Source organism: Acinonyx jubatus, chromosome B2 (assembly GCF_027475565.1).
Source record: "Acinonyx jubatus isolate Ajub_Pintada_27869175 chromosome B2, VMU_Ajub_asm_v1.0, whole genome shotgun sequence".
Classification (NCBI taxonomy): Eukaryota; Metazoa; Chordata; class Mammalia; order Carnivora; family Felidae; genus Acinonyx; species Acinonyx jubatus.
In genome coordinates this window covers 131,782,746-131,854,834 of record NC_069385.1, presented here as the reverse complement: position 1 = coordinate 131,854,834, position 72,089 = coordinate 131,782,746, and the positions used below count along the sequence as shown (strand labels likewise).

Genomic DNA, 72,089 nt, shown 5'->3' with positions numbered 1-72,089 from the left:
GATTTGCATTGCCCTGAGGGGCAGTGATGTTGAGTGTCTTTTCATGTACCCACTGGCCATTATATGCGGCTGATCTAGAGTAACTCTTGTGTCTCTCTGAATATGATCAGGAACTTTGTGGAGTCCTATGGACCTTGTAGTTAACTGTAGTGTAAGAGCCTGACATAAGCTTTTTGATTGTGAAGTAAGTGCCTGACATTAAGCTTTTATTCCTGGGACATCCATTTCAAAAGGCGTCCATATCGGATATTGCCATATATTGCCAGTTGCATGACACAATTAATGGCAAAACAACCAGATGAGGAAACTGGCTGCCCCCGTTCCTGAAGTTCCTTCTTTCAGAAAGCCCTGGATAACCTAGATAACTGACCTCCTGAGTCACCCTGCTTCTCCCTTCCTGTACCCTAATTCCTGCTCCTATAACTTTAAATTAGCTAATAAAGACGGAACCCACAAAACCCTAGGAAATGCAGCACCTGCATCCTCCGCGTGTGTGTGTATGTCTCTCTTTCTCTTTCCATGACCTTGCTCAGATGTACCATGCACCCTCCAGAACCTATGAGTGATAAATCTTGTTCTTCACCATTTGCAGGGACACGGATGGAGCTAGAGAGTATAATGCCACGCGATGTATATGCATTCACTATATTGTACACCTGAAACTAATATAACACTGTATGTCACTGACTGGAATTAAAATAAAAACTTAAGAAAAATCTTGTTCCTCCACGTTCCCCAATGATTTTTTTTTTCTGAAGTGTGTCCTGCAATCAGAAGAATCACAAGGGCCAGTCCAGCCATAACATTGGCCCTGTGGGTAATACAGTAGAGCAAGTGCCTGAGGCATTACCAGCCAAGAGCATCATGATCAACAGGCTGGGACCCACACCGCATTAACGCTTATTACAAATGTGGCCTCACATCTTCCCGAGCATCCTTGTTCTAGTCTGCCTTGTTCTAGTTGTGAAATATTGCCGTGTAAATTTTTTCCTACGTCTTACATCAGATTAAGATTACTAGCACATACTGAATTTAAGATTTTAAACATTTTATTATATTAGCTATATTCAATACATAAATATATTAAATATAATCCAATCACTAATAAAGAAGCGCTAGAAATACACTACTTATTCAAATACTTATCCTACTCATTCACATGTTAGTATTGTCTGTAAGGGAAACAGTCATTCAACAGTGAGCATCTAATGCAATCAGGTGTAAGGAATTCAGGGCAGTGAATAAATCTTCTAGAAAGATTTCCACGCTGGATATGAAGAGAAATAGACAGTAAGTATATAATGGGATAAATCCAATCGCAGAGGAATAAAAGCTGATGAGTATTCTGACTCTCTGGGAGAGTCAGAGGGATGAACCTGTGTTCCTAGTTCTATTTGTTTCAAGCCTACTCAACATTCTCCATTCTGGAACCTTCTCTGGCTAGGGCAGTGTGCTATGCACAGAGAAGAATCCGATACAAGAAATGCTCCTTGTTTAGAAACCAACTGGAATGTGGGGATCATTGAAAAGGGAAGAATGCGAAATATCTCAGAACATTTTGTCTGGAAGATGAATAAATAAGGAAGAGCAATTTGGGGGGGGCGGGAGGAGTGTGGGTGGATTCTCCTGGGGATACGTTTATGGGGCAGTTAAAGGAAGTGAATCTTCCTGAAGTCACTTGTGTATTTTTACACCCCTAAATTGGAGATATTCGGACATTGTATATATCCTGATTCCGTGCAAGAGGCTCCCCTTGCCCTCAAATCGTAATTTAATCAAGATTTTAGATCTAATTTCCAGTCTGTAAGAAATGCATGGGATAGACAAATTAAAAATGAAACAAGGAAGTAATCAGTCAAATCTAGAATGTGGGATGTTCTACATGACTGAAGATCTGTTCTAGAAAAAAGTAACTTAAAAGAGCTTTGAGACATCATAAATTCAATTCAGAGAGTGAAACTTGTTCAGATCCTTATTTCAACAAACAAACTAATAGTATACATTTTTTTTAGACAGGAAATTTGACTTTGAATTGGGTATTCAATTACACTAGAGAATTAGTACTAATTTTGTTATATGTGTTAATGGTGTTCTCTTGAGTAAGAAAACGGTCTCTTTTTTCTTTTAATAAGCACACTGAAGTTTTTAGGGTTGCAAAAGACATACTAGCTTGGGATTTGCTTCCAAATATGGAAGTTAAAGAAAACTGTGGTGGGCAGTAATTGAATCAAGTATAGATAGCATTATATGGATGATTCTTAAAGCTGATTGATAGGATTCTGGGGTTTGTCATATTCTATATTCAAAGTATGTTTGGACACTTTTCTCTTTTTTTTAATGTTAATTTTTAAGAGAGAGAGAGAGAGAGAGTGAGGAAGGGGCAGACACACACACACACACACAGAATCTGAAGCAGGTTCCAGGCTCTGAGCTGTCAACACAGAGCCCGACATGGGGCTTGAACTCACGAACCATAAGATCATGACCTGAGCCAAAGTTGGACGCTTAACCGACTGAGCCACCCAGGTGCCCCTGTTGGGACACTTTCCTACTGAAACATTAAAAATAAATTACACCAGAAAAAAGGCTGTATATGGAGCTGAGGGGAGAGGTGGGGCTAGTCATAGAAACACAGGGTGTGGGGGAGGGGGCGCCTGGGTGGCTCAGTCGGTTAAGCGTCCAACTTCAGCTCAGGTCAAGATCTCACTGTTTGTGAGTTCTAGCCCCGAAGAGGGCTCCGTGCTGACAGCTCAGAGCCTGGAGCCTGCTTTAGATTCAGTGTCTCCCTCTCTCTTCCCCTCTCCCGCTCCCGCTCTGTCTGTCTCTGTCTCTCAAAAATAGATAAACATTAAGAAGAAATACAGAGTAGGGTTACACCAATTAGTAGGGTTCACCAGTGAACAGCTACAGTGTTATAGTAGCAGTCAGGGGCAACTCTGAAGGATAGTGCTAATGGGAAATTCTCCAACAGGCAGAACTTGGAGTACATTTGGTAGTTCGCTTTGTCTGAAAGGAGAGATGGCTGGAAGTATGGATCTGTACTCACTACACGGGCAGTAGCATAGCTGGGCTGGATGTTAGGGACTTGGGAGAAATAGGATTGAAGATTGGTGACAAAGAAGTCTGGGGACGAATGGATGGGTCTGTCAGAATGGGAAACGACTATGAAGACATTTGTGTCTTCTGTGAATGCTCACCAAACCGCATGCACTGCAGAGGAGGCTCTCAATTATCAGGTGAAGCAAATGATACATTCTGTGTACATTAGCCAGCCACTTTCCCCCATCACCCAATCCTTTCTCATTGGGCCCATGAAAAGAGTGGCTCTGGTGGTGGGGATGGGAGCTAAGTATGGGCTCAACAATACGGACTTCCCATTACCAAGGCTGACCTGAATGCCTAATCTACTGACGGCAGGGACCAACATGGAGCCCTGAAATGGTACTATTGTCTAAGGGGCCAGTCAGCTATCAGGTGTCAGGTTGATTGCACTGGACCTCTTTCATCACTGGGCGTAGAGATATGCCCTCACCAGAATAAACCTACATTCTGAATATGGAACATGGATTTGCCTTCCCTGCCCATAATGCTTCTTCTGGCACCACAATCCCTGAACTCATAGGATGACTTCTCCATCACCATGTCATTTTGTACAAAGATCAAGGAACTCATTTCGGAGCAAAGGAAGTTTGGCAATTTGCTTATGTCCATGGAATTAACTGGTCTTGCCACATACCTCCTCAAGTCCAAGTGGCTGGCCTAATTCAAATTTGTAATGGCTTTCTGAAAACTCAGTGCCAGCTCCTCTTGAGATGCAAAATCCTGGAAGATTTCTCTCTGAATAGGGTTCTCTCATAGAGGATGCCATATATACTTTGAATCAGAGACTATTTATATGGCGGTCTTCTCCTTAGCCAGAATACGTGGGTTTGGGAAATTGAGGACTGAATCCCACAGTATTTTCACTTCTTATCCTGACAACTTTGACTTCTGTGATTTGGAAGTCTTGGTTTCTAAGGCAGAATGCTCCCTCTAAGGGACACAACAATGGTTCCATTGAATTCAGAGAGGAGATTTCCACTTGGTCTTTCTGAACTCCTTATGCCACTAAACCAATAGGGAGAAAAAAATCACTCTAAAAGAAAAAAAAAGAGCATCACTCTACTGGGGGGGATGATTACCATTTTCAAAGATAATTGCATTGCCCTACGCAGTGTGGGCAAGGTGGACACTTCTGGAAAGCAAGGCAGCTCTCTGGGGATCACCTCTTAACGTTTCCATGCCCAATAAAAAAGGCAAGATGATAAAATTTCAGGACGGAAGATTTGGATCACTCCACCAGGTAAAGAACCCTGAGCACCTGAAGTTCTAGCTGAAAGCACGAGAGATATAGAATCGGTAGTGGAAGGAGAAAGTCATAGCTATAATGTGTAAATTGGTGACTGATTAAAAAGTAAGGATTGTAATTGAGGATGAATGTTAAATGGTATAGTCACTATGGAAAAGAATATGGAGTTTCCTCAAAAATGTTAAAAACAGAATTATTGTATAATCCAGCAATCCCAACTGTGGGTACACATTCAAAATAATTAAAAGTAGGACCTTAAAGATATATTTCCATACCGTTGTTTTTTCAGCATTATTATTCTTACTAGCCAAAAGGTGGAGGCAATTCGCATTTCCATCAGTGGAGGAATGGATAAAGAGAACGTGGTCTATACACACAGTGGAATATTATATGGTCTTTGAAAAGCAGATCCTGTCACATGCTACAACATGGATGGAACATGAGGGCATTATGCTAAGTGAAATAAGCCAGTCACAAAAGGGCAAACACTGTATTATTCTACTTAGATGAGGTATCTCCAAATAGTCAACTCATAGAAACAGAAAATAGAATGTTGGTTTCCAGGAGCTAGCAGGAGGGAAAACGGAGAGTTGTTGTTCAATGGGTATAGAGTTTCAGCTTTACAGGGTGAAAAAGTTCTAGAGCTTGGTTTCACAATACTGTGAATATACTTAACACAATCGAACTGTACGCTTAAAAATGGTTAGGATGGTAAATTTTATGTTATGTGTTTTTAAACACAATTTAAATAAATGATAAAAACATTGAGGACTATGGTAACTTTGCATGTTTTCCCATTGCTTATGTTCATCTGTATATATTAACCATTTTTTCCTCATTCTTCCCATTATTATTATTATGTATATATATATATATTTAAATTTTTTTAACGTTTATTTATTTTTGAGACAGAGAGAGACAGAGCATGAATGGGGGAGGGTCAGAGAGAGAGGGAGACACAGAATCTGAAACAGGCTCCAGGCTCCGAGCCATCAGCCCAGAGCCTGACGCGGGGCTCGAACTCACGGGCCGTGAGATCATGACCTGATCCGAAGTCAGACGCTCAACCGACTGAGCCACCCAGGCACCCCTATTAGGTATATATTTTTATACATACAAGTCATTGAAGGTCAACTTCACAATGTTTTCCTTAGGCAGTGGAATATTCAGTGCGACGTGAATGGAGCCAGTGATGGATACAATAGCTGTTTTGACTTTGTGTCTCCCAATTTTGGAGAAGCGTGAGGTCCTCTTACTTACCCAAAGGGTAGCCAGATCTTGTTGGGTGAAAACATAGAGTTGTTTCGTTGCATGGAGAAGTTCAAACGTGTGTAGAAAAAAATTACCTCTAAGCTCCAAATGTATCCTTTTTGATGCTGGAACTGGATCCTCATTTTCTCTTATCGTTTAGCTAATTCAGCAATAAGTGAAGACTTGAGTGATTCACATAAGAATATAAAGGACATTTTCCTTCATAGATGTGTGTGTGGGGGGGGTATGAGGGTGTGTTCCAATCCGTTAACACTGGCACGTATAGCCCGAAAGACTAAACAGATGGACTCCGGATAAGTGAAGTGTTACTATACATCGACAGTGAGTTTTCAGTCTCCACCCAGTGATATAGACACTAAAGCTTCTCCTCTCAGCAGTCATGGCCCCTAAATGCACTGCTTCATTTTAAGTATTGTTGTTTACATTTACTAACAATACAGAAATCATCCCTTGAATACATACAACAAATACCTGCAGAACTAAACAGGATATTTTTAATGTCTTTTTATTTATTTTTGACAGAGCACAAGCAGGAGAGGGGCAGAGGGAGAGAGGGACAGAGGATCCAAAACAGGCTCTGCACTGACAGCAGCGAGCCTGAAGTGGGGCTCGAACTCACACGCCTCCAGATCATGACCTGAGCTGAAGTCGGTTGCTCAACAGACTGAGTCACCAGGTGCCCCAGGATATTGTTAACAAAGGAAAAGAATCACAACTTAGTGTATACATCTTTATACAAGCTATCAAGGAATGTACACCGGCCATTTTAATCACGTGATTGAGAACTAACAAGCTATAGTTGGAAATATTCTTTTTCTTTTTTTTTAATTTAAATTCAAGTTAGTTGACATGCCGTGTAGCCCTGGCTTCAGGAGTAGAACCAAGTGATTCATCTCTTACATTGACACCCAAGGCTCACCCTGAAAAGTGCCCTCCTCAATGCCAATCACCCTTTCAGCCCATCCCCCCACCCGCCTCCCCTCCAGCAACCCCCAGTTTGTTCTCCGCATTTAAGAGTCTCTTATGGTTTGCCTCCCTCTCTGTTTTTATCTTATTTTTTCCTTCTCTTCCAGTATGTTCATCTATTGTGTTTCTCAGATTCTACACATGAGTGAAATCGCGTAATATACCACTTTAAATTTCCCTTTCTGGGGCACCTGGCTGGCTCAGTTGGGAGAGCATGCAACTTTTGATCACGTGGTCATGAGTTCGAGCCCCACATTAGATGTAGAGATTACTTAAATAAACTATAACATAAAATAAAATAAAATAAAATAAAATAAAATAAAATAAACCTCCCTTTCTTCTCCGTAGCAGATTCCTTAATAAATAGCACCTTGAGCAGATTCCAGAACTTCCAGGTCACCTTCGGTTATTGAAAAATCCATTCTGTGAAAACTGGTGCAGCCGCTCTGGAAAAACAGTACGGAGGTTTCTCAAAAAACTAGGTATTGTGCTAAGCGAAGTTAGTCAGAGAAAGACAAATATCCTATGACTTCAGTCATATGAGGACTTTAAGAGACAAAACATGTGAACATAAGGGAAGGGAAGTAAAAATAATATAAAAACTAGGAGGGGGACAAAACAGAAGAGACTTTTAAATATAGAGAACAAACAGGGGCACCTGGGTGGCTCAGTCGGGTAAGTGGCCGACTTCGGCTCAGGTCATGATCTCGCGGTCTGTGAGTTCGAGCCCCGCGTCGGGCTCTGTGCTGACAGCTCAGATCCTGGAGCCTGTTTCGGATTCTGTGTCTCCCTCTCTCTGACCCTCCCCCGTTCATGCTCTGTCTCTGTCTATCTCAAAAAAATAGACGTTAAAAAAAAATTTTTCTTTTTAAATAAAAATAAAAAAAATAAATATAGAGAACAAACAGAGGGTTGCTGGAGGGGTTATGGGAGGGGGTTGGGCTACATGGGTAAGGGGCGTTGAGGAAGGCACTTGTTTGGGATGAGCTCTGGGTGTTATACATAGGGGATGAATCACTGGAATCTACTCCTGGAGTCACTGTTGCACTATATGCTAACTAACTTGGATGTAAATTTAAAAATTAATTAATTAAAAAATAAATAAAATAAAATAAAACCTAAAAAAAAAAAGAAAGAAAGAAAAAGAAAACTCCATTCCCTTTAAAGCTATAACCTCATTCCAATCTAAAGCTTTCCTTACCTTGTCACCGACCAAACTCTTGGATCGAGGGAGGCTGAAGCATGGTGGGAGGCAAGGTCTTGTTCTTTGAGCCCCCTTCACTCTTCGTCACCTCTGAGTGTGTGGTTTGATGGGGATGAGAGGACACATCATCTTGCCTGTCTCTTCTTGGGAACAGATGAGTGTCTCGTACTGATCTGCCTGCTGATGTGGCCTTTTGTTGGCTGCGGCTCTCTCTGTTTTTCATTCCAACTGGTTATGGATACCCTACTTCATGGCGGGTCACCAGACACTCTATCTCTGCAGCATCATGTGTATTCTTGGGAAAGCCTACAAGCCTGCCTATTGACCGGGTTCTCTGATGTGAGAGGTCTGGTCCCTCCTCAAAAGGAGTCTTTGGGCAAAGATGCAAATCCTCTTAGATAAAATTAGGGCAAAACCAATCAAGCTCAGTTTTGTTCCATAACGACCCCTGGAACTAAGGGAATTTTACATGTCTTTGTCACCAGATGGTTGCTCATTCCTCGGTTTCACTATCTCTTGCTGCCCTGCCAATTCTCTCCCGTTCTTTTCCTTGTTTCCTTCTCTTCCTTCTTTTCCTTTCATTCCTGAAGTGCAGAGCCATAAGTTCACTCCTTGGGCAAAGATCTAACTAGAGTAGGAGATGCCAGTCTTCCCTTTGTGCATACCTTGTATTTTCAAGTGATTCTCTTCTCTTCCTCATTTTGCGTGGGAGTAGGAGGTGGGGGGCAACCACAGCAGTCCCGTCGGGCTGATAATTCACATTTATGATGATACTCTTTCTCCCTCATCAGTCTTAGCCTGATATTAGGGAGGAGGGAATGTGTATATCTGGAGTCCACAAATTACAGCCCATGGGACAAATCAGGCCCACTTCCTGTTTCTGTAAATAAAGTTTTATTGGAACACAGCCACATTCATCTATTGTCTATGGTTGCCTCTGCACTACAAGGCAGAGTTGAGTATTTTTTACAGAAACCATACCCACAAAGCCTAAACTATTAACTCTCTTGCTCTTCACAGAAAAAGATTACTGACCTCTGGGTTAGAGAATCACGGTTGATTGTAGTAAGACTAATTTCGCTGGGCACCTGGGTGGCTCTGTCGGCTAAGCATCCGAACTCTTGATTTCGGCTCAGGTCGTGATCTCTCAGTTGTGAGATTGAGCCCCGCATCAGGCTCCAAGCTGAATGTGGAGCCTGCTTGGGATTCTCTCTTTCCCTCTCTCTCTCTCTCTGCCCCTCCCCTGCTCTCATGCGCACTGGAGCTCTCTCTCAAAAAAATAAAATAAAATAAAAATAAACGTTTTAGAAAAAGAAATAAACATTTTAGGAGTGTCTGGGTGGCTGAGTCAGTTAAGTGTCCCACTTGGGCTCAGGTCATGATTTCACAGTTCGTGAGTTTGAGCCCCGCATCAGGCTCTGTGCTGACAACTCAGAGCCTGGAGCCTGCTTCTGATTCTATCTACCTCTCTCTCTGCCCCTCCCCAGCTTGCGCTCTGCCTCTCTGTCTCTCTCTCAAAAATAAACATTAAAAAAAAAATTTTTTTAAAGAAAAATGAACACTAAAAAAAGAAAAAGACTGTTTTTGTCATCTCTTAAGAATCTCTTATGGAGATTTATGACCCTAATTGTATGAAACTTAACACCCCTTTGACCTCTCTCCATTCCATGGACAAGAGCCTAATCCTATTTAATATTTTGTTACAATTGCTTAGACACACACACCTACACACACAAACACACATTCCCCATTTGAAGTTTGACTCTTTGCTTGATACTTTAGTCTTTGGAACATAGACTTAAAGTCACCAAATAATATTACTTGAATTTTTTTTAAGATTTAATTTTAATTTTAATTTTTAAAAAATTTTTTTAACGTTTATTTATTTTTGAGACAGAGAGAGACAGAGCATGAACGGGGGAGGGTCTGAGAGAGAGGGAGACACAGAATCCGAAACAGGCTCCAGGCTCTGAGCTGTCAGCACAGAGCCTGACACGGGGCTCGAACTCACGGACCGCGAGATCATGACCTGAGCCAAAGTCGGAGGCTTAACCGACTGAGCCACCCAGGTGCCCCAAGATTTAATTTTTAAGTAATCTCTGCACCCGTTGTGGACTCAAACTCACAACCCTGAGATCAAGAGTCACATGCTCTACCAACAGAGCCAGCCAGTCTCCCCTAGTTGAATTATTTATAACCAAGATTCAATGTGACTTTCAGAGACAGAGAGAGAAATAGAATTATTTCTTACTCTATCCCTCAAGAAACTTATGTTTGAGATCTCTGAATAACAAAGAATTAGCTAGCCCCTGACTTTGTTGATTTTCTTTACAGTATCAGTATAGTGTTTCCTATTTAATTAATTTCTGCTACCTTTATAATTTGTTTTTCTACTTTCCTGGGTTTATTCGGTGTTCATTGTCTACTTCCTTTTTTTTTTTTTTTTTAGTTCTATTTATTTATTTTGAGAGAGAGAGAGAGGCAGACAGAGAAGGAGAAAGAGAATCCCAAGCAGGCTCTGTATTGTCAACACGGAACCCGATACAGGGCTTGGATTCATGAACCGTGAGATCATGACCTGAGCCAAAATCAAGAGCAGAGAGCTTAACCAACTGAGCCACCCAGGCACCCCTGAACTCTTGCTTTTAAGGATGAGTCCAGGACCCTCATGCAGTTCCCATTTAAGATTTTTTATTTTGGTTTTGTTTTGGGTTTTCTGCAGCTTAGCTATGGTGTCTCTGGGTGTAGAATACTATTTGCCAAATTTCATTGACTTTAAAGTTCACTTTTTTCCTTCATGTTTTAATATTTCTGAAATCAGGATGCGTCTTACAACTAAAGGCCTTTTACAATAAGCTGCTGGTCAGACAGCCATCATGGTATGATTGTCATTGCCACATGGGCAAGCATGGGTTAAGCTTGGGTGACTTCAGGGCTTCCATAACCAATCTCTTTGGACTTTGACTTTTGTCCCCCAGCCCAGGCTTCAGCAAACTGTGGTTCACAGGCTGGCTGCCTATTTTTGTAGGCAAACTGTACAAAACACTGTAAAGTTTTATTGGACCTGTTTTTGTACAAGCAAACTGTAAAAAACGTAAAATTTTATTGGAACACAGCCACGCTTATTTGTTTACATATTTTTTATGACCACTTCTTTTTTTCTTTTAATATGAAATTTATTGTCAAATTGGTTTCCATACAACACCCAGGGCTCATCCCAACAGGTGCCCTCCTCAATACCCATCACCCACCCTCCCCTCCCTCCTACCCCCCATCATCCCTCAGTTTATTCTCAGTTTTTTAAGAGTCTATGACCACTTCTTTAAAAACCTTTTTTGAATATTTTGATCTACATTAACAACCTCATTGATATTCTTTTCTGTTATTACTGCCTTTCTTTCTTCCTTCCTTCCTTCCTTTCATCCTTCCTTTCTTTCTCTCTTTCTTTCTCTCTTTCTTTCTTTCTTTCTTTCTTTCTTTCTTTCTTTCTTTCTGTTTTACTTTCTTTCTTCCTTTCTTTCTTCCTTTCTTCCTTCCTTTCTTTCTGTCTTTCTTTCTGTCTTTCTTTCTTTCTTCCTTTCTTCCTTCCTTTCTTTCTTTCTTTTTTGATAGATAGAAGGAGTGCAAACAGGAGAGAAGGGCAGAGGGAGAGAGAGAATCTTAAGTGCCACAGTCAGTGCCAGACTCAGGGCTCAATCCCACAACACTGTGATCATGACCTGAGCTGAAATCAACTGGCGGATGCTCAACTGACTGAGCCACCCGTGCGCCCCTGCATACATTCTAATTATTGTGGTTAAAAAAAAATAATGACATAAAATTTACCCTCTTGACTATTTTTAGTGTATAGTTCAATAGTGTGAAATGTGTTCACATGGTTGTAAAATAGATCACCAGACCTTTTTCATCTTATTAGCCTGAAATTCTATATTCATTAAATAGCAATTTAACTTTTCCCCCCTTCCCCAGCCCCACAGAGTCACTTTCTATGTCTATGACTTTCCTTACTTTTCAAGGCCGAGTTTCTCATCCACTTATCTGTCACTGGGCATTTGAGTTGCTTTCATGTCTTCGCCATTAGGAGTAGTGCTAGTATTAACATGGGGGTGCAAGCATCTCTAACCATAAACTGCTTTTGTACTGCAATGGTGGAATTGAATAATTATGACAGAGAACCAGAGACTATATGGTCTGCAACCCTAAAATATTTAACATCTGGACTTCTTTTTTTTTTAATGTTTTAATGTTTATTTTGAGAGAGAGACAGACAGAGTGTGAGTGGGGGGGGGGGGGGTAGAGAGAGAGAGAGAGAGGGAGACACAGAATCCGAAACAGGCCCCAGGCTCCGAGCTGTCAGCGCAGAGCCCGACGCAGGGCTCAAACTCCCAAACCCTGAGATCATGACCTGAGCCGAAGTCCGACGCTTAACCGACTGAGCCACCCAGGCACCCCTTAATATCTGGCCCCTTAAGAAAAGTTTCCAGACCCCTGGTCTTAGGCCAGTAAGCCTCTCAGCTGTTTTTCTCAAATCACAAATCTCTGGATGTCCATTTCTCTGGTATCTTGGCTTACTAATGCCTCAACATCTTGCTGTGTCTTTCATGCTGTTAGAAAGGATGCATTTATATTTCATCCAGCTTCTTGGTTGTTTTCAGTAGAAGGGTTGGTCTGAATTGCACAGTCCATTAAAAAAGTAAAAGTCAGCTCTAGCAGCTTTTAATAAATTCTTTTTCTCTTTAAATCAACCGGAATCAGTTTCTGGGAATTTTTTTTTTAACGTTTATTCATAATTTTTGAAAGAGAGAGGCAGAGACAGAGTGCGAGTAGGGGAGGGGCAGAAAGAGAGGGAGACACAGAATCTGAAGCAGGCTCCAGGCTCTGAGCTGTTGGCACAGAGCCCGATGTGGGGCTTGAACCCATGAACTGTGAGGTCATGACCTGAGCTGAAGTTGGATGCTTAACCCACTGAGTCACACAGGAGCCCCTCTAAATTTTTATTTTCATGCTCAGAGCATCCCATGTTAGCCAGTAGAGGCCCTTCAAGGTGACTCTGGTGCCTTTGAAAGGTTCTCATCCTTCTTGGAGCACTACCCAACTTTCCGTGCCACCTCGTTTTGCAGACTCATCTTACACTTTCCCTGCCCAAGCTCTGGGACTGGTCTTTCCTCCAAGGAGCTCTAGATTAGCTGAAATGTTAGCAAAGCCCAGGAACACATTGGTACAAGCAAGTCTTAACATCCAGCTACAGTCTTTGTGCTCAATTGCAGATAGCAAGACTCTAATCTCAAAATAAGCCTTGCCTGACAGCCTCATCTTTTTTTTTTTAATTTTCTTAATGTTGATATTTATTTTTGAGACAGAGAGAGACAGAGCATGAGCAGGGCAGGGGCAGAGAGAGAGAGACACAGAATCCGAGGCAGGCTCCAGGCTCCGAGCTGTCAGCACAGAGCCCGAAACTGCAAGATCATGACCTGATCCGAAGTCGGACACTCACCCAACTGAGCCACCCAGGCGTCCCCTTGACAGCCTAATCTTTGAACATAAAACACCATGATCACCGTGATAAGTCCACTTACCTCCTGTCAGCATACAAAGTTGTTACAATATTTTGCCTATATTCCCTATGGTATACTTTATTACTTTATATCCCTGTGACTCATTTATTTTATAACTGGAAGTTTGTATCTCTTTTTCAAATGTTTATTTGAGAGAGAGAGAGAGAGAGAGTCAGAGAGAAGGGGACAATCTCGAGGCTCCATGCTGACAGCAATATTTCTATTTTTAGTGTTTTGAGGAAACTCCATACTGTTTCCTATGGAGTCTGACCCAACTTACATTCCCACCAACAGTGCCCAAGGGTTCCCTCCTCTCCACATCCTCACCAATATTTGTGATTTCTTGTCTTTTTGATACTAGTCATTCTGACTAGCGTGAGGTGGTACCTCACGTGGTTTTGGTTTGCATTTCCCTGGTGATTAGCGACGGTGGGCATCTTTTCGTGTATCTGTTGGCCATCTGGATGTCTTCTTTGGAAAAATGTCTATTCAGGTCCTCTGCCCATTTTCAAATTAGAGTGGGGGAGGGTTGTTTGTTTGTTTCTGGTGCTGAGCTGTATGTGTTCTTTATGTATTTTGGATGTTAACTCCTTATTGGATATGTCATTTGCAAATATCTTCTCCCGTTCAGTACACGTTGCACGTTTTGTTTTATCGAAGGTTTCCTTAGCTGTGCAAACGTTTTTGACTTTGATGTAGTCCCAACTGTTTACTTTTGCTTTTGATGCCCTTGCCTGAGGAGATGATCAAAAAAAAAAAAAAAAATGTATTGCTAAGACCCATGTGTCTTAGCATGTGTTCATGGCCTGTGTTTTCTTTTAGGATGAACGGCCTAATCTAAAGGACCCCATCTCCCTCTATGTCTGTTGATCTCTGTCACCTCACTTTGTTTTATTCTCTTCCCAGAACTGAATCACGGTCTAAAATTGTCTTGCTTGCTGATACACTCTTATAATTTTTCTATCTCTTCACCGCGACTATAAAAGATCTATCTGTTTAAATACACAGGAATATTGCCAGCGTGTGAAACTGGCACAATTTCTTTGTGAAATATATAAGCGAATAAGCGGAACCTTCTTGCTTAAAAATCCCATGAAAACACAACCTATTTCTTTACCCTTATTTTACATTTATGACTGTTTTTCCAGTGGCATTTGCCCAGAGTCCCACCATTGCTTAGGAAAGTTTCTCAACTACATATCCAGATAGGAAAATTTGGATGCACGGTAATGACTACCCCGTTAGGGTTTTAGTAAATTTCCTACATTTTTCGTATCTTTGCCTACCAGTCTACAATGTAGTCAGGTCACACTGTTGCTTTTTGTAACCGTATCCCCCATCAATCATGCTATTACCGTGGTTACTCTTTAAACCATTCTTCTTCCACTGGGTCATCTCTGATACGCAGCCATGCAAGTGGAAAGTCTAATTTAAACACTTCCTGTGGCGTCCTCTGTAAAGGCCACCACATGAATGCTAATTGTGGAGTCTCCATGCCTGGGCCACTCCGAGGTATGCGGAGAGGGATCACCAAAGGTGTTGAGCACCAGAGTTTAAACGTGTAGACGTGGCAGTAATCAGTGCTTTTCCTCTGAGCTCTTCATGACCCAGGAAATCCGCTTAGTGAAATCCTGAGAAAATGAATCTCAATGATAGTTTTCCAGCCAGTGATCCATGAGATGCAAGATGCACTTTAACCACCATGCACCCGTTTTCTCCTCCGCATTTTCTTAGTGACATAACTATGGATCTACTGTTTCGTCTTCATCTTGTATCTCACTTCCATAGTCTGGAATAGAGAACTACAGAGTTTTCTTTTCCGTAGTAAAATTTTCATCAGGAAAAAAAAATCACTTAAGACCGGGCCCTTGCTTTCATTTGGTCTAATGTTCTACACTCCACTACATGTTCTTGGGACTCACGTACCGTCTGCTCTGTCCTGGGCAAAGGTAGGAGGCAGCTGGCCACAGCTCTCAACACACAGCCAGCGAGGAATTAAAAACCAAACAAACTGGTTTCGATAATTCAGCTTTGGTTGTGTAAGATGTTAACACTGGAAGCAGTGGGCTGAAGGATATACAAAAACTCTCTGTAATTTTTGTAACTTTTTTCCAAATTTAAAGTTATTTCAAAATAGAAATTTTTAAGAAAGCCCTCAAAAACCCTACCTTTTTGCTTTGCGCACCCGGCCTGAAGTTCGCTAAGAATTCACTTTAACTGAAATAAATGGCCCGAAGTTCATAAAAAATTCACTTTAATCTTGCACTAACTTTCTCACCTGTTTCTCTTCATAGTCTCAGCTCCTGATCACATTATGCTCGAGATTCACCTCTACAGTTTGACACTGGCTGCTGGCCATCACTTTCTGAATTTTGTCTTCTTTTCCCAAGCACCCTTTATTTTTGGAGCCCACTTATCTGATATAGCTCCTGGGATCCTTCCCAAGATGTAGATCAGGCTTCCCAGGGCTCACAACAGGACTCTCGTCTTCCAGATAGCTACCGTGGGTGCCCATCACTTTTAAGTTTGTAGGTGTCCCTCACGGAGGAATGAACATGGACAGCCTCGCCCCTCACCCTCCTCTCAGAGACGTTGCTGACAGTCCTCCTTCACCAGTCAGAACTTGGCTCTGAGAGGTTGACCTCTGGTATGTTTCCCATTGGCGCTTAAGCCCTAAGCCACCCTGACCAGAAGAGGGAGTAGTTACAATAAAGAACCTTCCAGCTTAGTCATTAGTTTTCCCAACTCCAATTGTTTGCCTACTAGTCTGTTCAAAAGGATCCCTGCTCCTGTTTCTCACTTGGCGTAGACTGCTGTACTAAATTCTTACTGTTTAAAAAGATTAGGACCTTTTCCTCTCATTTTTTGAAACAATATGTGCACAGAAAAAAATTTTAAAAACCAAAGCCTCTCTTAATTGCATCAAGCAACGAAAAAGCGATAGCAATTGGGATAGCAACTGCCATATATATATATGGCAACCGAGATGTGTGTGTGTGTGTGTGTGTGTGTATTTAATTAGAATCATCATATATTTCAATGTATATTTATTTTCTGGCATTTTGATTCTTAACTCAATAAACAGTATCTACCAGAAAGACCTACATCAGACCTCCAACATCGTGCACAGCAGTTAACGTGCTCTCTAATGTTGGGAACAACTCAAGGATATTGCTATCACTGCTACCATTTAAAATTGCATCACAAATTTCTGCCAATGTAAGAAGACAAAGAAGAAGAAGAAGAAGAAGAAGAAGAAGAAGAAGAAGAAACAGGTAGACTTAATACTGGGAAGGAAAAGACAAAACTGTTATTTATAGATAATTACCACAAAATGCGAGGTATAATACACTGCGAAACTACTAGGAATAATGAAAAAGTTTAAGAAAATCCATATACATGATCAAAATCATTGTTTTCTTTTATACTATCAACAACAACACAGAAATACACTTTAAAAATCCCTGCCATTTGCAACCAAGTGGATGGAACTGGAGGGCATTATGCTAAGTGAAATTAGTCAGAGAAAGACAAATATCATATGACTTCACTCCTAGGAGGCTTTTAAGAGACAAAACAGATGAACATAAGGGAAGGGAAACAAAAATAATATAAAAACAGGGAGGGGAACAAAACAGAAGAGACTCATAAATGTGGAGAACAAACTGAGGGTTACTGGAGGGGTTGTGGGAGGGGGGATGGGACAAATTGGTAAGGGGCACTAAGGAATCTACTCCTGAAATCATTGCTGCACTATATGCTAACTAACTTGGATGTAAATTTTTAAAAAATAAAAAATAAAATTAAAAAAAATAAAGTAACTCTACTCCCAACAACTACACACTGAATCACATTGCCTTGAGTTGTTTCTTTTGTAGCTCATGTAACTTGTAAAAATTATCTTATTTCTATATTTGTTTACCAGTTTGTTTCCCCAGCCAAATAAAAATCATAAAGGAAAGGAAAAAAAAAATCCCATTCCCAGTAAGCACAAAGAACTCTTTAAAATACAGGACAATAAACATAACATGATATGTGCAAGACTTACATAAAAAAAAACCTGTATTAGTGAAATAGGGACACTTGGGTGGCTTAGTTGGTTGAGCGTCCAACTGATCCCATGGTTCGTAAGTTGGAGCCCCACATCCGGCTTGCTGCTGTCAGCAGGAGCCCCGCTTTGAATCCTCTCCCTCTCTGTCTCTGTCCCTTCCCCTCTTGTGCTCTCTCTCTCTCTCTCAAAAATAAATAAACCTTAAGAAAAATATATTAGTGAAATAGGGGCGCCTGGGTGGCTCAGTCGGTTGAGCGTCCGACTTTGGCTCAGGTCATGATTTTGCAGTTGACGAGTTCCAGCCCTGCGTCAGGCTCTGTGGTGATGGCTCAGAGCCTGGAGCCTGCTTCGGATTCTGGGTCTCCCTCGCTCTCTGCCCCTCCCCCACTCACGCTCTGTCTCTCTCTGTCTCTCAAAAATAAACATTTAAAAAAATTTAAAAAATACTAGTGAAATACATAAATGAGGACCTGAATAAATAGATGTATTACAGATTGATGTTGTCAAGGTATTATTACCCCCAAATTAATCAATATGAATTCTGTGCAAATTCCATCAAAATCCTAACAGGATGTTTCAAGGGATCTGATAAACTGTTTCTAGCATTTGCCTGAAAGTGAATGAGCAAAGATTGCCATGAAAATGTTGTAAGGGATTCTTTGTCCTGTGCAGAGCAGAGATCTACTGTAATTTTTGAAATACGGTTTTGGCACATGAATAGCCCCAAACATCAATAGAACAGAGTAGATTCAAGAAAAAGACCCCCAAATATTGAGAATTTAGTACATAATCATATTGGCGTTTCAAAGCAACGGGGGCAAAGATGGTATTGGGATAACTGGCTTTCCTTAGCAGAGTAAAAACTTAGGTGCCTACCTGAAATAAATTATAGATATTAGATGTACACACACACACACACACACACACACTAGGTGCCACAAAATAAATTACAGATGGCTGAAATCCTGAAGAGTTAAACATAGAGAGAAAAATAACTATGAAAGAAAAAAAAATACAGGAACATTTTCCTATCTTTTGTGTGGGGAACATGTTATAGGTGAGGTTCTCCCAAAACTAGGCTCTGAAATGGAAAGTTGTGTGCAAGGGAGCTCTTCAGATTCAGTACTTATGAGGGAAGAGAAGGGATCAGGATTAGGTAAAGAAGCCGGGCTGAGATACAATTACAATGAAGCCTCATCCAGTCACTGGGTGCAGGCTGACCCCCATGGGGGAGGTGACCGGGGGAGCGGGGTCGCTCTCTTAGGCTGAGAGTGACCCTCAGAGAGGGCTGACAGCTTCAGTCCCGAGGAGATCTCGTTTGTGCAGTGCACAATCCACACTTGAACAGCGTGGATCAATTTCTTCTTGTACATTTGGGCAGCAGCTCCTCCAAGATCCCACAAGTATCTTTTCTTAGGGAAAACTTACAAAGGGAAGATTAGTAGAATGACTTACAGCTTCCACCGCTGCCGCTGGTCTTGAAGCCATAACTGATACTCAGTGTCTCCTTCTCTTTCCCAGTCCAGATTCCCCGTGTCCTTCACCAGAACCCCAGCAAGTCTGGATGGCTTACTTGGTGAGGTGAGCCAGACCCTCATCTGAGGGTCCGAGCCTCTGATCACTATGCACTTCTTTTTTTTAATTAAAAAAAATTTTTTTTAACGTTTATTTATTTTCGAGACAGAGCACAAGTGGGGAGGAGCAGAGGGAGAGGGAGACACAGAATCTGAAGCAGGCTCCAGGCTCCGAGCGGCCAGCACAGAGCCCGACACGGGGCTCGAACCCACGGACTGCGAGATCGTGACCTGAGCCGAAGTCGGACGCTTCACCGACTGAGCCGCCCAGGTGCCCCTGATCACTATGACTTTTCATGCCATGGCTATTGTATTCATTTGTCCTCAAAACCGAATAAGGGACATAGATGCACATTCTGCAGTGCCAGAAAATAAGAAAGCGTTCAATGAAAAAGCCCAACAGTGATGGGAGTGTGTCGAAGAGAGGCGGGAACGACGTGAAAACAATTACCTCTGGCCAAAGTTGAAACAATTGGAGGTAAAAAAAAAAAAAAAAAAAAAGAGGGGAGGAGGATTGGATTATAACCTGAAGTTTAAAATGAATATCTAGATGGGGGGTGGGAGGGAGGGGAGGGTGGGTGATGGGCATTGAGGAGGGCACCTGTTGGGATGAGCCCTGGGTGTTGTATGGAAACCAATTTGACCATAAATTTCATATATTGAAAAAAAAATAAATAAATAAAATAAAATGAATATCTACGAGCCTCACTGATATAAATATTCGAATGAACTGGGGAAATTGACAAATCTCTCTTTTTAAAAGAAGTTTATTTTTATTTATTTTGAGACAGAGATAGCAAGTGGGGGAGAAGCAGGGAGAGAGAGGGAGACAGAATCCCAAGCAGGCTCTGTGCTGTCAGCGCAGAGCCTGAAGCGGGGCTTGAACTCAGGGACCGTGAGATCATGACTTGAGCTGAAATCAAGAGTCGGACGCTTACCTGGCTGAGCCACCCAGCTTCTCGGAGACAACTCTTTTATAGAAGAATTCCAAATTGATGTGGGTATTCTACTCTAAAGAAGGTGGGGCTCAACTCCCCATTCCTTATATACAGGCTGTGAATAATGATTTCCTTCCAAAGAGTACTTACTGAGTGGAAAGGGGAAAAAAGAGTAACCTTACAGTGGAGAAACATGACAAACATTACTTAAGTCAGGTGATCAAGGTTAGCCTCAACTCTGATAAGTCATGCACCCTTGATATGATGTGATGGCAATGGCATTTAATCTCTGTGGTCTTCCTCCTCCAGTCTAACCATGAGCAAAACATCGGACAAAACCACGGTGGGGGCGGCGGTGGGGGGGGGGGGCGCTTTACAAAACACCTGACTAGTACCTGTCAAAATCGCCAAGGTCATCGAAAACAAGAGAAGTCGGCAAAACGATCATAGCCTGATGACCATATGCCATGTGGCCTGCTAGATGGGATCCTGGAACCAAAAAAAGGCAATTAGGTAAAAATTTAGGAAATCTAAATAAAATGTACCATACTAATGTAATATGTTGATAGCAGGGGAAACTGAGTTAGGGGGTATATGGGCACTTTCAGTGCAACCTGCAATGTGTCTGTAAAACTATTCTAAAATGAGACGTTTATTTATTTTTATGTGTTTATTTATTTTTTTTAAGATTTTATTTTTAAGAAATCTCTACACCCAGCCTGGGCCCGAACTCACAACCCCAAGATCAAGAGTTGCACGCTTCACCAACTGAGGCAGCAAGGTGCTGCTTTGCACATATTTAAAATTAAAAAAAAAAAATGCTAGAAGAATTATCTTGTGAAGCTTGGTCTTTAGTGCATATTACCCAACTATCGAATAAAGATACACCATAGCCCCAAAGGTGGAAAACAATATATTAATTTATTTCCAAGACAACAACATGGAACATCATGAAAAACAAGGATGGGTTTAGAAGTTTCAGCCATCCCTGGAGGCTAGTGGAAACCCACTTGCCCAAACACTACAATCTTCCAATATTAAGGTTTTTAAGACACAGAGATGGACCAACAACAGACATGTAAACATCTTCTACTCCCAAAGGCTTCTCGTTCTAGAGGAGAACGATCCAGTGTAAAATGTGTCTTCTTCTCAGGTGGGGGGTCATTTAAAGAAGTTGAAAGAAAAGATGATTTTTAGACTCATTAGCTCCAGATGGGTTCCTTATGCTTCAACCCTTTACCACTTTGCACAGTTCCGTCTTTTTCGGTAGCTGGACAAAAATAAGGCTTTACTTCAAAGGCATTCCCTTAAGTACAACGAACATTCAACAGACACAGTGAGAGAAAAAAGGGCAAAACCGTATTAAGGGTATCATTGGCTGTAGTTAACTTTTTTTGGTGAGAATAAATAAATATTAAGGAACTCAATGGATGTAGGAATACAAAAGTAGACTTCACATTTTTCTGACGTGACAGGACATTTTCTCATATTAACACTGACACTGCTCTTAAAACCTACCCTCTCTGGTATACTAACTACGGCTTTATCTCACCCTCTCAGGAAACTGAACTAAGGAGACCAGTAAGAACATCCCAATCCTCAGAGAACTTGTTTCCTAATGCTTATCAACAACCTCTCTAAGCCTTGCTTAATTTATCTGCAAAATGGGGGGAATCGTGTGAGCCTCCCAAGAGTGTTTGTAAGGTTTTAACGCAATGAGCCTGCTAACAGGCCTCAGCTTTGGTCTATTCCTTCCCTTCTTTCTTTGGAATGGTCTCTGATTTAGACCCTCATTTCTGACTACTCAGATCCCTGGCCGGACAGCCCAAACTACGACCCTGGATGTGAATGCGTTAAAATACAAGCAGTCTGTGAGATTCTCTAGAGCAGCCTTCCCCATATGGATGCTATTATCAAGAATTTCAGACACAAGTAGCTTCTGTCTTACTTTTCTCCTTGTCTCAAGCACATATCTGGTGTATAACAGACGCTCAAGAAATATTTACTGTGTGCTGAGGGAACGAATTGGGTAAGAGAACGGGACAAGGGATAAGCGACAAAGAAGCTCACTCACAGCTGAAAGCTCTTAAAAATCTAGGCACTCTAATCAGCACCAAGCATTGTAAAGCTACTCAGAAAATACTCTGGAGTCCTTAAAGTGTCGCGGCATAGAGTCTGGACTCCATTTTGCAGGTAAGATCACCTTTTGGTGGGGGGTGGAGGGTGGTGATCCAAGAGGCGAGTGATTCATTCCTGAGGGTTAGAGACTTGGGATGAGAGCCATGCAACAGCACCTCAGTTCTAGAAACATCTTCATTCGGTGGGAACTTTTTAGCATTCGCCATGGAAAACAATGGAAGAGGGACGAGAGTACATTCTGACCCACAAGAAAGGTCCTGTTTCCCTGGGGTCCCTTTGCCGAAGCAGCCGCCAGTGACTGCTGTCTGATAGCATATCCCACCTCTTGTTAACGACTTTACATTCTGTACAGACCTTCAGACACGGTAAGCTCACCGTGCTCGTGTTGAAACTCAGGAAACACGATCTAGTTCTCCATTCTAGCAGCTCAGGTTTTAAAGGAGATTGCTGAGGTGCCCAGGAAGCTGTTTCTATGCCCGGGGGGCCGCTGAGCAAAGAGGAGGGGTATCCATGAACGCGTGGCTACGGGTCTGGCATAGGAGATTCCTTCTCCGGAGAAACACAGTTCCTATTTTCCTAAACAGTATTATCTATAGCTCTCCTTTCCGTGAGAGCATCTCGCTCTGATGAGTATCTGGTGCAAAGGTCTGACGCCAGTTCCACTGGCCACGGATCCGATCACGAGCCCGACGTGGAACGACCGTCAAGAGAAGGCCAGGATGCCGAACATGCCAGCATCGACCCGCGCAGCCCTCCTGATTGCACAGTTCCCAGTGCCCGGCGGGTGTTGTAACACAGAATAACCCGGCCAGGTCCTGCAGCCGTGACCTCGCGGCTACAACCGTTACCGTAAGCGAGGCCGGGTTCTCTCACGAAGAAAAGGCCGCGGCTGCCCTCCGATCACGGGTTAGAGTGGCTCAGAAGTACCAGCTGGGTTGGATCACTGTTTCGCTCTGATTCAGGGTTCTTTCTCGAAGCCTCAGTTCCAGGCATTCCACAGTGAGGGGGTACGTAGTCAGCTCAAACTTGTTAGCAAAGAGGCTGGGCGAATTGATCAACCACTTCAAGTCCCCGTTTCCATAGATACAAATGCCGTGTACGTAGCGGCCTGCAGAGGAGAGAAGAAACCGTCAGAACATGTCTGGTCTGGAAAGCTGGGGGTGGTGAAGGGGCGCAGTGGCAGAGTGGGGCCTGTCTACTGAGTAGCTAACGCTGTGCCCGGTGCTCTGGGACTCCGTATGACACGGGGTCGTGTCGGCCCGGCCCACAAGGAAGTGAAACCCCTTCTGGAAAGCTAAGGGGGACACATCCGTGCTTAAACAACAGGAGGGTTCAATGATACGAGGCAAGAGCGGCCACAGGCATCGTGAGACGATTCATGTGTTCTGGCCTGAGGGTTATGGGTAGGAAGTTCCAGAAGCGGACGGGTGGGAGAGGTCTTGCTGGGAGGCACCGGTCAGACCTCTTCTTTGAGCCCGGGCTTAGTCTCTCCAAGCGCTTACGTTCGTCTCCTCTTAGAGGAGAATCAACCCCACTGATGTGACATGTCTCCACACGCCAGCTTGACTCCCCTCCCAATCCCCGCCACGTCTTTCCCGTGACACCCACACCACTCCTATTTTTTCAGCGCCCTGGGCGTTTCTCCCCCTTTCTCTCACAGTCCCCACCTCCGGTAGCAACTCTGGCAGCTGCACCTTCAGGATCGTCGCAGAATCTGATCGCTTCGCACCGCGTCCGCTACTCTCATCCCGGCCCGTGCCACCTCTATCTTCCCGCCAGAACTGTCACAATAACGACTGGGTTCTACTGTCCCCACCTCCGCCTGTTGGTATGTTCTCAGCACCACGGCCACGGGGATTGTTCTGCTCGCAAGCACACCATGATGTCTCCTCATCTCATGTGCACGCACAGCCAAAATCCCAGCAATGGCATCGAAAGCTCCTGAGTCTGGCCTTTGACCTCCGGCCCCTTGCTCACCTGATTACAATGCTTCCCAACGCTGCTCATTCACTCCGGCCGCAGTGGCCTCCTTGCTGGCCGCCCCCCAACCCCCCCACCGCACACCAGGCATGTTCTACCCGAGAATCCACATAGTTCTTCCTCCCCAGGCAGCCCCCTTCCGCCAGCTTCCACCACACCTCCCGCAGACTCCCTCTCTCACCACCCCAGGTATCTGCCTCAAGGCCGAGTTCTCAGGGAGGCCTCCTCTGACCCCCTTCCGCCTTCCCCAATTCATTTTTCTCTTGGCTCTCGCTGCCAACGGATAGATTGGTATGTCAGGGCCACGAACGCAAATATTTGGCTTATTGTCTTTCTCCCTGGCCTGGGATGGAAGGTCCGAAGAGCTGGAACCGGAGGCCCTTTTGCTGTCCTCTCTGTCCCAACCTGCATCCGGGACAGTTCCTGGGAAGTATTAGGTGTTGAATCAATAGCTGTTGAATGAAAGGATGGAGACGAATGAGTGGAGAGTTAGTGGAAGGACAGAATTTGGCCGGGCGGGGGGGGGGGGGGGGGGTGGCATCAGGGGCATGGATGGTGGCTTCATTTGGGGAAAATGTGCAGAGGGAGGATTTTCTCTACAAGAGAGAATTTGGTTGGCAAGGGGGTTAGAAAAGGAATGGGAGGAAGTTGAACCCCTTTTCTAGAGGTTTCTTGGCGCGCACTGGAAAGACTACGGTTGACTGACTTAAACTGAAGGGCTGGGCCTTTTGTAATCCCATAAATAGGGAGAGTCTTTGAAGAGTTTTGAATGGAAGAATCAGAGGGTAAATTGGGCTTTAGCAGCATTAATTTTACAGAGCTTTGCAGGGTACAGTTAGAAATCCACCACGAGGCCGCAGTAATAACTTAATGTAAACCAGAGAGCTGGTTCCAAGTTCATGGCGTTGCCATGAGTGGGAAAGGAAGGGTATTTGAAACAGAACAGAGAGACGCTGTCATTAATCATGATTCATTTAATACAGCTGGCAGGAAGCACAATAGAGAGGGGAAATGGATGGGGGACAGAAGCCAGAGTAGTGGACAGTCGGAGATAACTGGGGAGTGAGAACGGAATGCAGGTGCATAAGCACATCCATGCTTAAGAAAACAAAGTGGAGAGACCATTTCAGGGCGCGTGAACTAGAGGCTCACAGACAACGGGGTCTTCAGGCTACAGGCGATCATGACACTGAAGAAGAAGGAAAAGGGCCAGCACGAGGGCACCACTGGGACTCAAGAAAACAAGGGGATCCCTTAAGGGAAACCCGCACATAACCGAGACCCCGGATGGGGACCCTGGTTGTGGGGACGGGTGACTTTTCCTTCTCGGGACAGGAAGGAACAATGAGAAGCGTGTGTCCAAAATACCCTGAGATGGCGGAAAGGGATGGCGTGACAATCCGGTAAGGGGATTTGGGCCACGTGTTTTGAAAGTTCTTCCTCAGGTTGAAACTGTTACCTTTTGGGGTCTGAAAGGCCGTTTGGGCATAGGATTGAGAGTTCAAAGCAAGCAGGAAAGATGAAAAGAAGTGCGTCGGGAAGGGCACCGGGACAGTTCTGGAACAGTCCCCAGCAATGCTCTGGTCAGGGAAACACAAATAGCCAAAAGCAGATGGTGGAAGTGATTCCATGTGTGAGTTGGCCTTGTAGGGTCAAATGGCAGGGGAGCCTGGTTTGTTCGTGAGAACAGCAGGGGACGGCTGATCCAGTATACAGGCCGGATAAGGAGTCCTCAGAAGGATGCTGGCAGAAGGAGGAAGCTGGGAACGTTGAAACTCTGGCAATCCCAATTTTATTTTATTTTATTATTATTTTTTGTAACGTTTATTTATTTTTGAGACAGAGAGAAACAGAGCATGAACAGGGGAGGGTCAGAGAGAGGGAGACACAGAATCCAAAACAGGCTCCAGGCTCTGAGCTGTCAGCACAGAGCCCGACGCGGGGCTCGAACTCACAGACCGGGAGATCACGACCTGAGCCCAAGTCGGCCGCTTAACCAACTGAGCCACCCAGGCTCCCCAATCCCAATTTTAAAAAAGCAAACACATGGGGGACTTAGGTGGTTCTGTCGGTTAAGCAACCGACTCTTGATTTCAGCTCAGGTCATGACCTCAAGGTTCGTGGGTTGAGCCCCGCGTCCGGCCCCACACTGCTTGGGATTCTCTCTCTCCCTCTCCCTCTGCTCTTTCCCCCTCCTCTCAAAATAAATATGTAAACTTAAAATAATAATAATAATAATAATAAAGCAAATGCATTTCAAACAACAACACATTTTAGGTGTGGGATATAGCAATAAACAAACTGGTCAAAAATCCTAACTCTCTTGGGGCTTCACTTCTGTTCTGGGGAGAAAGACAGTAAAGATATAAAGTCTGTAAGTCAGTGAAGAAAACCAGCCGAGTAACAAGAAATTGTAACCAGAGATGGGAGCTCCAAGTTCAAGACCGTAGAGCTAGAGTAGTCTCTGTGATTCTAAGGGCCTATAAAGTAGGTGCGCATCCATGGGTTTGGAACAAATCCACCACTCACGACCAAGGGGGAAAGGTCCGGATTGTACTCCAGACTCGCAGGCACTGTTCTGCCTCCTCTGGGTTATGTCTTTTCTTTTCCCCATCTAGTGGTTTGGGGGACAAACTATTTTTAGGTTCGGAACAATATCAGGCTTTCAGATGTTCACGGGCATCACAGGCACTAAGAGAAGAAAAATGAGACATTTGTCTCAGAGGCTTGGGCTACCCAAGCTGTGTACCCTCTGCAGGTTCCTGGCTTGGAGCTACTCTCATGGGCCCACCTGTCGTGTGATAAGTAAAGGTCCCTATAAAAATGGAAACCTGACTAGCTTGTACCTTGTCTATGGGGTAGGGCCTGGATACAGGTGAGGACAAGGAGAATGAGAGTAAGGTTCTAGGGAGGGGCAGGGCTTGGTGCTGACACACAGTACAGAAGCTTCCGTGGTAGAGGCCAGAGGCGCAAAGTAATGACGTCACAGGGGTCCCTGCCGTGGCGGCTGAAGTCTTCCAGTGTTACAGCTGGAGAGGAGGTGGAGAAACAGATCAGGTGACCACAGCAGTCCCACAGGGAGGATGACAGGGTTACAGGAGGACTGTGGAAAAGGCAAGACATCTCAAGTATTGGGACCTCGACTAATGACGATGGTCTCTTTTCTAAAGAAGTCCCCCAGAGATCAAAGAGCAAAGCAACCTTCTCTCCACTCTCTTCCTGCTCCAAGGAGGGCAGGCTGTGATGAGAATGCAGGCAGGGGGCGGGAGATGTCCTGTGGGGAAAATGTTGGCTGATTAAGATGAAGATGTTGGAGAGCAGGGTGTATGGGACGTGAGGGTGTTGCCATCTTCAGCGGATGGGGACCTCAGGAAGACATGAGAAGGGGGTGCGGTGTAAATCTGAGACAGAGCCTTTAAAGAGGAAATCAAGTGAAAATGAGGTCACACAGGATGGGACCTGATTCAATATGGGTGGTGTCAGTATAAAAAGAGATTGGGACAGAGACGCACACAGAAAGAAGACCACGTGAGGACCCGGGAAGAAGGCGGTATCTCTAAGCCTCTCAGAAGAAACCAAATTTACAGACCCCTTGGATCTCGAACTTCGAGCCTGCAGAACTGGGAGGGAATAAGTTCCTGTTATTTAAGCCATCCGGTCATTCATCCTAGTGAATGAATACCATGCTGAGTAGGTACCAGACAGTGTGAATGGAACGTATGCCAGGGCTGATAAAAACGCTTCTTTAGAAAGTTCTATTGCAGGGGCACCTGGGTGCCTCAGTCGGTTAAGCGCCTGACTCTGCGTTTCGGCCCAGGTCGTGATCTCACGGTTCTCGGGTTGGAGCCCTGCGTTGGACTCTGTGCTGGCAGCGTGGAGCCTGCTTGGGTCTGTGGTGAGACCATGACGTCACTTCTCATCCTGACCACTTCCCCTCCTAACCACCACACTCCCAAAAGAAAGAGAAATAAATCATGTGAAGACAGCAGAAACCAGCAAGAAAATACCATTATAAGTCGAGCCCACCTCTCAACCCCCTCAGGAATCATGAGCTGGAGCATGTCGGCGAGACCCCGAAGTCTCCTTTTCAAGGCCCATGTCTTAAAGCCTCTAGCTACTCCGGGAACTCGGATTGTTTTAAATACACAAGCAGTTCCGTCCGCGAGAACCCCTGTATTCCACAGCTACCTCCATGCCAACACCAACAAGCAGTGTGGCCTCAAAGAGTGAAGTGAGTGCCTCACCATGGCAGCCGCCGTGTTTATCTTCCATGTCGATCCACTTTATAGCCCTGAGGTTACCGGTCCACGATGCATTTGGCATGGAGCCCGGGACACCTGCAACATTGATAAGGGAGAAAAGCAGACATGAGAACCAAGACAGAAGGGTGTCGATCGCATCAGTGAAGCCTCCACATCATGTTCACTTTTTCACTACGTTATCTTTCGCGTTAGATTTTCCATCACTGGTGTAAGACCTCAGAAGCTCGTGGTGTGAGTAGCTGATGATTATGAGCTCTGCCTTGCTACCAGTAAAAATACATATGCACATATAGGTGGTTTTTCATAATGTGTGCCCAAGCCTGCAAAATAGAGGTTAAGAAATACCGTAGCAGGAAACCATAATGCAGATGGACAAGTTGAGGAGTTTGGGGTCATCTCTCAATGGCCTTGAGCTGAATTCACTTTCAATCCTAATATTACAGCTATTTCGGACTTTCCACATGACCTCGATCTTAAAATGAAAGCTCAGGAAACAGGCCACCCTAGGTGCTAAGCACTAATTAAGTGAACTTGCAGTATGAGGCATACAGAAGGGAAATATCTTGCTTACTACATATAAACTCAAACAAATCCCTTAACACACGATCCTTCTTTATTTGTTAAAGTGCTTCTTGAGCATTTGGTGTTGCCGAGCATTGTGTGAGGCCCTGGGAACAGAGAGAGAGGAGACAAGACGTGATTGCCAGTCACCCAAAGAAGATGAACAGTTGACCCCAAGCAGGAAGTTGTGAGCTTTGAGTTTTTCCTAGGAAGACTGGTGTGCCCTGACCTCCCCAACTTCTCTATTTCTTTCAGGTGTTCTTTTGGCCAGACGTTTAGTTGCCGACCCACTACCCAATTAGTTACCGGATTCACCTTTGAAAAGTAAGAAGCCTTGAAAAGAGGAGAGGACAGCTCTAGAGGTTGCCATCTTGCTAAGCAGGGCTTTTCCTCCTTGGCATTATTGACACTCTAGGCTGGATAATTCATTGTTGTAGGGCCTCTCCCGGGTATTGTAAGATAGCAGCATCCCTGGATTCCACCCACCAGATGCCAGTAGTACATGCCCCCCAGTTGTGACCATTAAAAACATCTTCCGGTGTTGCCAAATGTCCCCGGGGTCGGGGGTGGGGGGCAGAACTGCCCCATTTGAGAAACACTGTGCTAAACTATTTTAAATAACCCTCTCTATCTCAGTAACTTTTGCCTACTCCTATCGAATAGTTTTACCCCAAGGTTCCCATCATTGGAAAATAAGTACGTGGGAATCAAATGCAAATACAACAAAAGAAGAAATATTTTGCTTCATAAGAGCTCCGGCAATTTTCACCAGTGCGCAATGTAATCTGAATGTGATTCTAATGTATTGACATAGGTATGACATGTGTACTCAAACAGTAACAGTCCCTCCCTACAAATTCTGGTAGTCTGAATAATACCACTCCCCTCGACATACGCTCAAAGAAGTCCGAACCCTAATCTCTGGAACCCGATAATATGTTATGTTACAGGTGAAAGAGAATTCAGTTTGCTAATCAGCTGACCTTAAAATAGGGAGATTATTTTGAATTATCAAGGTCAGTGCAATGCAATCACAAGGGTCTTTAACAGTGGAAGAGGGAGGTAAAGAGTTAGTCTTTTTTTTACTATTTAAATGTAGAGGAATGGGGTAAGGACCACGGTCATTAGAAGCTGAAAAAGGCCCAGACCCTACAGAAAGGAACAGAGACCAGCCAACGTTTTGGTTTTAGTCTGGTGAGACCGTGTCAGAATTCTGTCCTACAGAACTGTATCATAATACATTTATGTTGTTTAAGCTGCTAAGTCCGTGGTAGATTGTTACAATGGCAAATAGAAAACTAATACACATACTAACTAGACAAAAACTTACTCAAGATGATAAGTATTTTTTCATAAGAAAAAAGAAACTGGGCAAAACCAATAATTTTCAAGAAGTTTAAGTGGATGGGCACATAAACATGTTTCCTCTTTAAAAACATTAATAAAAATGTGATTTTCAGAAGAAAAAAGCTCTGTTCTTCTGCCCTGATGTCACATGATAATTATATGATGCTCTGAATCAAGAATTGTACCAAGGTCTCCCAACCAAAATTAAATTATGCAAGCCTTTCCTGTAAATAGCATGAATCCTTACCCCCAAGGGCTCACTATAAGACTGATTCTTTTTTTCTTGTTGCCAAACTTGAAAAGTTTGCTTATAAATCTTGAGTAGTGAAGAAAAACACTATTTATTAAGCAATAATTTTTCCTATTGCTTTGATTTGCATTTATTACTTTAAAAACTACTTTAGCATTTGCCTTTCCCAAAAGAAACTTCTTTATTTTGTTCTTAGTACACATTTTAAAAGAATTCAGAATAAAACTTGCCTTGGTTGAGTTGGGGGTTGGGGGGAGGGCCGTCCAGAAAACAAAGAGATAATTTGGTATATTTAATTGTGTCAGCAAGATTAGCTGACCTGGACGTGATTTTTTTATGATTATTTGTTTGTTTATTTGTTTTTATTAACTTTTTTTTTAGGGGGGGAGGGGCAGAGAGAGAGGGAGACAGAAACTGAAGCAGGCTCCAGGCTCCGAGCTGTCAGCCCACAGCCTGACCTGGGCTTGAACTCACGAAACACAAGATCACGACCCAAGCCAAAGTTGAATGTTCAACTGACTGAGCCACCCAAGTGCCCCTACATCGATGTGATTTTTATGAGTCTATTTTGATTAAATAACTACAGCAGAAGAGGATGAAGAACGCATTGCCATGAGAAAAAGTCCCTACCCTCCTTTACATTACATTTTTTTTTACAAAACGAGATATTTTTTCCCTCTCCTTTTCATTAATACTGTTCACCAAAAACTGACTCTTCCTCAGAAATACATTCCTTATTCTAGAGATAAGATGGTGACATTTACAATTAATGACTGCTGTCTTTTTTTTTTTTTTTTCTTAATGTTTATTTTTGAGAGAGAGACAGAGGGTGAGCAGGGCAGGGGCTGAGAGAATGGGAGACACAGAATGGGAAGCAGGCTCCAGGCTCTGAGCTGTCAGCACAGAGCCCAACACGGGGCTCAAACCCACAAGCTGTGAAATCATGACCTGAGCTGAAGTCAGATGCTTAACCGACTGAGCCACCCGGGCGTCCCATAATGGCTGCTTTAATGTCTTTAAAGTAAACACATAGCACGTGTGAACCTCCTGCTCATGAAATTATAAACCTCAACTTCTATACTTTCTGTTTAATGACAAATCTCCAACATGCCTGTTTAAATACTACTCATATTCGTGCCTACAAAAATTATAGTTTGAAAAATAGAATCGGAAAGGGGCGCCTGAGCGGTTCGGCTGGTTGAGTGTCAGACTCTTGATTTCGGCTCAGGTCATCATCCCAGGGTTGTGGGATCGAGCCCCGAGTCAGGCACTGCACTGAGTGTGGAGCCTGCTTGGGCTTCTCTCTTTCACTCTCTCTTTCTGCCCCTCCCCTGTTCACGCACACGCGCTCTCTCTCTCAAATACATAAAATGAAAAAAAAAATTGAAAGGAAAAAAGTAGAACCAAGGAGACAGACAAAGTCAAATTCTATTTTGTCTTTTCTTGCAAAGAATCCTTCCTGAGGCACAGGAATAACTGGCAGGAGTGGGCAGAGCCCCTAGCGTTGCAAGTGTGGTGGTTGTCGGACTGGGCACCCCCTTGTTAGAAATGCAGACTACCAGGCCCCACCCAGACATCCTGCACCAGAATTGGCATCTTCACAAGATCCCCAGAGGAGCCTGGCACACGAGAAAGTCTGAGAAGCCCTGGGCTATCACCGACATTGCAAAGAGGACAGAGTTCCTGTGTCTCCTCGCCTTGAGGTCCCTCCCTCAGCCTTCAGCAGGTTTCCAGTTAGCTTCTCTCTCCCCTTTCCTCACACTTTGCCCTTGGGAAGGAATCCCGTACTGTGTACCTTCCATCCTTTGGTTAATTTAACAAACTCGTCCCCATGGCCGGGAATACGTGTGTTTGAGAAGACCTCTCAAGTCACTTCCTTGGAGACGATCAGCCTCCTCCATGTGAGGAGAAGCCATGTTGAACAGAAGACCAGTCTGCACTGTGCCTTGACCTCACAGCATTTGGCCCACCGGGGATTTTCAGTCAATGTTAAAGGGGTCAATGAGTGCCCATGGTCAAGGGTTGCCCCTCAACTCGGTCTTCAGAGATGGCGGTAGGACCCCTTAGCTTGGGTGTCGACAGGACAGGCCTGCTTGCCACCTTGGTTTTCCAACAGGCCACTGTACTTTAAGGTGTAATCAAGTTCTACCTCTTGATATCAAAAAGTACTTATTCAATTCTCTCAGCCAAGGCCAACCAGCTTCAGTTTGCCTTCCAGCAATTGTTTAAGTGGCCACCAATCACTTATTCTCCACATCCGTCCTACTGGTGCAACTAGCTTCGGGAAGTGATAAGACCCTCAACAAGACTTCTGGTCACAGCTCGAATATCAGCTCAATGTGAATACTTTGCAGGCATCGCTTGATTATTATTTTGAGGAGATAATGGCAAGCAAGAGATTGAATGGTCTAAATGTGCCATGTGACCACTATTCAGTAATTGAAGGTGCCTTGGGTTAAAACATACATGGAGACCCCAAAGCTACTGATCCCATCACTTGGGCCAATATCCAGATGCTCCTTCTCTTCTAAAAGTGTCCACTAAGCATAACTATTTCCTGTTTTTCTCCCAGAGATTGACCCAAGGCAGAATCATCTACCACCCCCCTCCCCATGGAATACACTGGCCTGTCCGCTGGGATTGGGGAACTTAATTATTATCCCAGCTTTGTTGCTAACCAGCTATGTATGCTGGAACACCATTTAACATCACACAGTCTCTCTTTCAAATGAAGCATAGATCACATCAGTGGTTGTTCAACCTTTTACACATTTTTTAAAATTTTGTTTTATTTAATTTTTTTTTGAGAGAGAGAGAACACACACATGCAAGCACAGGAGGGACAGAGGGAGAAGGAGAGAGAGAATCCCAAGCAGGCTCAGTGCGGAGCCTGACTCCAGGCTTGATCTCACAACCATGAGATCATGACCTGAGCCAAAATCAAGAGGTGGGACGCTTAGTCCACTGAGCCACCCAGGCGCTCTGATTTTTCAACCTTTTAGATTGCAATCTACAGAAAAACAATTTATTTTATTTTATTTTCAGAGAGAGAGAGAGAGAGAGCACAAGCTGGGGGGGGGGGGGGAGAGAATCCCAAGCACACTCCAAGATGTCAGCGCAGAACCCAAAGTGGGGCTCGAACTCACAACTGTGAGATCGTGACGAGCAGAAATCAGGAGTCAAATGCTTAATCCACTAAGCCACCCAGGCACCCCAAAACAATCGTATACCATCATATGCATATATACATATGTAAAGTAAATGAAAGTTTCGCAAATTACTCAGGCTTATTACATGTAAGTAAGGCACTTGTTTATTTTATGTTATTTTTTCATAATAAAATTCTGGTCAAACCGACTCAAGTGATTTCTGGAACCACTAAATGGGAAATAGTGCTGTTTTAAAAATACTGTACTGGGGGAACCTGGGTGGCTCAGTCGGTTAAGCTTCCAACTCTTGGTTTCAGCTCACGTCACTTTCTCACAGTTTCATGAGTGTGGGCCCCACATCAGGCTCCGTAATGACAGTGCGGAAGCTGCTTGGGATTTTCTGTCTCCCTTTCTCTCTGTCCCTCCCCCATTCTTGCTGTCTCTGTCTCTCTCAAAATAAATAATAAACCTTAAATTAAAAAAAAACATAAATAAAAATACTTTACTTGATGACTGTGTCATTATAACTGCTGTTATGATTATGATTATTATTGTGCAGGATTCTGGGAGGGTAGTTATGAGGTATTATGGATAAAGTCTACCCTCCATTCCTAAGCGTCCTAGGAAGGGTCTATTTTGCATTATTTCTAGGAAGGGGCAAACAGAATACACCGATATTATCAGAGGAACCATCTTAAACTATAAAATCCAATTCTCTGATTTGCTCTTCATAGGCTAATGTAAACAAAAGATTTGAGATAAATTTACAGAGTAACCAAGACTGTTTTTCTTGGAGCTTAGCCATTATTAGTCAAATAAGTGCATTTGTTGAATAAATGAACATGGTCCTTTGAAATGCAAACTTTATTTATATTGACTTGACTTTCTCCTTATTGTTCTTAGGCAGTGCAGGTCTCATTTTGCGAGACCTCCATGTGGTAACAATTCCAGCAACTGCTTACTCCTTAAGCTCAGATATGTACTTTTCAACTTACCAAATTTTGTTTTTACGTGTCAAAAGTCAATGCTAATGCCAATGTACAGACAAGGGTTTTCTCACAAGTTAATGGTGGTGCTGTAAATCGGCATGACTCTGGAAAATCACTTTAGAAATACGTGGGGAAAGTCACCATCGCCCTCAATTCCCTTTGGCCCTTTAAACCAATAGCTTCACAATAAGCTAAGGAGATCATTTTTTAAGTGTTTATATATGAAGGTGTTTATTTTGACATTATTTATACATAATGATTAACATCACAGGCTCTCAGGTCACAGTCAACATTTCAAATCCTTATCTCTGCTATTACTGGCCGGGTGACGTTGAACAGTTGGGCAATCTCTATAAGACATCACACACTAATCTTCAAAACCTCACAGGGTTTTGTTAATGTTAAATAAAATAATGTATGTGTTGCGCTTAGCACAGTGCCTGGCATACTTGAAATAAATGGTTGAAAACATAATCTATTAAAATCATGGGGACAGGGTAGCTGTGGCAGAGATGGCTTCTTTACTATAACCGGAAGCAAGTTTACCAACTTCGGCGCTACTGACATTTGGGCTGGATAATTTGGGCTCTGGGGACTTTCCTGTGCACTGGAGGATGTATATATACCAGCATCCCTGGCCTTTACCCACCGGATGCTACAAAGCACCATCCCTGTGCCTCCTACTCCCCACTCCCCACCCCCCCACCCCCATGACGACCCAAAACGTCTCCAGATGTTGCCAAATGTCCCCCAGAGGGCAAAACTGCCCCTGACTGAGAACACAAAATTGTCCACTATTAATAAAATCTCGAACAAATATTTGCATGTAAAATGACCATATAGTTTTTAGTTTATAAAACTTTCTTCAATATTTTATATTTTTAATGAGTTTATTTACATACCTCTGAGACTTATCTGCTTTGCTGACCTAGGAATTGTACTTGTGAATATTTTAAGATTAAAGCAACAAAAGAAAAAGATGCACAGTGTTCAGTGGTGATTCGCCTTCACAACAACAACAACAACAAAATGGAAAATTATCTAGGAAGTGGGAAATGTACCGTTAAGTAACTTGTAGCCTTTTGTCTCATTGTTAATTACGGTCATATTTAGCCATAAAAAAATACATTTTTGGTTGTTGTTCATTAATCACTTAGGATCTGTAACACACAAACTTACTAAAAGAGATCCTGCTTTGTTTCAGGTGGATGTTTTCTAGAGCTCTGCAGTCTGAGACAATGGCATAGTATCCTTAAAACAACATCACCGCATTCAGCTCAGATAATTGCCAACAAACTGACTCACCTTTGGTTGTAAAAGGAAAAGATGAAATGAGTAAAGGAAAAAAAAAACCCAGAATTGTATTTTATTTTTTTTAATGTTTGTTTATCCATCCTGAGAGAGAGAAACAACTGGAGGGAAGGGCAGAGAGAGAGGGGGAGGGGGAGAGCGGGGGAGAGAGAGAGAGAGAGAGAGAGAGAGAATCCCAAGCAGGCTCTGTGCTATCACAGCCCTACACTGGACTCGATCCCAGGACCCTGGGATCATGACCTCAGCCAAAATCAAGAGTCAGATGCTCAACCGACTGAGCCACCCAGGTGCCCTTAAAAAAACCGGAATCTTAGACTCAAAAGGCTTTTAGAAATTTTAGTATGTTTCAGTATTTTAATATATTCCTTCTCATTGGCATGCCATGTAAACTAGAGCCTAGGAAATTTAAGTGAATTGCCCAGGAGTGTGGATGTGCTAAATACCTTGTTGATTTTGTTTCAAGATAATTCACCCAATTATTCAGTTTTCCTGAATGCTTCCTATGTTCTAGAATAGATGCTGAGGGTAGAGCTATGAACGAGATGTCCTTGGAGCTGTTGGCCTAGAGTATTCAGAAATTATATATTTATTAATATTTTTCTGAGTAGCCCGAACCCTCCCCTCAAGAGGGGAGGTGTCGGATTACTTTGAACTGTCTGCCCTGTGTCTGTTTTTTCAAGCCACTTGGAGATGCTAAACCCACCAACCACTCATCCCCGACAAACAAAAGCAAATTCACACTTGGCCATCATCCCAAACCTCTCCGGTGGGTGCCCATTCCACCTCTTACTAGAATTCTGTCTCCTCGCTCCGTTTCTCATTTTACCGCTGCTTCTGCTCCCCCTGGACCCAGTTTAACATTTATCTCCTCTCCCAAAAGCTTGACTCTCACCTAGCATGTTTAATTTCTTGCTTTGGATGGCCGCCAATCAAGCAGCTCGCCCCAGCGAGCTCCCCAGAACCGAAATTATAGATCACATTCAGGCCACTTGGACCACATTATAGGTCACATTCAGCCAGGGCGATGCCAGAATACTGACCAGGACGCAGAAGGACTGTTGCCATCTTGTCCCCAGACTACAAACAGCAAACTGGCCGCATGCGATCGATCGTAGGCCTGTTCGGTTCAACCCTCACAGAAGTGTGGGTTGAACACTGAAAAAGAAAAAAAGAATTTCCCCACGGAAGTTTAGATTGCCAGTGTCCCTGGACAACAATTCACTGGGGCTTTGAGAAGCCGGGGGTTCTCCTACTGCCCTGTTCCCCACCATGCTTCACTCACTCGTATTGTCTACCTGGCCCTGTCAACGCGTAGTTTGTAAAAGTGGGTTCCCAGACCTCGCCTTTCACCTTGCCCACCTCATCATGCATCGCTGTCCACGCACACCTGGCGGTCTTGCCACCCTCGGGGGAATTCCTAAATTGGTCTCCCATTTTCAGCGGTCAGGGGTAAGGCTCAGACATTAATGTTTTTCAACACGTCCCCATAATCTGAAGGTGTAGCCAGGGTTGAGAGCACCTGTTTTTCACAGAATATTTTATTGAACATCCCTTCATAGGGGTAAGACTTTTTAGCTTCTAAAACGCCACGCGTTGTGCCTCAGTAAGGAGAGATTTTCTTTTTCACCAAGGAAAGCAAGTTAAAGTTTTAGAGACTCTAAAAGTACAGAACACTCCAAAGGGACCAGTTATGTTCCAGCTGCCCAAAATTAGTCATCGTGGCACCTTTGCCTTGTGAATATTTCCTTCTTGTCCTCTTAAAAATATTATCCTATCGTTGGTGAAAAATTGAACCCTGGTTATGGGAATGGAGCCATATAATGCGTAAAAGCACAAAGAACAAAACTGAAAAGTTAACACAAAACCCAACACCACAGCATCCTACACCTACTGGTAACAACCATTACGAAAACATTATTTCACAAGAAACAACAAGGGTTGGTGAGGATATGGAGAAAAAGGAACCCTCTTGCACTGTTGGTGGGAAAGCACACTGGCACCGTGTCCTCAAAGGTTTAAAAATGGAACTACCTTATGATCTAGCAATTCTGCTACTGGGTATTTACCCCCCAAATGCAAACACATTAATTTATGCACCCCAGTGTTTATAGCAGCATTATTTATAAAGCCAAATTACAGAAGCAGTCCAAATGTCCATCAGTTGATGAACGGGTATATCTACATATGAAGGATTATTACTCAGTCATAAAAAAGAATGAAATCTTACCATATGCCATGACAAAGGTGGAACTGGAGGGTGAAATACAGAGTGAAATAAGTCAACCAGAGGAAGACAAATACTGAATGATTTCACTCATGGGGAATTTAAGAAACAGAACAAATGCGCAAAGGGAAAAAAAAAGAGAGAGAGAGAGAGAAATCAAGAAGCAGACTCTTCACTATTGAGAACAAAGTGATGGTCACCAGAGGAGCAGGGCTTGGGGGGGTTGAATTAAATAGGGGATGGGGATTAAGGAGGGCACTTGGGATGAGCACCAGATGATGTATGGAAGTGTTGAATCACTATGTTGTACACCTGAGACTAATGTAGCAATGTATGTTAACCATGGGATTTCTTTTTTAAAAAGAAAAAGAAAACATTATTTCATAAAGCATCTTCTTAGACAAATAAATATTTCCATGTCACCTTAAGATTTCAACATAGCGGGGCACCTGGGTGGCTCAGTCGGTTAAGCATCTGATTTCGGCTCAGGTCATGATCTCGTGGTTCATGAGTTCGAGCCCCACATCGGACTCTGTGCTGACAGCTCAGAACCTGGAGCCTGCTCCAGATGGTGTCTCCCTCTCTCTCTGCCCCTCCCCTGCTCGTGTTCAGTCTCTCTCTCAAAAATAAGTAAAAACATTAAAAAAAAAAAAAAAGACTTCAACATACCTATTAACTAGTTGACTAACCTATATTGGATAATGATTGCAAATAACCCCACACAAGTGGCTTTTACCATTGAGATATATGGGTTGGGTTTCCTTAAATGAGTCTAGGCATTCCCTACGCACGTGTTTACTGCTTTCTAAGGTTTATCAATTCAAAAAACGGTTACCTTAGGACTGAAGTTTTATTAGATTCTAGAAACTTGAGAGATTCTGTTATTTGCAGCATGTGAACATTAAGTACGGTAATTTTCTCTGTGATCTATTTGTTTAGACGTGTTTGTTTAGAGCTCCGTTCCCTTACATGATAAAGATTTCTCGTCAGGGCCATTTGCTATTGGAATCAACTGAGTATAGCATGCCCTGTACTGCTGTGTTGTCTGGGAAGAGGTTCTCAGCAAATCCATTAGACGAATTTTCATCTTGCCCAGGACACAGGGCCTTCTTCACCTTCAAAACAAGGCACCAGGCTACACCCAGTTGGACGTACATCAAGAATTCATTTGCAAGTGGTAGAATATTTCCTCCAATTCCTTGTAAAAGCAACCAAATAAAAACCATGCCTGTTTAGGACTCTTGTCTGATTTTAATCCCTATTTTCAACCCAAGACAGGTCCAGAGGAGCTGAAGGTCCCTGATAAGTTGCATTTGTTGCTGCACGTACTGGGGTGTATATACAGGTTGCCAATTCTGGGAATTAAGTGCCTATCTATAGCAAGCCTAATCTTTTATACAGAACGGGACAAGTAGTTCTTCTGTTTACAGTATTCTTCTGCAAAAATGAGAAACATCTAAACAAACTTTCAAAAGAGAACGAACACGGGAGGAAGAGTCTTGGGATGTGCCCCGGATACATGGGGGAGGACCTCCCCCCCACCCCTACCCTGCCACCCCCTCACCCCATGGAGTTTGCAGCTGTTTTTAGAAATACAGAAAGCCACAGAGTAGGCCTAGCATTTCTTCTGGAAACATCTCCTGAAGCTGAACATTTGGATAAAAGGCACTGGGCTGCAATTAGAAGTTACACAGCAACCCAAAGAAAGGCAGAAGTAATTTATGGGGGTGGGGATGGTTGTCACTTTTGGAAGTGACGGGGTTTTTTGGAGTACCAGCCTAACATGGGTTCTTGTGATGGTTACTCAGGTAAGGATCAGTTTGAGAGTTCAGTGGTCAATTCTAATAAGTGCAGTTTTGTCTATATGCAAAAGTTCAATAAAAAGTTTAAGAAAGTGGGGCGCCTGGGTGACTCAGTTGGTTAAGCGTCTGACTTCGGCTCAGGTCATGATCTCGCGATTTGTGGGTTTGAGCCCCGCGTCGGGCTCTGTCCTGACAGCTCGGAGCCTGGAACCTGCTTCGGATTCTGTGTCTCCCTCTCTCTCTGCCCCACCCCTGCTTGTGCTCTGTCTCTCCCTCTCAAAAATAAATAAAACATTAAACCAGTTTTTTTCAGTTTAAGAAAGTTATAGAATGTGTACGAAGGTGATAAAATAAAATGTGAGCCAAAGAAACGTTGGCCCCTTCAGTTCCTTGCCCTTGTCTCTCGTCCTCCGCCCAGAGTCGTTTTAGGAATGGAAGTGCCAGTTTTGAGTTATCCAGGTGTGAGGTTTTGAGGCCTCTATTCTTAAGGACTTGATACTGGTGTTTTCATTTGTGCGGTCGTTATTTTCAGTATTTTAGAAACTCTGAATTATGGACATATTTAGATCAAGACCAATAACTAATATCCTTAATTCATAGTAAGAGATACACTCTTTTTTTTTTTTAATGTTTATTTATTTTTTGAGAGACAGAGAGAGACAGAGCATGAGTGGGGGAGGAGCAGAGAGAGAGGGGGACAGAATCCGAAGCAGGCTCCAGGCTCGGAGCTGTCAGCACAGAACCTGACTCAGGACTCGAATTCACGAACCGTGAGATCACGATCTGAGCCGAAGCCGGATGCTTAACCGACTGAGCCACCCAGCTGCCCCAAACTCTTTTTTTTAATGTTTATTTATTTTTGAGAGATAGAGAGTGTGTGTGAGTGAGTGGGGGAGGGGCAGAGAGAGAGGGAGGCAGAGCATACAAGGCGGGCTCTCTGCTGTCAGCATAGAGCCCAGTGTTGGGCTCGAACCCACAAACCGTGAGCCAAAGTCAGACCCTCAACCGACTGAGCCACCCAGGAGCCCAGTAAAAGATAAACTCTAAAGTCATCTACAAATCCAGACAAATCCTCTTCTGTATGAGTTTTTTTGTTTGTTTGATTTTCAGTAGGCTCCACGCCCAATGTGGGGCTTGAACTCATAATCTGGATTAAGGGTCCCATCCTCCACTGACTGAGCCAGCCAGGTGCTCCCTGAATGAGTTCTGATAAGAGATCATATTGGGATGTTGTGACGTGCTCATTAGGCTGTTCTTGTATGACTAACTGAAAGGACTCACAATGGAAGTTTTGTGAGTCGGTCATATGTGTTTCTGGAATAAAAGTGGAATTCAGTTTTTGTTATTCTTCCAATTAAGTTTGTGACATTCCCTCTATTTAAAGATCATCCTTGACTTGCAATGGGGTTAAGTCCCAATAAACTCACTGTAAATTGAAAATATCAAGTTGAAAATACATTTAATACACCTAACCTATGGGACTTCAAAGCCTACCCTAGACTACCTTAAATATGCCTAGAATGCTCATATTGCCTACGGTTGGGCAAGATCATCTAACACAAAACTTATTCGTAATACAGTGTCGACTCTCTCATGTAATTGATTGAGTACTGTATGGAAAGTGAAAAACAGAATGGTTGTGGGGCAGCTGGGTGGCTCAGTCAGTTGAGCGTCCGACTTCAGCTCAGCTCACGTCTCACGGCTGGTGAGTTCCAGCCCCGCATCGGGCTCTGTGCTGACAGCTTGGAGCCTGGAGCCTGGAGCCTGCTTCAGATTCTGTGTCTCCCTCTCTCTCTGCCTCTCCCCTGCTCACACTTTGAGTTCTACAAAATCTTCCAGATCCTTGGTAGTAATCTCAGAAGCCTCTGCATCTTGGGAAACTGCCTTCTCCCAGAGCCTGTTGTCTCTTAATGCGGACGATTGGGTGGAATCAAAAAAACAAAACAAAACAAAAAAACCTTGACAATTTTTAATACTTACTAGGCACCATGCGGCATTTTCAGCAACTGATATTATGACACGTAATTTACTTATAACGGTAGTACTATTATGGTCCCCATTTTACAAATACAGAAACTGAAATTCAGAGTGATTACATAATTTGCCTCACATTGTATACACTAGGAATCTGCAAAGCTGCACTCGAAGCCAAGTAGTCTGGTTCCAGAGAGCCTCTTCCCCTCCCCCACAGTTCATACACGACCCAGCCTCTGTCTCGCTCAGCATTTATAGGCACGCCCCCCAAATACCCTCCAGAAACAAGGAGAAATGTGCTATATTAAAACAGCCAGGCAAATGGGGATATTGTGTTAGTACTCGGTACCCAATATCCTCATGTGGTCAGAATTTTATGGTACAAAAATCACTTCTCCCCACTGCCTAAGGCGATTGGCCTGAGTTTCATTAAGTCATGGCAGGAGTGGTAGCTGGCATCTAGACAAGAACACAGTGACTGTGACAAGGAGAGAAATTCACTGCCCAGAGGCCATTGTTCCAGTAATCCCACTGGAAGGGGGGTGAGGGATGGAATTGGTCATAGAATCACCAATGGCCAAGCTGGGAGCTACTTTCTCCATTATCTTGTAAATCATCGGCATTGTCTCCATTTTACATATGAGTAAACTGAAGCCCACATAGGATAACATAACTGCTCAAGGTCATACACCAGGTACCTGAAACCTAAGCCTGTCTGCCTCTAAAATGTTTGCTCCTTCCACTGCATGCTCCAGAGTTAAAGCAAAATAATGCAGGAAAACTTTTTTGAGATCACCCAGTTCAATTTCCTCATTTTATAGAGAAGGAAACCGAGGCTCTAAGAGATGAAGTGACTTGTCTAGGGTCAAACAGCTAATCAAGGACAAGAGGCTAGAACCTAGAAGATAATTTTGTAATGTGCATATGTAGGTCACTGGCCTTTCTTACATGGTTCAGTGGCTGGAGTCTGAAGAACCTATGTGTTCTAATCCTTGAGTGTCTTTTGGGGTCATCCACGACCTCATCCTTAGAGGCCATCCAGAGATTCTTCCGGCTCTTCTACAAACATCTTTGAAGAGACATACTAGCAAGTCACAGCCAATACTGTGAAATGCATTATTCTCCAGATATATACATATGTATGTGTATATACATATATATACATACGTATGTATATATACATATATATATATACACACACAGATGTATAAATCTGGAGAATACATACATACGTATATATATATGTATTATGTATTTGGGGGAGGGAAATTGAATCAGAACTGCCCAATATACAATTCTTACTTTTTAATAAATTCCCAAACACCTTCCCAACTGTCTCCAATGTCCTAAAACCAAAATTAACTGAGGCTCAGTTTGGTTAAGTCATTCGGCTAGTGTCCTACAAGCTGACAAGGCTGGGATGCCTAAGTCTGTATTCTCCCCTCCACACTGTCCTGCAAGATGAGAGAAACCTCGCACAAAGCTCAGAAGCTTGAAACCTGGGGAATCTCAGATTAAATGACATATGTGAAAAATTAACAAGATAATTAAACCCAACAGAGAAGGCTCTACGAGGACTTGTGATGGAAAATACATTAAGATTTAGCTGAAGGCAAAATTTTTCCTTCTGTCATTTCCAAAGTCAAACATACAGGGACTCATAAAATAGAAAGACGGTCACTTGGCCTTTTATTTTTTTTTCCTAAATAGAGGAAGCAGTATACAGTAGCAACAAGAGATGAAAAAAAGCATCTCTAAACACTGCCCATGAACAGTCTATGTCACCAATCAGCTTACTACTCTTAGTAACATTCTCTACCGATCTTCCCTACAGAAAGAGGGAGGCCAAGACAATGGACATTGTTAGCGATCATTATTCTGACTCTTGCTTCTAATGCTTACAGAATTTGTAGATTCAGCTTTGTGCATTAAAAAAAATTAAAGAAGAAGAAGAAACAGAAGAAGAAGAAACAGAAGAAGAAGAAGAAGAAGAAGAAGAAGAAACAAAAGAAGAAGAAGAAGATGAAGAAAAAGAGGAGGAGGAGGAGGAGAAGGAGGAGGAAGAAAACATAGTCTGGTTGATGTAACATATCCTAAAAGTTTAAGTTGGATACAAAGAGTTTCACTTTTCAGCAAATCATTATTATGGGATACATAGAAAGCCTTAGCCTGGACTATTGGAATGTTATATTTCCTTTGAAAAGAAGCAGCTTACTCATTTCTGAAAACTGGAGTCTACTCCATGATTTTCTATAAATCGTGTTTTCTTGCTTTGAGTTTGTGTGGTAGTTGTCAAAGCTGGTCAGTGGGCACGAGAGGGTTATGGTGGTGTGTGTTGGTGAATTTCATGTTAGAGTTTATAAATTATCCCAGTGTAAGCAGCTAGGAGGGACAACATCTGTTTTAACTTTGAGGAAGTTGAACGCCCAAAATGGGAAGGATGTGGCTGGGCCAGCAAAAACCTGCACAGAGTGATTGTGAAAAAGCTCTCATTTCTTTCAGGTCCTTGCCGTGCTGATTTCCTTTCCTGAGAAATTATATTATGTTCCACATAAATACTGCCTTAAGTCCCTTCGGGTTCACGGTATGGCTTAAGAAAACAAAACAACCTATGAATCCCAATCCCCGTTTCTTTCCCATGATGTGATTGCAAAAATAAAGTCCTGAAGACACTATCGACATCCTTTGAATTTTCGAGGAAATGCTTCTCACGGAGGATACTTCACAGTGTTGGTGGGAGGATGAAGTAGGCGGTGTTAGTAGTTTCAAAAATTACACCCAGTAACATTAAGGGAAATCAAAGTTAGAAAGAATGAGTACCCATCCCAGCAAATTAAGCTGGTACATGGTGGTGGAACTGTAGTGTAGACCCTGGTAAGAATATATTTAAATTTTATCTCATTGAGGATCCTCTTGTTCCTACGTAGACAAACTCTTTGTTTTTTATTGTTATAATTTTTTTATTTTAGAGAGAGAGCATGGGAGTGAGGAAGAGGGGCAGAGGGAGAGGGAGAGAGAGGGAATCCCAAGCAGGCTCCTCGCTCAGTGCACAGCCCAACATGGGGCTGGATCCCACGACCCCGGGATCGTGACCTGAGCCGAAATCCAGGGTCGAATGCCCAATTCACTGAGCCACCCAGGCGTCCCTCAGTGGACAAATTCTTAACCTCTCACTTTACACTCAAGTTTTTCATTTCCTTCTCAGAACGGCTAAGAAGTAGCTGCTGTTACCATGACTGTAGAGATGAGAAGTTTGAGGTTAGGGTTACCCATGATCACCAAGCTAACAAGGGCAAAGCTAAAATTCATCGGCAGTTTTGCCTCGTTCCCGAGCCCAGGGGATATTTGCTCAATACGAATACTTCCCAAACGTCAGTTATTTGCACATCACTTTTATAACAGCCACTATAATGCAACCAGCATCACGCTTTTCCTTACATAGGCTCGCTTTCCTTTTCCCTGGTGACTGCCTTTTTTTCACAGTCAAGGAGAACCTCTGATGGAAATGAACAGAACCAACATTTGCCGCCAATCTAAAAAGGGGCCAGTGTCTGTAAAAGATGGTCTCCACCAGTGGTTCTCAAAGTGCGCTTCCTAGACAAGAAGCATCAAGTCACCTGGGAGTTTGTTGGAAATACAGATTCTGGGGCTTGCCCCAGGCCTCCTGAATCAGAAAGTCTATGGGTAGGGCTCGGCTATCTGTGTTCCAACAGGCAGATCCTGGGAGTCCGTCTGAGAACCACTGCACTGTATACATTATCTTATTTGATACTCATAACTGCTCTGGGAACTAAGTGCTATACGTCATTCCCGTCATCGCAGATGGGTAAACTGAGGGTCAGCAGACACTAAAACCAGCAGCACATAGTTAGCAAATAAGGGCAGCCAGGGCTTAAACTCTGTCTGGCTCCAAAGCCTTTTCAGAGTATCACCTGGACTCAAAGGGGGATGGAAGGAGATGCCGTTGTAGTGGTTCAGAGAAATAGAGTTGAGACATTTAGGTTAAGAAGATAATTTTGACATTGATTATACATCTATTATGGCTTTGATACACAAAATAGTTTATTTTATTGCTTAAAGGGTCATTGAAATGCAATGCTATGTTTTTGTTTAAAAAAAAAAAAGCAACTGCTGCTTCTAGAAAATATTTGTCTTGGTCGAGATGATGCCAGGTTGAAAATTGGAAAAAATGGTCTTGCCACTTCTAAAATGGATGCTGTATTAATCCTTTGTGCTCGAATAAAGTCACATTAAGTTCAGCTTAGTGAATGTTTACCAATCATAACGGTATTTATACTTAATTAAATCTTCATATATACTTTAATCCAATTGCTTTTGTCTTGCAGAATGTTGTTCTAGAGATCAGGAATTAAAAGCTAACCGAGAGCAGTGTTTCTGCATTCTTTCCTTCACGGGGGTGGGGAGCAAAGTACGTTTGGGCACAGATTCCGCAGTAAAGATGATCCAAATATTATAGCATCACCAATGACCGGAAGCATCATAAATGATCCTTCAACTGCCTACAGCTTCGGCATAGCTCAACTATGTAGATTGTATGCAACCTGTCTAAAGTTTCTCGACTAGGAACTCAGCACGTTGTGATCCAGACTCATCCATCAGTCTAGGTACTCAAGAGCCAGAGTGAATTGTAAATTTTCAATCTTCCCCCAAATTTCTGGTCCTCAAAGGGTCTAGGTTTCCTCCATGAGGAAACACAAGCCAGAAGGCCCAAACCACCAACACAATATTTTAAAAACCATGTCCGTATTTAATATTATGATCTGGCTATACAAACGTAGCATCGTTTTAAAATTCTGTTATATGGATAGGAACCCATGGAAGTTTCTGATTTATATAATTTTTTCCTTCAACCAGAATTTACCTCCATATTGATCAAACAAGTGTCAATGCGGATTTTCATCTGGCCGCAGACACACACAAATAGCTGTATGGTAGAGCCGACTGTTCTAATGACATTTTTAAGACATGATCCTACCAGTCCATCAATATTTATAATTCTCGGTCGGTCACCGGCATGACTGAATGCATCCTTTGTGGTTCTAGAAACTGATTTCTAAACTTAGGCTGATGTACAGAGAACACAATGCATACTTGAAAAACACTGGGACTGATCCAGCCACGCCCAGATTTAAGGGCCCAGCAGGTAACCTTTCGGGTAGAGAACACCTACCTTCTAAATAGCTCAGTGTTTACATCTGCTGGGAGCGACACCTGGAGAAATGTTTCAAGTTTCTTTCTACTGTTGTCTTTTCTTAACCTTTCATTTCCTTATACCCGTGTTTCTTTCCCCCTAATCCAGTAGCGAAGGAGCAGCCCAGATCAAATGAAGACAGGAGAAGCCCACTGCACGAAAGGGGAGCAGGCCAGGAATCTAACAGCAATACTAACAGCGGGGCTGGAGGGGCGCCAAGTTGGGGGAGAAACTCCAAACAGGCGCACGTAAGATGGAAACGAACCGCAGGCGTCCAGGTAGGGAGCAGGTGCTTTCTCTTGGAATCAGATGCGACTGCATGATGGGCCCGGGGTGGCTACCCGGAAACCAGACTTCTTAAGGAGGAACTTTGCCCTATGACATTCCGACAGGAACTCCGAGGCTTGCCAATGCTACAAGGTCTTTCTGATACTTTTATCTTCTCCTTCACTGATACCACGTGTTGGCCTAGCTCTTGGGGCATTATACCTCCACGCGGTATCTTACCTACCATTTCTCTAACCCTTACTACCGAAAATTACGCCACCCCTTGTTTGGATCCAGGTGACAAATCGCTTCAAAATAAGGAAAACTAAAGCGTTTAAGTCAAAAGCAGCTTCCTAAATGTCGGCCGATGATCTGTGCAAATAAAGAACGCATTGTGTCGCCTTTGTTTCTCGCTTACAGACAATAGGGGACCTGCTATAAAGATCATTTTTCTTCGTCTGTGTATTTGTGGGAGAAAAAGAGTGTATGTGGGGGCGCCTGGGGTGGTTCAGTCGGTAGAGCATGTGACTTGATCTCGGGCTTGTAAGTTCGAGTCCCACATTGGGTGTAGGGATTTCTTGTAAATACATAAATAAATAAATAAATAAATAGATAGATAGATGGACAAAATACTATTAAAAAAAATGAACAGACAAAACAAAACTCATAGAATACAGAGATGGGTGGTTATCAGACGGGAAGGGGTCTGGGGGTGGGTAAAACGGGTGAAGGGGGTTCATTGCATAACGACAGGTGGTAACCAGACTTCTTATGGTGGTCACCTCGTAGTGTGACCATAAATCAAATGATTATGTTGTACACCTGCAACTAATCCTATGCCAATGTTACCTCAATTAACGAGAAAAAGGATGTGTACCGTTTTCCACGCAGGATGTTTCATTAATTTTATTGTCCGTAAACGTAGTAAAGTATCTCTGGAAGGATGTATAAGGCAGCAATCTATCAGGAACTGACGGAGTGCAAAATAAAGAGATCTGACACCTTTTGAATATATTTCCTGTTTTTTAGAAAGCTAACTTAAAAAAAATGTTTTAAAAACAGGGGCAGATATTCAGAAAAAGAAAAAAACAACTACAACAACAACACATTTTTTGAGTGGTGGAGTGGGGGGAAATGAGTCCAATATACTAAAATTCCAAATCCAGAAACAAACTCCTTGAGGTCATGTCTGTCTTCTTACAAAAGGCACTCTTGGTCCATGGAACAGTAGTTGGTACAACTAAAGGCTAAATAAATATTTGTTGACTGCTAAAAATATAAATGTCAAAATGTTCTACTAATTTTTGAAGACTTCTATTCACTGTGAAGACAAAGTCTCGATACACTTCACAGGGACTAGGTTCAAAGTCTCAGCCTGCTTGTTCCTCCCCCACTCCCCCCCCGCCCCCAGCCTTTTGTAAGAACACTGGCCATTTCCACTGGCTCACAGAAGGAAGCTCCAGACCAAAGCCTGTTCCAGATGGGGACTGGGGAAGCTGTCACAGAAGCATGTGTGGGGTTGGCCATCAGTTCCAACAAGGACACCTTCCCATGACTCCAGTTAGCACAGCGGCCCTGCTAAGCCTCAGCGTGTTCACCGTGTTCCAACACGCGCACACACACACAGAGACACACACACACACTCTCTCTCTATTCCTGTTAACTTATTTCCAGCTTAAAGTGGTCAGCTGGAACTTACCTCCATGGCCCCCCCCTCACTTTTTTCCCCACCCTTCCCCTGTCCTGTCTCCCTTCTGGGATTCTGCAGGGAATTTGCTTCAGATATACAGGAAAGATGAAATGACTATTCCCTCCTTTGCTGGTGCAAGTTCAAACTTCAGGTCACACAAATTCAGGATTAGATCCCAGCTTTGCTTGGACAAGCTGTGTAAAGATGAGCATATTACTTCAGTCTCTCTAAACCTCCTTTTCTTCCTCTGCTCGTGAGGATTACAATGATCATTTCTCCTAATTAAAAGAAATGATGGGGGCACCCGGGTGGCTCAGTAGGTTAAGCAAGCGACTTCAGCCCAGCTCATGACCCCGCGCTTCGTGGGTTCGAGCCCTGCGTCGGGCTCTGTGCTGACAGCTCAGAGCTTGGAACCTGCTTCAGATTCTGTATCTCTCTCTCTCTCTCTCTATGCCCCTCCCCTGCTTGCAAAAAATAAATAACCCTATTTATTTAGGGTTAAATAAACCCCTGTCTCCAAAAAATAAATAAATATTTAAAAATTAAAAAGAAAGAAATGATGAAATACATACCTCTGCAGCAAACTATACCAACAGAAAACAATATTAGACACCACGTATCATATATTTACATGTTTGTTTTTTTTAATTTTTTAAGTTTATTTACTCTTGAGAGATAGAGACAGAGCATGAGCAGGGGACGGGGAGAGACACAGAATCGGAAGCAGGCTCCAGGCTCTGAGCTGTCAGCACACAGCCCAACGCGGGGCTCGAACTCATGAACCGCGAGATCATGACCTGAGCCGGAGCCGGACGCTTCACCCACCGAGCCACCCAGGTGCCCCTATTTACCTGTGTTTAAGACAGTCGTTTGTAAATAATCAGGATGAACACTCACTACACTATGATACTGTTGGTTTACTCCTGCTCCTACAAGTCTGTGTGATCTGACAATTTAGCAGCTCATGGGATAGCGTATGTCTCTGTTCCCAGTCCCCTTGCCAGTCCTCTTTCTGCCCTGAGTAGACTTTTGAGACCATGACTCCAGTCCGGCTCTGAGGAATGCGGAGTGACTGAGAAAGGAGCAACCACTATCGATCTACTTCAGAGATGAAGGTGGCTTCAAACCACACTCCAATGTGTCACCGGCAGTCCTACATGTAAGTGCAGGGAGTGATTTCACACACAGCAGGCACCGGGCCACCCTCGCACAGGGCCGGTACCCCCAGCCAGGCTGGCACAACAGTGGAAACTAGTCGATGGAGGCATCACCAGGAACAGGTGGTGCAGGCCACACAGGTGTTCTCGGGCAGCATACGGAGAACAGAACTTTGAAAAGATACTCAGTCCTGAATCAAAGAGGGAATTGCGTTCTGTTTTCTGCCTTCGGTCGCCTGGCACCCCTTGGGCCCCTTTCCAGATTATCATAAACAATGGAAAAGACTTAACAGTATATAAAGCCAAGCGGCCGCAAACTGGAATTTCTAATAATCTGTGGCTTCGAAATTGAGAATTTACTTTGGATCGACCCCAGCTGTTGATCAACTCTGTCCATTCCAACTCATTTTACCCAGTTCTTCTGGGCAACACCGTACCAGACCGCTCGTGTTGAACCCAGTCGGTCGAGACCTGGGCACTTGATCAGATCTCAGACCAGAGACATTTCACTGAAGAGATCATTTATCAACATCCAAAGATTCTAAGAGTCTAAAAACAGCCCCATCGACTTGGAGCATTGACTTTGAGGATCAGTGTTAACACCCCGTAACATGCTCTGAAAGAAACACTACCTATTAGAACTCATACATTCTAGACTGCTTATGAAAAATCAATTCCATCACATTGTAGCTGTGCTTATCCAGAAAAGCATGAAAAGCATTCATTCACAAGACTGAGCTAGCACATGTCGATTACACCTCAGTTAAAACAAAAGCAACAACAAAACACTGAGCTACAAGTCGGTTACTATGTGATACATGATCAAAACAGACCAGACCTCCCATACTTCTTAGATCACCATATTGCACATAGTTACAAGACGACAGAGGTGACACTAAACTGTCACTAAAAAAGCAACCAGACTAAGAGTTTTCTAAGGGCTAACATTTTTTCCCAAATAATTTCAAATGGGTCTGTTCTCTTAGGAGCGTTCCATGTTAGTGGACTCAATCTATGAATAAGAAAACGTTGGAACGGCAACCGGCACCTACCTGGAATCCTGTTAAGTGTCACCCAGAAATGTTCGTCGGGGCTGTAAGTATCTTTTGACCAGTGTAGTAGATCAATGGCCCTTTTGTCATGGAAGACAAAGTTGACAAACTCTCTCGTAAGGGCCACATAGGCGGTGCCAAAGTAGATGGTCAGCTGATGTGGAGGCGAGGTTTTCAAAATATGAGTATTTTTCACAAAAGAGCCATCCTTGCCTATGTGCTCCTGGTGGACATACTTAGTCCGTTTAATTGCGTGATCCGGAGGCAGTACCCCCGGGGTAATGTTTTTCCCTTTAAATCCTTTCAGATACCGGACTATCTCCTTGTTGGTTTTCAGGGGAAATCTTGCCCACACGTGTTGATGGCGTACCTCCATGGGACCTTGGAGGCCGCAAGGTCTTTTAGGCAATTCAGGTCAGCCTGGAGCCTGGAAATGCCTGCGTAGACCACAGGTTCTATCTTTGACGCGACAAAAGCGTTTTGGAAGCAACTCAGTAACCGCCATACAGATGCCTTAAACTCAGCCGGGGCTTTCTCATCCACATGAACACAGTAGACGTTCTGGGGCATATAGATAGCCCTGAAGAGCCTTTCAAAAGTGTCAAAGTCCTTATGGATGACCATGACATAAGCCAAAGGGAAAGCGACTTCTTCTTCCGACAGGGGGCTTGTGATGTAGTGATTCTGGATCAGGTAGTCCTTACAAGGGACGCTTCCCAAAGGGGATGGTAAGGTCTTCCCCCACAGAAAGGCTGACTTAGCTCCTAAGGCGTCATCACAGGCTTGCACTGGAGAATACCTCGGACTGGAACCGTTCACCTTCCCGAAACTCTTTGGCACGTTTAACTGGCTACTATAAAGGATCACCAAAATAACCACACAGAGCAGGATGAAAGCAAAACAGCAATACCTCCAAAAGTTCATTATTTTCACTTCCTCGGGGAAGGGATCTCTCTCCAGGGATGGAGCAATGACCGGCCCCTGAAACCTCGGGCGCGAAGAGGCTGAACTGACGGCTCTTCGCAGTCTGGGATTTCGACAGCTTCGCAACGGGGCGTGAGCGCTTCAAGCCTCATCTACTGTCTCCCGGAGCGCGGCGTCCCTCCTCCGGGGCGCCGGCCGGAGAAGAAGCGATGCTCCCCGGGCTCGGCGTGCTCTTCCGACCCTCGGTGCTGAATCCCGGCCGCGCTCCGCCCCGCCCAGAGGCCCTCCTCATTTGCATACGGAATGCGAGTGGCGGATCCTTGCAAATTACCTACTGCATTGCATTGGAAGGACGGGTCCTTTTCGCCGGGGCTGAGTCTCCCCGGCTTCACCCCGCCCCCCTCCCATCCAATCTATTCCGATACCATCTCCCTTCTCTTCCCAGGCTCCCCCCCCCTCGCCTGGCAGAGTAAATGCTCCCACTTTGCCCCCCAGGGAGCCCCGCGACCTGCTAGCCGCCCCGGGGAAACCACAAGGTTGAGGACCTCTGCCCCTCGGGTTTATTTGCTTCTCTGCCCCTCTTTTTGCTTGTCAGTGTTGTTTCTACCTCTGGGCATGCAGACACAGATAAGAAAAAAATGCACTTGTAACACGTGTTCAGCAGATTATCAGCTGCAAAAAAAAAGGAAAGAAAAAGAAAGAAAAAAAGAAAAAGAAAAAAGACTGGTGAGGTACGTGTTCCCCGGATTAAATCAGCCAGTTTCCCATGGTGTTATATACCACCGAGTCTGTGGAGGCTATGGGAAGAGGGAAAAAAGCATCACCCTCTTGGGGTATGGCAGAAGGAACCTAGCGGTGACTGACTTGTAACATTGAAGGGTCCGTGTGGATGACACAAATCGTAAATGAAACAAACACACGTTAGTTTGCACACCAGACGGAAACGTGAGAGTCCTTGTTCCCAGAGAGAAAAGTTGGTTCCCCTTTCACACAGAGCTTCAGATAACTTGAGCTGTCAACACGGTATTTATCTACGAAATGTGGAGTGACTAGCCACTGGGTCTTTTGAAAAGTCTGACAGCTTCAGATTTGAGTTCATTTCACAGAACTCAAAGAAGTCTCCTTCCCACCAAGCCACCTCTCCCACTTCCTTATTCTGAAGAAAGAACAAAGGCTTTGGGGCTGCTGCAAAATTCCTGGAAGTATCACTCAGTGTAATTCAAGGGAGGCAGGAAGAAAGAGAAGCCCAGCAGGTCCGGTCACATTACACAGGGGTTGTCACAGCTCACCTGTGCCAGGTGCCTGGAGCACTCAGCAACTGTGGAGTGCCCTGTAGACCTATGAGGGCGGCAAGGACGCTACTGGGGAAAAGGGACTGGTCCAACTACAAAATCCATTGTGACAGTCACAGTGGTATGCTAAAAATGCCTGCGCCCATCTCCCGTCCCACCTGTCTGGGCAGGATCAGCTGCCTCTGTTAGGAAAGTGTTTGGTGTATAATGCAGCGATCTCCTTGCCCCCTTCCTGTCCCACCCCTCTCCCTTTCCCCCCCCCCCCCCCGACTCCCCAGCTTACTGTAATGGGCTGAGCTAATGAATGACAACAGTGTCACGGATGTGATGGATACGGATTTGGACACAGACCCGAAGAGTTGGCGGGGACCTTAAATATATCTAATTAATACAACCCTTTATTTTACAGATGAGAAAACCGAGGCCAAGAAGAACATTCTTTTCCCAAGTCATTCAGCTGGAGAGAAGCCAGAAAGCTTCACTCTGCAGCTCCCTAGTCCAGATGCTGGAGCCACTCCATTTGAGCCTCAAATCCCTGCTGGTCGCTGACCAGCTGTGAGACCAGGGTAAAGTTACTGAACCTCTCTGAGCCCCAGCTTCTTCATCTGTGAGATGGACAGTCACAGTGGTTTCCGTTTCACATGGCTGGGAAGAACATAAAAAGAGATGACTCTGGGGGCACCTGGATGGCTCAGTCGGACCTGCAACCGACCGACTTCGGCTCAGGTCATGATCTCACGGTCCATGAGTTCAAGCCCCGTGTCGGGCTCTGTGCTGACAGCTCGGAGCCTGGAGCCTGCTTCTGATTCTGTGTCTCCCTCTCTCTCTGCCCCTCCCCCACTCATGCTCTGTCTCTCTCTGTCTCAGAAATAAATAAACATTAAAAAAATTAAGAAAAAAAAGAGAGATGACTCTTGTTCAGGGTTTATGTTTATGACCACACATGTTCAATAAGCATTACCAGCTATTGTTATTGTTTCTCTTTAGAAAAATATCCAACATCTCCTGACCTTGTTAATGAACTGATATTTTGACTTCTGTTCTTAGTAATGGCAAAGAGAAATTTTTACCCTCTTAAGGCTTTCCAGTGGGTTGCTTTATTTCTACTGAAACAGGGGAGGTTAAATTCCACTCTTATCCTTCCCCATCACTCTCCCCCTTCGCCCCAGACACAAAATAGAAATATGCTATAGGAAGGGAAGAATTGAATAGCCCATGTGGATGCCTTCACTTCCCTTCACTCTTAGTAGAGCCACGCCCTTTTCTGTAAAATACATCCTTGGCAGAACTTTCGTGGAGAGCAGGAGTAGGGGAGGGCTGGGGGGGGGGGGGAGGGAATTCTGGGCTCTCATTGTAGGTTCAGGGTGGTTTTCCCCTCTTTTTGCCTTGAGCCTTGACCCTACAGTAGAGCCCCAATGGAATGCCAATACAAAGCAAACTCAACAAATCTTTCATCAGGATTTATTCAACGCAGATTGCAAGCGGGGCTGCGAGAGAGGCGCGATGTGATTTACAGCTCCAAACGGCACGACCCGGGAGATGCCTCTCTGGTCTGTCCTGCCTTATGTACAATGGTTTAGGTGAACAACGTGAGATTGCGAGATGATGCCCTGCTAAGCAGTTAGCCCAGCGGGTAGGTTTGTTTTGCTTGGTATCTGTGGCAACTGAACAGGCATTTTCTTCTAGCAAATAATTGGGGCGGGCTAAGCTGTGACTTCCAACCAGTACATTATTTCTGCTCTGGTCACTGCAGTTGGCTTAACCTACTGCAAACTGTCATCAAGCGGGCATTTTGTATGACCTTCCCCTGCCGCTCCGTACCCCAGGATAATCTTTAACATCACAAACGAGGAGATAGCACAGGAGGCAGCTAACAACACATCATCAGCTCAGCTCTGCACGAACACACGAGGCGAGGCTACCTAAAGGTTTCTGAGAACACGGCGGGATCTTTTCTCCCTTACAGTCACTGGGTTCTTAGTAACTTAGGAGCCATGTGTCTGCCCCAGCTGAGCCATGAGGGGCAAACGTGGAGGCTGGTTTGGTTCTCGGCAGGGGCAGGCTTGGAATCCGGGCCTGACTCCTTTCCAAGTGCTCATACCTCTCTACCACAGATCACTCCTCTCAGCCTAATTATTGCTGCTGGCTCACGACAACGCTTTGTGACGGGTCCCCTCATTTCCGCCAAATGTATACCATGCTGTGTCAGTCTGGCAACCCCAAATGCTTTGGCTACGCAGGAGACACAGAAAATAAACAAGAAAGGATCTCCCAGCAACCAACGATCACAAATTTGTGGGCTGGATTCACACACGTGAATGTGTCGGGGAAGAGAAATGAAGATAGTAGGTGAAGCTGGAGGAGGAAGGGAAAGACAGGGCTGGTAAGTTCACAAGTGGCAGCTCACATTTGGGCGAGGTGTCATGGACACAGAGGGAGGGTGGGGACCGCAGCGAAGAGCCTATGTCCCACCTGAAGCAAGCAGCTCCCTCTCAACGCTGGCCAATAATGCCACGCTGGCCACGGGGCCTGTAATTTTTTTTAATGTTTATTATTGAGCGACAGAAAAGGAGCATGCGTGGGGGAGGGGCAGAGAGAGAGAGAGACACAGAATCTGAAGCAGGCTCCAGGCTCTGAGACATCAGCACAGAGCCCGACGCAGGGCTAGAATCCATGAACCGTGAGATCATGACCTGAGCTGAAGTCAGATGCTTAACTGACTGAGCCACCCCGGCGCCCCACTCTTCAAATATTTTCAGAAGTGAGAAATCTGAATTTTACCCTTAAAAAAAAATTCCCAGACTCTTTGAATGTGACCAAGTACTTAAGAAATTTTTAAAACACAAGTGCATGCATGTACATGCACCCTGAAGGCTGCATGGAGCCTTCAAGATGCAAATTTATCATCTTTGTTTTAAGCATCAGAGGTCCTGTTCATGTGCGTTGAACCCCTCTCCGGTCTTAGGCCATGAGCTCTTAGTATAGTTGCATAGTCATAACAAAGTTACTCAGACCTAAGCAGCTAAAAAGTCACAAATTCAAGAGGACCTGTCTGACTCAGTCAGTTAAGCGTCCACCTCTTGGTTTCAGCCCAGGTCATGATCTTATGGTTCATGAGTTCCAGCCTGGCATCAGGCTCTGTGCTCAGAGTGCAGAGCCTGCTTGGGATTCTCTGTCTCCCTCTCTCTCTGCCCCTTCCTCACTCATGTGCTCTCTCTCTCTCAAAAATAAATAAATATTGTTTTAAAAAGTCACAAATTAACAGAGGGATGTAGCACGGGGACACCCAGGCACCCTGTTGTCAGCAAGGTGATGGGCTGCGGGTGAGTAGGTTCAAGAAAAAATCCAGAAGCAGAGCACTTGCAAGACCATTCAGTTAAAGGATGGCTGCCATCCGTTCAGCTCAGGGACCATTTTATTACTGCCGATCAGTACCCCCAGCACTTGTAAATCATCAAATAAGTTAATGTCTATGAAAGGGTTTGACAATCATAAAGATTATTGCAAACATTGGGCCAAGCAGACCGTCTCTGAAAACAAGCAGAGCGCTAACATTTAGTGAGAAGATATATAAATGTATTTATCTATCTTATGCACACCTGCTGCACATTCTATTTAAAAAGTCATTTGTGAAGGATGTTTATTCAGAATTTCTTTTTAAGTAACCAGTTTCTGCACAAAAGGGGAGGCTTTTAATTATTTAGCAATCACAATTACGACAAAAATTTTTCCCTGAAAGTATTAGGCAATTATGTTGACCACATGATTCTACGTCAGCACTTTTTTTTCTATAAAGGGCCCCATAGTAAATATTTTAGGTTTGTGAGACATTTGGTTTCTGATGTAATAACCACTCACGTCTGCTACCGCAGCTCGAAAGTAGCCATAATATGTGCCTGTGTCCTGTGAAGTCTTTATTTGTGGACACCGATATCTCAAGTTCATATAACATCCATGTCACTAAATAGTCTTCGTTTGGTTTTTTCCAACCATTTAAAAATGTAAAGTCATTCTCAGCTTGTGGAGAGTACAGAAACGGGTGAGACTTAGCCCATGGGCTGTATGTCATTTGGCGATCCCTGTTCTAGACTGCAATCGGGTTCCTCCAGGCCTATATTTTGCAATACTGGAATCTTTGCAATCACCTATAGATTCTGTATCTTTCCAGACAAAGAAATGTGAAATGGGGCCAATTACACCTGCCTGAAGACCCTTTACATCCATCATCTGGGTTATAGTGCACAGCACTGGACTGTATGCCTCAGTTTCCTTCCTTCTTCTATAAAATGGAGGTATTAAGAGGGCTGACTTTATGGGGCTTTAAGGAGATTTAAATAGGTTCAGGATATAAAAAGAGCTTAGAACAATGCCTTGCATGTAAGAATTACTCAACAAGTCTTAAGGCATCTCTCTGTTGCCAAACTTGGCTCACCCAGGAACATACCTGCCCTGTCTACTTCCTAGATACTAAACAGTGAAGCAGAACAACTGTGTTTGAGGGGTCATTCTGCCGCCTGAAAGATCCCAAAGGATAGGTGGGAGCCCTCAAGGTCACTGTTATCATGGGTGGCATTGGCCTCTTCTGCTCTGTGCCCCCGCCCCAAAGTGGGGCAACTACACTTCAGGCTTCTTCAGCCTGTATTTCCAAACCATTTCCAAATTGTTACCTCTTCAGAGAGCCAGCCTGCTGGGTCACCCCACAAAAAGGTTACCACAGAGACAAATACACAGCATAGTGGGGGAAGACCAAGGCTTTGGAGCAGCGTTATATATTTTTTAAGACTTTATTTTATTGTTTTTTAACATTATTTATTTTGAGAGAGAGAGAGAGCACGTGCACCAGTGAGGGAGAGGGGGAGAGAGAGAGAGAGAGAGAGAGAGAGAGAGAGAGAATCCCAAGCAGGCTCCACGCTGTCAGCGTAGAGCCCGATGTGGGGCTTAAACTCACAAACCATGAGATTATGACCTGAGCCCAAGTCAAGAGTGCGACACTTAATGGACAGAGCCACCCAGGTGCCCCTGGAGCAGGGTTTAAACAAAGCTCTGCTGCCTCCTACATGACCTTGGAAAAGTCTTTGGGGATCACTGTCCCTTAGTTTCCCAATTGTTAAAAAGGAATAGTCTTTCTAAGTGGTGGAAAGTCAATCTGGCTATGAAGACTTCTTCCGAATCTTCTCCTAATCTTCCACATACGGTCACCCTAGCTTACCTCACTCTTCTGGGGTCGCACTCCCTTTTCTACTTCCCTAGAGGCCTTCTTGGGGTAGCAAAGCTCTTTCCCTTCCGGGGTCAATTGCCCAAACAAAAACAAAAGCGAAAACCAGACAAGAAACACAAACAAAAATGTTATCTTTGGTTATATTCTGCTCAACTTCAAGGAACAGAATAGTGACGGTTGTCTTTCTATGCAACGTGTCGGTTTCCAAATGTCTCCTTTGAGAAAAAAGATGGCAGATTCATGAAGTGAATTTGCAAGTTCAAGGTCTGTCCAAATCTGGGGTATGCTTCTGCTACCCTTCTCGTACCAACTGCCTCCAAACTCCTCCACCTACATATTTTTGAAAGTTGAACTGATGTTGCAACGGGTTGGTATTTCTACTAAGAAATACCCAGTGTTTTACCATTCAGCAGCTGCGGGAGATCTGTATCTTGAAGATACTCTTTATCTTTTGAACATTTTCAAATAAGTGGAAACAAAACAGTTTTAAAATAGAAATAGGGTGTGGCTTCCTCCAACTTCTACTTTTAATAGCCCTATTAAATTCTTGACTTGAGTTCAGTTTATTTAATCCACTCTCCTACTAGCTTCTTTCCCACAGAACCTGTCATTAACTTGAGCTTAGACAGTGTATTAGGGCAGAGGGCTTGGATCAATCCCAAAGAAGCAGACATTTCTTCTTTCCTAGACGTTAAAGCCAAACAAATTTGTCTCCAGGATATGTCCTGTGTTTGCGCGTAACTGAAGAAGATCTTTGTATTTGATTCTCCCACTGGTTAAAGTGGTTTTCGATTCAGATTTTATGTTTATCAATTTATCCTTTGAAATGATTTCCTTAAACTCTATCCTTTCTCCTCAAAAAAAAAAAGAAAGAAAAGAAAGAAAGAAAGAAAGAAAGAAAAGGAAAAAAGGAAAGAAAAGGAAAATTTCTTATAAATAGAGGAGGTATGGCCCCAGTCTGCTTCGGTTAGGGCCCTCGTGAATGATAGTGTAGTTTCAATCACTACCTTTCGATGTGTCTTCAGTGTTTTGGAATCTGCAGAACTGAGTGCTTTTGATGATAACAGTTTTCCAATTTACTGATCAGTGCTGTTCTGTGGAACACAAATATCTAAGGCACTAATTCTTGATCCCAAGATGACCTGGGCATTGGGAAGCAAGCAGGAATGTGTTGGGGCAGCACTTAGGGTGACCATCTGTCCCAGTTTGCCCAGGACTGAGGGATTTCTCGGGATGTGGGATTACCAGTGCTAAAACTAGGAAAGTCCTGGGCATACCAGGATGAATTAATCACCCTAGACACCAGCTGTCCTACCCACTCACAGCTGCAAGATAGTTGACAAAAGAGTATTCGGGGCGCCTGGGTGGCTCAGTTGGTTGAGCGTCCAACTTCGGCTCAGGTCATGATCTCACAGTTCGTGAGTTCGAGCCCCACGTTGGGCCCTGTGCTGACCGCTCAGAGCCTGGAGCCTGCTTCAGATTCTGTGTCTCCCTCTCTCTCTTCCCCTCCCCCATTCACGCTCTGTCTCTCTCATCTCAAAAACAAATAAAAATGTTAAGCAAAATAAAAAAAAAAAGAGTATTCAATAACTGGATGAGTGTGGAAGGAAAAGAAATGTTTAAACCATTGATCTGGGTGGAGGGAGTAGAGGGAATGCAGAGCAGAGATGCAGGTCATCAAAAGTCTGCAAACTGTAGTGCGTAAAACCCATATAGCCCTTCTTTACCTATCCCAAATCACTAAGGCGTGGGGACCAAATGATCAGCGTTTGTTGGACAGCTTTACAGTGAGCTGAAAAGAACCCACATACATTATTCTAACTACACAGATGTTCCCTAGGGGGTAGGAGAATGTCTTAGGAACAACCTATATAATGCAGGGAGAACCTAAAAGGAAGATAGCAGCTATCACAGTGTTGACTGTGTCTGAAGTCCCCTCCGCTCCACATCACATGTGACTCGAGAGGTCTTCTTTCTGTTAAGGGGAGACGAATAGAAAAGTATGAAGGTCTTATGAATGGAAGCACTTATTTTAACATGTGTAAGAAATGGCCAGTAAAGCCAGGAAACGTTAACTCATTTAACAGCAGCAGAGTCAACCAGCCATTTGATCTCTCCGACTCTCAATTTCCAGATTTGTACAAGCTTAGCGCAAATTGGAACTAGATGCTCCCTCAGGCTTCTTTCAGCTCTAAATGCTGTGATTATTCTAGATTCTTCCCAGAATAAAGAGGATGCTGTTTTTACAGGAAAACTGCACTGGGGAGTTTTGTTTAAATTCACTTAAAGTGCAGGGGAAAGTCCAAAATGTGGCAGGATAACTGACCAGGGATAAAATCCAAGAAGACTTGGAGGTGGGGTGGAGGGCGCTTGGCTCAGACAGACCAAAGTCCTTGGAGAGGAGAAACCACATGGGGGGAAGGGTAAGCAGCCTTTCCGGGAGGCCCCTCGCCCCCCCGCCCCCCCACTGAACACCCCACCAGGACTTCAGGGTCTAAACTGGGCAGTTTTCACGTGGGACATAGAAGAGTGTTTGGGGTCCCGGGCAGGAGGGCTTTCCTTCTGTAGACCCCCAAGGAGCTCTGATTTGAATTGAGGACAGAATCCCAGATTTTCATGAAGGAGGAATCCTGTGAGGAGTGGGGCTAAGGAAGGGGATGGCTCAAGAGAAGAGACTAATGATGGCGGGAGGCTAATTACATTAGGATGATCTGAATATCTTCGGTTTCCTTAGTAAAAAAAAAAAAAAAAAATGGTAGCATCAGCCTTCAATATGTTCACAGTTAAGTTCTGATCTTTTAAACCTGGCTTGAAAAGAAAGATTATGGGGAAGGAATATCATCCACCTATTCTCAGAAAACATGGCACTGACGTGGATACGGGGTAAATATACTTTGGGGAAAACCTTCTGATGCTCATGGCTTTGACCAAAAGCAGCTCAAGAAAGAATACGATATACTCTGCAGGTCAGGAGATGAGATTTCAAAAGATGGGCTTGTAAGCAGCTGTGGCAATGAGAAACCACATTAACACAAGGTTAGTTCAGAAAGTGACTAATACATTTACTGCTTTGGACGTAACTTTCTTTTTTCCTTAAAATTTTTTTTTAAGTTTATTTATTTTGAGAGAGAGAGAGAGAAAGAGAGAGCAGGGGAGGGGTGGAGAGAGAGGGAGAGAGAGAGAATCGCAAGCAGGCTCCACGCTCCCAGCTCCAAGCTCACCACAGGCTCAAACTCACGAACCGTGAGATCATGACCTGAGTTGAAATCAAGAGTTCAGACGCTCAACTGACTGAGCCACCCAGGTGCCCCTGGATATAACTTTCTAAGGTTGTTCACCAACAGCTGAGTTAATTTCATCAAATAAGTAGCCTTATGAAAACCCAGATACGTCCTTTAAAGCAGGGGCTTCTGCTGTTGGGCTGCTCTTTTTTACTTCTATGGTGTGGAGTAAGGCACCAGTTTGGTAAGATCAGGGATGGTCGACCTCGGATTGAAGCACAGTCTGGCTAGGGCCAGCACTGCTCCCCAAATAAGGTTGGCACTGTGAAGTATTCCCAAGGTGAGCAAGATGCTTTGGAAACACAAGGACAGAGAACAGTACCATTGCTATTGACCAGGAGTAGAAAGGAAATGTCAGAAATGTCCCAGAAGGACTGAACATGGCTAGAAAATGCTGTCTGAAACGGATCCCTCAGGACACGGCAAAGTAATCTAGGGTGTGTGTGTGTGTGTGTGTGTGTGTGTGTGTGTGTATGTGTATGTGATGGGGGTGGAGGTGGAAGGGGTGATGATTTGCAACTGACTGGGCAGCAGGCTGAGGAGCATATTAAAAACTATTTCCATTTAGGAAGAACAGTGCTGAAGGTATCACAATTCCAGATTTCAAGATATACTACAAATCTGTAGTAATCAAGACAGCAGGTACTGGCACAAAAGTAGACACACAGATCAATGGACCAGAGCAGAGAGTCCAGAAATAAACCCACCCTCATATGGTCGGTTAATTCACGACAAAGGAGGCAATAATGTACAATGCGGAAAAGACAGCCTCTTCAACAAGTGGTGTTGGGAAAACTGGACAGTTACGTGTAAGAGAATGAAGCTGGACAACTTTCTTACACCATATACAAAAATAAATTCAAAATGGATTAAATGCCTACATGTTAGACCTGAAACAGTAGCATTCCTAGAATGAAACATAGGCAGTAATTTCTTTGACGTCAGCTGTAGAAACATCAATTCTAGTTATGCCCCCTTAAACAAGGGAAACAAAAACAAAATTACACTATTAGAACTGCACCAAAATGAAAAGCTTTTGTATGGTGCAGGAAACCAACAAAACAAAAGACAACATATTGAATGGGAGGAGATATTTGCAAATGATATATCTGATAAGAGTTAATATCCAAAATATATAAAGAACACATACAATTCAACACCAAAACAAAACAAAACAAAACAAAAAGAAAAAGAAACCCCAAGCAATCTGATCAAAAAATGGGCAGAGGACCTAAAGAGATATACTTTTTTTCAAAGAAGATATACAGATGGTCAATAAACACATGAAAAGATGCTCAACATCACTAATCATCAGGAAAATACAAATCAAAACCACAATGAGGGCACCTGGGTGGCTCAGTCGGTTGAGGGTCCGACTCTTGATTTTGGCTCGGGTCATGGTCTCAGGATCGTGGGATCAAGCCCCACACTGGGCTCTGCACAGGGCATAGATCCCACTGGGCTTGGGATTCTCTCTCCCTCTTCTACTGCCCTTCTCCCCCACTGCCCTCTCTCTCTCTCCCAAATTAAAAAAAAAATGAAATGAAAAAATTAAAAAATAAAGGGAAAACCACAATGAGGTATCACCTCACATCTGTCAGAATGGCCAAAATCAAAAACACAAGAAATAACAAATGTTGGCGAGGATATGTAGAAAAAAAGAACCCATGTACACTGTTGATGGGAACGTAAATTGGTGCAGCCACTCTGGGAAACAGTACGGAGTTTCCTAAAAAACAAAACACTAATCTGAAAAGTCATATGCACCCCTATGTTTACTGTAGCATTATTTACAATAACCAAGATACAGATGCAGCCCAAGTGTGCATCTCTAGATGGATCGATAAAGAAGATATGGTATACATATATAATGGGATATTACTTAGCCATAAAAAAGAATGAAATCTTGCATTTGTGAAAACATGGACAGACCTACAGGTTATAATGCTTTGTAAAATAAGTCATCCAGAGAAAGACAAATACCAAATGATTTCATTCATATATGGAATTTAAGAAAGAAAAAAAAGCAAAGAAAGAAGAAAAGACAAACAAAAACCCAGACTCTTCAATGCACAGGACAAACTGGGGGTTGCCAGAGGGAAAGTGGGTGAGTGGGGCAGGTGACATAGATAAAAGGAATCAGGAATCTACTTATTTTTTTTAATTAATTAATGTATTTATTTTGAGAGAGAGAGACAGCACGTGCACACACGGTGGAGGGGCAGAGAAAGAATCTCAAGCAGGCGCCACACTCAGCACAGAGCCTGATGGGGAACTCGAGCTCACGAACTGTGAGATCATGACCTGAGCAGATGCCTAACCGGCTGAGCCACCCAGGCGCCTGAGAGCACACTTTGACAAGCACTGGGTCACGTACAGAATTGTTGAATCATTACATTGTACACCCGAAACTAATATAACATTGCATGTTAATTACACTTGAATAAAAAAATTTATTTCTGCCTTTCACAAAGATGGTGCTGAAGGTGAAGAAGGAAGTTCCTGTCCTTCCCAAAGGCAAAGGCAAAGCAAAGGCTTTGAAGTCCAAGAAAATGGTGCTGAAAGATGTTCACAGTCACACACACACACACAAAAGGAAGATCTGCAGGTCATCTACCTTCTGATGACCCAAATGCCTCTGAAGGCAGCCCAAATATCCTTGAGAGAATGCCCCCAGAAGACACAAGCTGGACCACTGTGCATCATCAAGTTCTCCCTTACTACCCAGTCGGCCGTGAAGAGCATAGAGGACAACACACTTGTGTTCACTGTGGATGTCAAGGCCAACAAGTACCAGATTAAAGACACTGTGAAGAAACTCTATTACCTTGATGTGGCCAAGGTCAACACCCAGATCAGGCCTGATGGAAAGAAGAAGGCATATGTTTGACTGGCTCCTAATTATGATGCTTTTGGATATTGGCAACAAAATTGGGACCGTCTAAACTGCATCCAGCTGGCTACATCTAAATCTAAAATTTTTCACCATAAAAAAAAAAGATTTATTTCCATTTATATCAATTCAATAACTATTCTTATCCCACTGGATGCTCACTGTGTTGGGCTGCCAAAAACATGAAAGACCCCATACGAGATTATACTTTAGTTAGGGTAATACGATATTCACATTCATAATCATAATGTAAAGAAGATTGTAAAATGACATACAAGCATTACAAAGGTTTACAAAGTGTATCATTGAGAGAGAGAAAAAAAAAAAAGATCAGGAAAAGCTTCCCAAATGACAGGCCATTAAAAGCAGACATATTAAGGCCATTATTTAAATGGGAGAGATGGAGAAGAGTGGCCCCGGTAGAGAGAGAATGAGCTGAAGAAAAGTGCCAAAGGCAGGAACACAAGGAAGGTGGTTTTTCTGGAATATTCTTTTCAGAGAAAGCAGCAGTGAGAATTGACAGTGAGGTGGTATTGGTGATAATGAGGTGATATCTATTAGGAGTATGTTGATATCCGACATCCCATGAGATGTTTATAGTGAGCAAATCAATAAGCTGTGGGAACTCCCTGCAGCATGTGAGATTGAGAAGTTATTCTTAGAGCCATGCCTTAATTAGAAAAATATGTCGAGTGTTAGAATGGTTTGAAGAGAGAGAGACCCGGGCTAGAGAGGGCACTTGGACGGGTCTAACAATCCATTTGAGAGGCATGACGGGCTGGAGTTAGAGTGGCCGTGATAGGAACAAGTTGGGTAATACTCACTAGAAACCATCCCAGACAGAATGTACAGAATGTGCTGATTAGATATGGGGCACAAAGCAGTCGGCTCCCAGGAAAGAATGGCAGTGCCAGTCACGGAGACTCTGGAGAAGTGGATTTGTGGGGAGTAGGGAGGTGGGAGGGGGAACATATCAGCAGGTGCCAGTGGGAGCCTCAGGAAGAGATATCCAGAAAAGAGGGAAATGTGGGGGCATGATACAGTGTTATGATTCATCAGAACCCAAATCGTGATGTGAATCACCAAGTAACAAAGAACATTAAGAGCCAAAAAGCAAGCTGAGGAAAGATTCAAGGGGGACAGTCACTGCAAATTAAAATTTCCCCATCATTCTGAATTTCTCTGAGAGTAGTGACTCTAAAATCAACTATTAACCAAGGCTCAATAGTCGGCGACCAAGCATCTGAAAAGAACAGTATTATCCATAGTTGGATGGATAATATCCATTATCCAAGTTCCTCAAAGAGGGATTGTAAAAGCAATGCCCTTTCACACATTTGGCAACATGACAACCTTTACATAGTGTTGAAATCGTAGCTCAGAAAAGTTAAAAACAGAACCACCCTCCGATCCCCAAATTGCACTGCTAGGTATTTACCCAAAGAATACAAAAATACTAATTCAAAGGGATACATGCACCCGCCCTGATGTTTATAGCAGCAGTATCTACAATAGCCAAATTATGAAAACAGCCCAAGCATCCATCAACAGATGAATGGGTAGAGAAGAAGTTGTGTCTAGATACAACGGAATGTGAATCAGCTATAAACAAGAATGAACTCTCGCCGTTTGCAATGACATGGGTGGAGCTAGAGAGTATTATGCTAAACAAAATAAGTCAGTCAAAGAAAGATAAATACCGTATGATTTCACTCATATGTGGAATTTAAGAAACAAAACAAATGAGCAAAGGGGGAAAAGAAAGAGAGAGAGAGAGGGAAAGCAAGAAACAGACTCTTACCCATAGAGAACAAATTGGTGGTTACCAGAGGGGAGGTGGTGGGGGGATGGGTGAAATAGGTGATAGGGATTAAGGAGGGCATTTGCTGTGACAAGCACCAGCTGCTGTAGGGAAGTGTTGGGAGAGAGAAATATATACATTTACACAATGAACGTATACGATGCATTTACCTAAATGTATTGTATAAATGTATACATATACAATAAATGTACATATTTATACAATAAACGTACAATAAATTCAATTCAAAGAACTGTACACATCTTATAGGGAGTCTAGGTTGCAAAGTCAGGGTGTAAAGAGGAGACGACATACAGTCAAAACTCCTCTGGAGAAATCCCTTGGGAACGTGCCACATTAAGACGACACAGAGTCTCCCTAATTCCAACATGGCCGATTTTCCCTCTAATCTTGACCTAGATGGTAGTTTCTTCTAACGAGCCCCAGACGAAGAAGTTGGCTGGAACTGAGGAACTATGTGTTATGAGATGTACACGGTATCATTAACATTAGAGAGCCATGGGAACGAAGACCCGTCATGGGAATAAACAGAATCCACCTCGGGCTCACTTGAAACCCCAGACAAATTGCATGGAATGGAAGGCAGGGTGGGATGGCCCAAACCATTTAAATTTACACACCGTGTAGGCCTGTGTGTGCACATGTGTGCGTGCATACAGTTGAGTTTGTGCAAGTTGAATGAATAAAAGTTGAGACTCCATTGTGTTGAGCATTGCTCACGTATCAGGGGTTGTGTTAGGCCTAAAGGAAACAAAAATTATCAGGTGTAGCTTCTACCTTTGAAGCTCAGTCTCGAAGTCCGCTGGGAACACAAACACAGCACTGCAAGACTAATAATAGTACAGTGTGATACGGGAGGAGTGAGTCCATGGCAGTGAGAATTAGGAAAGTCTTTTCAGAGAGTGACCGTAAGTTGACTCTTACAAGAAAGGCCCATGTCAGTCAAGTGAGGGAGAAGGAGAAAAAGCCCAGAAGGTCGTGGCAGGGCAACTGGCATGAGTCGAGGCAGGGACGGTGGAAGTGGCACATTTGGGACTCACAAGTCACACAGGTAGAGCTGGAGTACAGCATGGGATGGGGCACATAGCGAGAGAAGGTGCTGGAAAGCCTAAGAGACCAGACGGCAATGAGTGCCCTGCGCTCAGTGAAGGGGCTAGGACATCATGCTGGAGGTGATGAGGATCTGCTTGAAGGTTTTCAAGGAGAGAGATGATCACATGATCAATTTTTATAAATGTCATCCTTGTCACTATGGAGACGGATGAAAGCAGGCTGAGAATACAGTCGGGAAAAATATGTTGACCCTTGAATAATGGCAGGTGTTAGAGGTGCCAACCCCCTGTGCAGGAGAAAATCCACACATAACACTTTTTTTAATGTTTATTTATTTTTTGAGACACAGAGAGAGAGAGAGGATGAGTGGGGGAGAGGCAGAGAGAGAGGGAGACACAGAATCCAAAGCAGGCTCCAGGCTCTGAGCTGTCAGCACAGAGCCCGACACGGGGCTCCAACTCACGAACCGTGAGATCATGACCTGAGCTGAAGTCGGACGCTTAACCGACTGAGTCACCCAGGCGCGCCCCACATAACCCTTGACTCCCCCAGAACGTAAGTACCAGTAGCCTACTGTTGACTGGAAGCCTTACCAATGGCAAACAGCCAATGAACACATATTTTGTATATCATATGTATCATGGACTGTGTTGTGACAATGAAGTAAGCTAGACAAAAGAAAATGTTAGGAAGAAAATCATAAAGAAGAGAAAATACATTTATAGGGCTCTATTGTAAAAAAAAGAAAAAAAAAAAACACACCTGTAACTGGACCCACGCAGTTCAAACCCGTGTGGTTCACGGGTTTGATGTAATTAGAAACGAGACGAGGGGCGCCTGGCGGAGGGTGTAGTCGGTTAGGCATCCGACTCTTGATCTCGACTCAGGTCATGATCCTGCGGTTCGCGAGTTCAAGCCCCGCGTTGGGCTCTGTGCTGACGGTGTAGAGCCCGCTTGGGATTCCGTGTCTCCCTCCCTCTCTGCCCCTCCCCTGCTTGTGTGTGCTCTCTCTCCCTCTCTCAAAATAAACCAATAAACTTTAAAAAAGAAGAAAGAAAGAAAGAAAGAAAGAAAGAAAGAAAGAAAGAAAGAAAGAAAGAAAGAAGACTATATTGTAGGAGACAAGAGAAGACAGATGGCGGCACCAGAAACAGAGAGGAGGCTGACAGCCAGGTTCAGTTTATTGACTGTTCAGTCTGTAGTCAGCGCTATGCCAAAAACTTACACCCATCGCCTTGCTTCTTCTGCCAGTAACACCTATGAAGGTGGGGTGGCCAGGTCACATCGTCCCCGTGGCTGTCATACGAGGTGCCCACCTCAGTTCATGCACCACGTCCACTAAGAAGGCTTCCCCGACTCACCCCATTCAAAGCAGGTCCTTTTCCGTATCAGCCTGTTTCTCTGCAGAGCACTGAACAGAATCTCTAATTATCTTGTCTGCTTTTTTTTATCCGTGTCCCACGTCTAGAACATACACTCCACGAGAGCAAGGGTCTTATTTGTTTCATGCACTACTGTATCCCAGTACTTAGCACGGTATCTAGGTGCTCAACATTTATTAAATGATGACATTTTATAGATATTTATTACAGACGACCTTTTAGAGGCGAAGGCCAGAATCACAACAATAACAACGATAAAAATTAACGCTTAAAATATGGGCTGGGCAATAGTCCAACTCATTGAAGCCTCACATATTTGATACAAAATTATTATTTTCTGCATTACAGATGGGAAACTGAGGTCCCCAAATTCAGGTCACTGGTCCAAGGTCATACAGCTTGTAAACGGCAAAGCAGGGATTCAAATGCAGGCAGTTTGGCTCCAGGCTCCACGCTTTCACCACCTTGGCTTTGCTACTTGAAGACTGGGCTTTTGTATAAACACCGGGTCATGTGGCTGGGATGGGGCAGCTAGGATTCCAGCCTGGCTCTCCCCAACTCTTGGAACCCAAGCTCCAGGGAAAGCCAGATCCCCCAGGATGGGGCAGTGAGAACGACGGAGAGAGAGAACCCAGCCTGCAGGGAAGAGCTAGACGAGGACACACAAAGGCGACTGTGTAAGTTGTGTTTTGAGTGCGTTGGATTTGCGGTGCTCCTTGTATCCACTCTATCCTTCACTGTGCCTCCTGCTTTTGGAGCAGAGCATGTTCCTCAACCCTTCCGATTCCCTCTTCACCTCTCGGTAAAATGGCAAAATGTGCGTTTCAACACTGACCAGACGAGATTCTTGAGAAGATTAAGCCGAGATAATGCAGACCCAGATGGGGCAGATGGGCAGTCCCTCCTCTTTCCTGGACCTCCTGCTCACACAAAAAAGCCCCGAGTTCCAGAAAGAGGGGCTAACCATCCAGATGACTTAGGGAACAAGAGAGAATATTTTTGGGTGAGTCCCATTATACATCATTCCTCAAGCTCAACAAGACTCCGAATCCCCTAAGGTTCATCTTCTGGACGCTTGCAGTTTTTACAATAATTAATGAAGGATCCATAAAACCAGGTATAATTTAATCTAAATGTGTAATACAGATCTTATCTCTCCTTCCTCTAGAAATTTCTTTTTCTTTTTCTTTTTTTAAATTTCTTGCTAGGTTATATGAAATACTTGTCTTTGGGTAAGTCACATATTTTCATCTTAGTTTCTCTTCTGCAAAATGGGGATGGTAGCCTTCCTTTTACAGGGGTCTTGTAAGGATTAGACGAGATCATGCGTAAGTACTTTTGCAAAATAAGTACTATCCAAACATAACAAAGAAACATTATTAAAAATGTTTTTATGAGACAGAAGGCATATGTTTATTGAGATGACACCACTTCCACATAAGTAATTTAATTAGTATTCTCCAAGTTACGATTGTTCAAGGGCTTGAAGCTTTAGGTCTTAACCTGAATCTTGCCCTTCTAATACCAGATGGAGATGTTCATTAACACTCTACCCACAAGACAAGGAACGCTTTTGCAGTGGGGAGCATCCTTTAGTCTGACCAGCGTCACCCTAAGGAACCGTCTTCAACTGTAGCCTGCCCCTTGGGAAAGGGACCCAACAAAGGCTCGTCAGTATCCTTCACCCCCTCGATTTGGTTAGGGATAGTGATTTGCACCAAGCAGGACAAATACGAGGTCTCCCCTAAACTTGTTGCTAGAACTCTCAGGAAAAAGACTCTCTTGTCCCCTAAGAGTGCCAACTGTCAGAACCAAGAAACGAGAGCTACTTGTGGCCATCTCTGACAGCAGGTGGGGGGAGTCTGTCTGAATGGGGCCACCACAGGCAGAGAGAGTGACCAACTTGGCCCAATTCACCTGGGGCTTTCCTGGTTGTAGCACTGGGAGTCCCATACCTGGGACCCCCGCCCCCCCACCTTTAGCTCTGGACAAAGAGACAGTTTTTCACACCACAGAGAGACCATTTGGCAGACAGAGTCCTGAATTCCTGAATATGTTGTTTCCACTCTTGATCCAGATTTTTTGGAGTCCTTTCTTGGGCATCTCAATTCTGTGACCCGGTAGGCTCTTGTGTCTATTTAAGCAACTTTGAGTTGTGTTTCTGTCGCTTGCCACTTAAAGAGTCATAGCACATTCCCAAAGAATGTGCACATATAAATAAAACTCAGCGTTAAAAAAGCAAAATAAATCGAAGTAGGAAACACGCTATTTTTAGGTTTGAAAAATGAGGAAATGCGATCATGTGGTCACTGCTGAGGTTGAGATAATTTATTTGAAGAAGGGGCTCTGAAAAAAATAAATGTATACAAATGGAAAAAGGAAGAGAGGCAAACGAAAACATTCTTATGGAGGAAAAACCTCACGGCATGAGAAAGGTCAGAGTAATGAATGCACGAGCAAAAATTCAAAAGAATAAACTTACACAGTGAGAAGGGGGGGAAAGTATAGCTGAAAAAAAAGTAACAGTTTTGCCTTTTCCATTAGGGATGGACTGGCCCTGAAGTGCGACCAGAAGACAATTTAGCCATGGGAATGGACTGTAAGAAACAAGCCTAGCGGCTGTTTCTGTGGGTACTGAGCAATTTCACAAGATTTAAAGCAAAAATCAAAATGGCCTCTAACATTCCACCATGGGGCGGGGAGGCCAAAGACAATGCTATAGGAATAACCAGAAAAGCTAGAGAAAATGGTGGTTTCTTAAGGTGACACAAATGATCACAAAGATCTGATGAGTTAGAAAATCTAACCATGCACCAGAATTCAAGGTGGACTATTGGCTCTCTGTTTGTGCTCCTGGAGGGTTTCCTTTGAGAATATGGCCAGAAGGGAGAGGTCTAGACCATCTGTCTCTCCAAGAGCCACATGGAATGGGCTGGTAGCCACTCCGCCT

The 72,089-nt window shown here is 43.8% G+C and overlaps 1 protein-coding gene and 1 pseudogene across 1 annotated transcript; one reads left to right on the top strand and one right to left on the bottom strand.

Moving 5' to 3' along the window:
• Window positions 1-21,769: 21,769 nt before the first annotated feature.
• On the bottom strand, window positions 21,770-59,830 carry LOC106972037 (glucosaminyl (N-acetyl) transferase 2 (I blood group)). The gene is given in 4 exon segments (XM_015068946.3): window positions 21,770-23,155; window positions 28,272-28,364; window positions 51,275-51,610; window positions 51,613-59,830. Coding segments are annotated over 4 exon segments (1,206 nt in total). The 5' UTR covers window positions 52,199-59,830; the 3' UTR covers window positions 21,770-22,964.
• A 4,594-nt stretch (window positions 59,831-64,424) lies between these two features.
• LOC128315684 (60S ribosomal protein L23a-like) lies at window positions 64,425-64,934 on the top strand (annotated as a pseudogene).
• Window positions 64,935-72,089: the final 7,155 nt, after the last annotated feature.